This window comes from Pongo abelii, chromosome 20, assembly GCF_028885655.2.
Source record: "Pongo abelii isolate AG06213 chromosome 20, NHGRI_mPonAbe1-v2.0_pri, whole genome shotgun sequence".
Taxonomy (NCBI): Eukaryota; Metazoa; Chordata; class Mammalia; order Primates; family Hominidae; genus Pongo; species Pongo abelii.
In genome coordinates, this window is record NC_072005.2 from 50,657,772 (window position 1) to 50,715,795 (window position 58,024).

Sequence of the window (58,024 nt, forward strand, 5' to 3'; positions counted from 1 at the left end):
CAGATTCCTGCAGAGGTGGCTGGGTGTCTAGAAGGCAGAATGAGGGATGGGGAGAGAAGGGCACTGCAAGTAAAAATCATAAAAAGTTGGCTGGCTCATGCCTGTGATCCCAGCACTTTCAGAGGCCAAGGCAGGTGAATCACCTGAGGTTAGGAGTTCGAGACCAGCCTGGCCAACATGGTGAAATCCCGTCTCTACTAAAAACACAAAAACTAGCTGGGCATGGTGGTGTGCACCTGTAATCCCAACTACTCAGGAGGCTGAGGCAGGAGAATCGCTTCAACCCGGGAGGCAGAGGTTGCAGTGAGCCGAGATCATGCCACTGCACTCCAGCTTGGGCAACAGAGCGAGACACCATCTAAAAAAAAAATTGTACAGTGTCAATGGGATTCGGCCAGCTGTGTCTGCTAGCTGGCAATTGTCATAGAATTCTATCCTCCCGCAGAGACTGGGAGATGGAGGTCCTCTCCTTCTGACAATTCTATTTCAAAGGAATGGCTTTCAGATCGTCTAGAAACACCCCTGAGTTGTAGGATATAGATACATATACACACATGTCTGAAAGAGGAAGGATTCGTAATTTTAGGCTCTTCTTAGTAAATGCTCTGAAAAGGGAAATTAGGGGTATATTGCCAGATGTTGGCTAGGTCAGACAGTAAATTCTCCTGGCAAGGTAGAGCTTTCTCGGGTGGCATTTTAACTGGGGGCGGGAGTCATCCTAGGAACACGACCTTATGCTGCTAGACACCCTGCTAAAATTTCATCATCTCTTTCTTTCTTTTCTTTTTTTTTTTTTTTTTTGAAACAGAGGCTTGCTCTGTTGCCCAAGCTGGAGTACAGTGGCTCAATAATAATTCACTGCAGCCTCGAAAACTCCTGAGCGCAAGTAATCCTCCCGCCTCAGCCTCCCAAGTAGCTAAGACTACAGGCGCATGCATGCCACAATGCCCAGCTAATTCTTTTATTTTTTTGTAGAAATGGGGTCTCGTTATGTTTCCCAGGCTGGTCTCAAACACCTTGCCTCAAGCAATCCTCCCACCTCAGCCTCCCTAAGTGCTGGGATTACAGGCATGAGCCACCACACCTGGCCTTGGTCATCTCTTAATGCAGAGGTTTGCATGGAGTTCTGCAGTCCTCAGAAACAGTGACCTGCTAAGTTCTCCTCGTCCTGCAGGGGTCAGCTTCACCGTCTCTTCCCCAGAGTCTTCCCTTATCCAGCCTGAGTCTCAGCTAGATTGAGAGTCAGATCCTTTCAAAGCTCTGTTTTTCATCTTTCCTTTTCATCAAAGTTCTTTTTTTTCTTTCTTTCTTTTTTTTTTTTTTTTGAGACCGAGTTTCACTCCTGTTGCCCAGGCTGGAGTGCAATGGCGTGATCTCGGCTCACCACAACCTCCGCCTCCCGGGTTCAAGTGGTTCTCCTGCCTCAGCCTCCCGAGTAGCTGGCATACGCCACCACGCCCAGCTAATTTTGTATTTTTAGTAGAGACAGGGTTTCTGCATGTTGGTCAGTCTGGTCCAGAACTCCTGACCTCAACTGATCCGCCTGCCTTGGCATCCCAAAGTGCTGGGATAACAGGTGTGAGCCACCGTGCCCGACCTCAATCAAAGTTCTTTTGGGATTTAAAGTAACTGAATCCCAAAACAAACTGACTTCAGGGGAAACAATGAGAATACACAGACCAGCATAACACACAACCTGAAGGATCAGTATGGACATCAGGCACAGCTGAATCTAGGTGTTTAAATGATGCCATTAGAAATCTCTCTTTCTGTGCACTGACTATGCTTTCATATGTGTTGGCCTCATTTTTAGGCAACCTCTCTACTCATGTTAGAAAGATGGCCCCCAGCAGCTGCACACTGAGATCTCTTCAGCTCAGCAAACCCGGAAGCAAGAAAAAAATGCTTTTAGGCTGGGTGCGGTGTCTCACGCCTATAATCCCACCACTTTGGGAGGCCGAGGCAGGTGGGTCACTGGAGGCCAGGAGTTCAAGACCAGCCTGGGCAACAGAGTGAAAGACTGTCTCCACTAAAAATACGAAAAAATTAGCTGGGCATGGTGGCACATGCCTGTAATCCCAGCTAATCCGGAGGCTGAGGCATGAGAATCTCTTAAACCCGAGAGGTGGAGGTTGCAGTGAGCAGATATCACGCCACTGCACTCCAGCTTGAGCAACAGAGCAAGACTCTGTCTCTAAATAAATAAATAAAATTTTAAAAACAGAAAAAAGAAAAATTGCTTTATTCCCCAGAGTTCCAATAAAATCCCTAAGAGATTGTTTCTCCTTGGCCTGTTCTGGGTGCCACACCCGGGTCTCCAAAAATCACTGTTGTCAGGGGATGAAGTGCTCTGATTGGCCAGTCCTGGGCCCCTCACCTCCCTGGAGCCATGAGGAGGTTGGTTTCCAAAAGAGAACTCCAGGTGCTGTTACCTGGATAAAAGAGAGTGCTGGCTGGGCATAAACCCCGGAATCCTTACAACATAATGGTTATTAATTGCATTGCAAATATTTACTTTTTGCCTACAGTGGTCTCCTGACCTAGCTAATCACTCCAGCAGAGGTCTTCAGACCAACCATAAAAGAGGCACTTTAGCAAATGCTAATAAAGAAATAACTGTGTCACCTGATAACGACTATTATTAGAGACTCATGGGTGAACCTTAGCCCCTGGGTGGAACCTGAACCTCTCTGGGAGGGAAAAGCATGAGCTTCTAAGTCAGAAAGATCTGAGTTCAAGTCTGAACACTCCCATTTCACTCACTTGCTCTTCATTCATTTATTCACTAAAAAGAAAACATGTAGGCTGGCTAGGTGGTTCATGCCTGTAATCCCAGCACCCTGGGAGGCTGAGGCAGGAGGATCACTTGAGCCCAGAAGTTTGAGACCAGCCTGGGTAATATAGTGAAACTCTATTTCTACAAAAAAAAAAAAAAAAATTTAATTGGCTGGGAATGGTAGTGTGAGCCTGTAGTCCCAGCTACTCAGGAGACTGAGGCAGGATTATTGCTTGAATCCAGAAGGTTGAAGCTGCAGTGAGCTATGACCACGCCACTGCACTCCAGCCTGGCTGATAGAGTGAGACCCCATCTCAAAAACAAGAACATGTATTGAGCACCTGTTATGCGCAAGGCACTGTTCTAGTCACTAGGGACACAGCCACAAGCCAGACAACATCCCTGCCCTCCTGGATCTGACATTCAAGTTGGAGAGGTGGGACTAAGGAGGGAGAGACAGATAACTCAAGTGGACAAAGAAATAAATCATCTAAAATAGCAGTAAATGATGTAAAGTAAACAAAGTGTGGCTTGCTAGCAAAGAGCTGGGGAACTGAGTTGCAGCAGGCATTAAGAAAGGCCTTTTTGATGGGGGATGTGTACGAATTAAGCCAAAATAATAAGATACAGTCATCTTTGAGATTACACGAGTAAGGTTCTAAGGAGAGGGAATGGCTCATGCAAAGGCCCTGAGCTGGTGCCTCCAAAAACTGGCAGAAAGCCCCTGTGAACGGCTGTGTGATGGTAGGTGAGTTACTCAGCCCCTGTGCACCACGGGAAAATGGGGATGCTCATATTTACCCCTCGAGGTTGGTATGAGGATTCAAATTAGGCAACCCTGTTACAAGGTTAATGCTGTGTCTGGCATATAGTAGGTGTTCAATAAACACCAGCTATTAGTTTGACCAATATAGTTATTAATTTGAGGAGGAAAGAATGGACCTGGGGAGTGAGAAGGGTGAGGAAAAAGGAGCTAGTGTAGCTTATCCTTCTGGAATCTAAAATTCAGGATATAGTCTGAGCAAGCTCCTGATAATGGGATTCTAAACATGCCTCCAGGACATCCTAGACACCAAATTATAATTAGCATTGACTTCATAGTGACTGCCATTCGTTGAGCGCCTACTACGTGACCAGGCACTACTCCAAGCACCTTGTGTCCACGGCCCCGTCTGACTCTGGGGCAGGCACTATTATTAACGCCTCCATTTTACAGAGGAGAAAAGCTGTGGTTCAGAGTCCAGGAGAGAAGTCAGGAGGCCAGCAGAAAGCCCCGTCACCTCTTACCAGGTTGACCTTTGGCCATTCCTTGCCTTCGATGTGAGTGATAGGAGCGGGCGATTCTACTTTTCCCTCCATCTCCCAGCAGGGATTGTACAGTGAGAGAATGAGAGCAAAACCTCAGAGCCCCCTTTCCAGGAACCCTGTCCCAGCCTGGTTCCCACCCACCACCACCACTGACCTGGTGCTAGAGAAGGATGCGGCTGGAGGTGACTTCCCAGCCAACTTGGTGTAAGTCATGTGGGGAACTGGCCAGGGTAGGGCATGGTCATCGTGAGCAGGGTCCTGCAGGGCGGGGCCGGGGCTGCAGACGCGACTGTACAGGTCTATAAAGACCCCATGTGTGATAAGGAGACCTTCTCTGCACAGTTCCTGGACAGAACACGAGATGAGGGGTCCTCTGGACGTCAGCTCCGGCCACACCACTGCCTGGAGGAAGCTGCTTTTAACAGGTGCGTTGGAGACAACGGCTTCACCACGGGCCAGGGAAAAGGAGGAAAGAGTCTCCTTACAAGTCCAAGTCGCCCCCACTCAGAGCTTTGACCCTGTCAGTTTGAGGCCCATGCAGCTCAGGCACCCAACTCATGAGAACTCTCGAAGGCCACTCCGCCACAAGAGATGACCCTGTTGGCTTCTTTTAGGAAGAAGGGAAGTGAGGCGCAAAGAGGGGACCAGGTCACCTACCCAAGATCAGGGCTGGCAAGGGGCAGGATCAGAATTTGGGACCCCAGCCCAGCCCCCTTCCACCAGAATGCCCTGTCTCACCCCAGCAATCCACAACCTAGTAATAATAAATATAAATAATAACAATCATAAAATAATAACAGCCGTAATAGAAGGTCACTGTAACTTAATAGATCTATATACCAGCCTGTTTGGGGTTTTTGTTTTTTTGTTTTGTTTTGTTTTGAGACAAGGTCTTGCTCTGTTGTCCAGGCTACAGTGCAGTGGCCCAGTAATGACTCATTGCAGCTTCAACCTGCTGGGCTGAAGCCGTTCTCCTGCCTCAGCGTCCTGCGTAGCTGGGACCACAGGTATGCACCACCAAACCCAGCTAATTTTTTATTTTTAGTAGAGATGAGGTCTTACTATGTTGCCCAGGCTAGTCTCGAACTCCTGGGCTCAAGCGATCCTCCTGCCTCGGCCTCCCCAAGTGCCAGGATTACAGGCGTGAGCCACTGCGCCCAGCCTGTCAGCCCGTTCTAAGTGCTTTCCTATAGTAACATTTACCTCTTATCACAACTCTTTGAGATCAGAGCTATAGAATCCCTATTTCACAGAAGGGGAAACTGAGGTTCAGAGAGGTCATGTGCCCTCTCCAGGTCACACACTTGGAAGTGGCAGACTGAAGATTTGAAGCCAGATGGGCTGGCTTCCCAGACCACACTTTCCAGAGACCACACACATCTGCCTCTCAGATACTGAATGAATTGCTTCCTTATCCAGGTCTTAAAAGTTCAGTTCTGAGCCGGGCGCAGTGACTCACACCTGTAATCCCAGCACTTTGGGAGGCCGAGGCAGACGGATCACGAAGTCAGGAGATCGAGACCATCCTGGCTAACACGGTGAAACCCCGTCTCTACTAAAAATACAAAAAATTAGCCGGGCCTGGTAGCGGGCGCCTGTAGTCCCAGCTACTTGGAAGGCTGAGGCAGGAGAATGGCGTGAACCCGGGAGGCGGAGCTTGCAGTGAGCCGAGATCGTGCCACTGCACTCCAGCCTGGGCGACAGAGCAAGACTCCGTCTCAAAAAAAATAAATAAATAAAGTTCAATTCTGAGCCGGGTGCAGTGGCTCACGCCTGTAATCCCAGCACTTTGGGAGGCCAAGGCGGGCGGATCATCTGAGGTCAGGAATTCAAGACCAGCCTGACCAACATGGAGAAACCCCGTCTCTACTAAAAACAGAAAATTAGCTGGGTGTGGTGATGCATGCCTGTAATCCCAGCTACTCGGGAGGCTGAGGCAGGAGAATTGCTTGAACCCGGGAGGCGGAGGTTGCGGTGAGCCCAGATGGCGCCATTGCACTCCAGCCTGGGCAACAAGAGCGAAACTTCATCTTTAAAAAAAAAAAAAAAAAAAAGTTCAGTTCCGTGTAATTTTAAAACCCCAAAGTCCACCTAGTTCAAAGCTTTGCTCTGTCCCCAGCTCAAGCAGGTGTCACACTGGAAGGAGGAAAGGGATGTGGTGGGCCTCTTCCCTATTTCATCAGAGCTGTTGTCTGAGGCCTCTCTCAGGGTGCAGGGCAGAGGGGAGGAAGGAAAGAAAAGGAGGTTGGAAAGTTTCTCCTAGGCTGCTGTAGTTTTGTGATGGAAACAGGGTATGCTGTGTGTTGCTGGATCTTCCTGGGGGCGGGGAGGGTGGGGTACTTTGAGAATTGGCTGTGCCACTGGATAAAATAGCAACCAGTTTTTAGAAAGTGGTTTACAACATGTTTGCAAAGTGAGGTGGGGGAGCTTACAAAACATTGTCCAAAGGAAAACAAAGCCACGGTGCAACGAACTTCAACTCTGTAAATACAAAATGTTCTCTTGATAACAGCAGGTACCTGGAGAGTGTGACCAGGACAAGCGTAGGGGTGGAGGTCAAAGGGATATTTGGCTTTATATGGGTCTACTTTTTTTTCCTAAGGAGAAGCTCTTGAGTGATTAAAAATTAATTTTAAAAATTATGAAAAACCTTCAAAGAAAATATACTCCCCAAAGTGGTTATCTGAGTATTAGGCTTAAGGATTTGTTTTACTGCTTTTTACTTTACTTTCCAAATTATTCTATAATGAGGAACAGAGGTTGTTTTTTGTGATGCCTTGTAAGAATTGCTGAACATAATTCTACTTTTTGTTTAAAAGAAATAGAAACAGCCTGGCGTGGTGGCTCACGCCTGTAATCCCAGCACTTTGGGAGGCCCAGGCAGGCGGATCACGAGGTCAGGAGATTGAGACCATCCTGGCTGACATGGTGAAACCCTGTCTCTACTAAAATACAAAAAAATTAGCCAGGCGTGGTGGCGCGCACCTGTAGTCCCAGCTACTCGGGAGGCTGAGGCAGAGGAATCACTTGAACCCGGGAGGTGGAGCTTGCAGTGAGCCGAGATTGTGCCGCTGCATTCCAGCCTGGCGACGGAGCAAGACTGCATCTTAAAAAAAAAAAAAAAGAAGAAAGAAATAGAAACAATAACAAGCATAAAGCTTGAAAAACAATAGTAAAAGTTTCCAAAACATAGTGTTTATTTCTAGGTGTCTAAGTTTTATGCTATAAAAATGGAAATAAATATATATGTATATATATGAGTATATATGAGTAATACCATATATGTAGAGAGAGAGAGAGGGAGAGAGAAAAAAAGAGAGAGAGAGGGAGAAAGGTCTTGCTCTGTCACCCAGGCTGCAGTGCAGTGGCAGGATCATAGCTCACTGAAACCTCAAACTCCTGGACTTGAGGAATCTTCCCACCTCAGCTTCCTAAGTAGCTGGGACTACAGGCGCATGCCACCGTGCCCAGCGAACTTTTTATTTTTGTAGAGACAGGGCCTCACTCTGTTGCCCAGGCTACTCTTGAACTTCTGGCTCAAGTACTCCTCCAGCCTTGCCCCGCGCACCTCCCCCCCGCCCCCGCAAAGTGCAGGATTACAGGTGTGAGCCAACACACCAGCCTACTCTTATATTTAAAAAAAAAAAAAAAAAAAAAAAAAAATTCCTATCAGGAGTGAAAGGATTAGGGTGTGGTGCCCAAGAGACACAGAGTTTCTTTTTGGGGTGATGAAAATTTTCTAAAATTGATTGTGGTGACGGTTGTACAATTCTGTGAGTATACTAAAAGCTCTTGAATTGTACACTTTAAATGAGTAAATTATTGGCTAAGAAAGTAGATTTTATGTGTTCTCGCCACAAAAAAATAAGTACATGAGGTAATGCATATGTTAATTAGCTCAATTTAGCCATTCCACAATGTATACGTATTTTAAAACTTCACATTGTACACCATAAATATATACAATTTGTATTTGTTAATTTTAAAAAGAAAAACAGAGGCAAGGTTATAACTTAATCAGTGCCCAGAACAAACATTATGTCACCCTTTAAAAATGTACCATTCACATTGATTTATAACCCATTATTATTTCAAAATAAGGTGGTGAGAAAATGTTGGGTGAGGGGTTGGGTAGGAGTAAATGGAGCAAAGCAGATCCCAGAACCAGAAGACATTAGTGGTATATGGAGAGGGACACTCAACAGGAGCTGCGGGCTGGAACAGAAGGACCCAGCCAACTGTAGGACTAATCCCTTCAAGCTTACTCCCCTCTCCTTTTCTGCCAACATGCCCACTGACAGAAACCAACCAGCAGCAAAAGGTAAGGGGACCCCAACAACACAGCTCAGAGAAGTCAGCCTTTCAGGCAGCAGAGTGGAGCAGAGAAGGGTAGAAAACCAATTTTTGCAACATCCAGTATAATATAAGTGTGTGCTTCATGGGGTCAAGGAAAAGAATCAATGATTTGATACACATTCAGCACTTAGAACAGAGTCAGGCTTGTGGTGGGTGCTAGTGAATGTTCTCTGTTATTTCTACTCTACTTTTATCATTACTGCCACTGTCATCATCAATTCTTGATGCTCCACACTCACTCTCAGTGGCTTGGGAACGATCACTTGCAGGGACAGCATTTCACCTTTGGTCTCACTTGCTCCCCTTTTCTCCTCCTCCTTCCCTGCTCCTCCAAGGCACCCTGCTCACATCCTGCACCTGCTCTGCCTTCTCGGAGCTGCCCTTCTCAGCACAGCTGAACACCTTGACCGAAGGAGCCAGTGTCCACCTTCCTGTCCCCGGAAGCCTTGAAGGCATTCTCACCACGTCTTGGTTCCGAGGGTATGATGCCCAGCCAGCAGCCATGATATTCTCCCCGGAGGGCCTCCCAGGACCTGCTCACACTGGCCGGGAGATGCTGGGAACCCAAGGCAGCCTGGTCATTAGAAACGTGACGGCTCAGGACTCGGGCAGCTACACCGTCGTGCTGGAAACCAGCAGGGGACGCAGGAGTGTGACAGAGCAGATCCATGTCAAGAGTGAGTGGGGCCCCACAGTGGGAGGGGCTGACTTCTCAGAAAGCAGACCCACTGGACCCCAGAAGAGCCCACCAGAACACTTTGTGTGCTGGTTATCCTTGCTCCCCAATAAACCACCTCAAAACTTAAAACATCAATCACTAATCTAGCTGGACAGTTCTTGTGGTCACCTGTTGGGGTGTCTGGGTGTTGGCTGGTCCAGAATGACCTCCTTCATGTGCCTGGCCATGGACCAGCTGGTGGCTGGAGTGATGGGGATGAGAGGGCCACATGGCCTCCCAACCTCCAGCAGGCTATCCCAGGCTTGTTCACTCAGCAATGAAAGAGGAACAAGAGGTAAAGCTGCAAAATTCCTTCAGGCCCAGGCTCAAAACTGACCACCATCACTTCTGCCACCTCCTATTGGTCAAAGCAAGTCACATGGCCAGCCCAGCTTCAACAGGAGGGAAATAGGCCCCACCTCTTAAGGAGAGGAGTTGCAATGTGTTGTGGCTATTTTTTGTCATTGTGTTAGATTGTTCTTCCATTGCTATAAAGACATATCTGAGACTGGGTTATTTATTAAAAAAAAAAAAAAAAAAAGAAGAAGACGTTTGATTGGCTTATGGTTCCATAGGCAGAAGCGTGATGCCAGCATCTGCTCAGCTTCTAGGGAGCCCTCAGGGAGCTTTTAATCATAGTGAAAGCAAAGGAGGAGCAGGTGTCTCCCATGAGAACAGGAGCAAGAGAAAGAGAGAGTCAGAGAGGCAGTGCCACATTTTACAACAATCAGATCTCATGAGAATTCACTACCATGAGGACAGCACCAAACCATGAGGGATCCACCCCTATGGCCCAAACACCTTTACCCAGGCCCCACCACCAACATTGGGGATCGCTTTTCAACATGAGATTTTGGCAGGGATAAATATCCAAATTATAACAGCCAAGACTTGCAACAGACATTCATGAGATACACATTCATCATCACTTGGGAAAGGTAGAGAAGGTCTGGTAGCAGCCTTCAACGTCATCTATATTTTTATCACCTGGACTCAAACTTTCTTATCTGAATTAGGAAAACAAAGCCCTGAGAGTAACCAGACCCATCCTCCTTTTAGAAGATAGTCCAGAGACTGTCTTAGTCGGCTCGGGCAAAATACTCTAGGCTTAAACAACAGAAACTTATTCCCTCACAGTTCTGAAGGATGGATTGCAAGATGAAGCTGCTGGCAGGTTTCATCTCCTCTGAGGCCTCTCTTTTTTGACTTGCGGAAGGGTGCCTTCTCATTCTGTCCTTGCATGGTCTTTCTTCTGTGTGTGCACATCCCTGGTGTCTCTCTGTGTGTCCAAACTTCCTCTTCTTATAAGGGCACCAGTCAGGTTGGATTAGGACCCATCCTAACAACTTCATTTTAACTTAATCACCTCGTTAAAGACCTTATCTCCAAATACGGTCACATTCTGAGGTACTAGGTGTTAGGGTTTCAACATATATGTTTGGTGAGGGACTCAATTCAGTTCATAACAGAGATCAACTTAGTTAGGGTTCAGATTCTGATGCTCTAACAAAGACTCAAAAAGTTCCAGTGTCGGCCGGGCATGATGGCTCACGCCTGTAATCTCAGCACTTTGGGAGGCCGAGGCGGGCGGATCACGAGGTCAGGAGTTTGAGACCAGACTGACTAACATGGTGAAACCCCGTATTTATTAAAAATACAAAAATTAGCCGGGCATAGTGGCAGGCGCCTGTAATCCTAGCCACTCAGGAGACTGAGGAAGTAGAATCGCTTGAACCTGGGAGTAGGAGGTTGCAGTGAGCCGAGACCATGCCACTGCACTCCAAACTGGGCGACAGAGTGAGACTCCGTCTCAAAAAAAAAATTCCAGTGTCTGAAGCAAGATGGGAGTTTATTTCTCTTTCCCGTAACGGTCTGGCGTAAGCAGTTTAAGGATGATACAGTGGCTCCATGGTGCCAAGATGTAGGGTCCTTCGAGTTTTTCCGTTATTGACAGGGTGTTGTCCCATCTATGGGATCCAAGGTGACTCCCATAACGTCTGCATTCCAACCAACATACCAGAGAGGGGAAAAAGGAGGTGAAAATGCCTTCCTTTTAAGGCCCAGCATAGTGGCTGCTCACACCCCATTGGCTGGAATCTAGTCACTTGGTCATACTTAGTTGCAACAAGAGCTAAAAATGTAGACTTTATTCCAGGCAGCCATCTGCCTAGCTAAAATGTGGGATTTTGTGACTAAACAAAGAAGGAAAAAAGAGATGTTGGCAGCCACCCAGCACTTTCTGCCACAGGTTGCTAGTGGAGAATGCCTTTGGGGCTCACCCCTACCCCCACCCCTTGGAATCCCAAAGGGTTTAGCCAAGTATTCCTTCCAACCCAATGTATTTGGCCTCTAGATCATCCAGGGATGATCTAATTTTTGTATTTTTAATAAATACGGGGTTTCACCATATTGGTCAGGCTGATCTCGAACCCCTGACCTCGTGATCCACCCACCTCGGCCTCCCAAAGTGCTAATCAGCCCACTCCATATGGGCTCCCAGCTCCACAGTAGGCACATGAATGGGTGTGGAGAAAAGGGGTTCATTCCCTAGGAACAGTGATATGGGCGAGGAGGGCTGGGGCTTTGAGGGGAGGCTTGGGGGAGCGGGAACATTTTGCTATCCATTTATTCAACAAGCCATCAGCACCTACCCTGTACTGGGCAAGGCTGGAGACAAAACAGGGACTGAGACAGCCCTGGCCTCTTCCTCCCAGTCTGGTACTCACAGTCCAGGGAGGAAGACAGACCCATCCCCAGATAATGGTGACCCAGAGTTGGCAGGGCTGGGCTGGGTGGAACCCACAGGGCTGTGGGAGCCCAGAGAGCACCTGGCCCCTTTGAGGTATCTGGGAGGACTTCCTGGAGGAGGAGGAATTCAGCAGTGAACAATACAGAGTTGGTCTCTCCCACTGTGGAATTCTCAATCTATCATGGGAGACAGACACTAAATGAACAATTCCAAGTGTAGGGTCAGAAAGTTTATCTGCAGGAGTAACATTTAAAATTTTATTTGAAGCAAAATAGAAGTTAGCCGATAAATATATGGAAGGTTGTTCCAGGCAGCAGGAACAACGTGGACAAGCACTGGAGGGGTAAGGGAGATGCTGGTGAGTTTGACACAATGAGAGTAGAGCAGTGTACAGGCCATGGGACAGATGAGGCCATTGGCATTTCAGTGTCACAGAGGGAGGCAGGTGGAGTTTTGGTTGAAGCGGGCTGACAATGGGCTTTAGGAGTGACCTTCAGATTTCTATGCCACAGGACTTTCCCACAGCTGACTTTTTAAGTGCGCATCAAATACCTCTTTCGTGCCTTCTCTGTCCTGGTTGATGCTGACATTGCAGCCAGGGAGATGTGGGAACCAAAGAAGGTGTCTGACAGCCCCGGAGGGCCAGTAGAGCTTCCTGAAGCCTGAGCTGGGACCTGTACGATGGGCAGGAATTTGCCCAGTGAAAAGTAGGGAAAAGTGTTCCTGCAGAGAGGCCAGCCAGAGTAAACACGGGAAAGCAAGCCTGAAGGGAGGCTGGGCATGGTGGCTCACGCCCGTAATCCCAGCACTTTGGGAGGCTGAGGCAGGTGGATCACTTGACGCCAGGACTTTGAGACCAGCCTGGACAACATGGCGAAACCCATCTCTGATAAAAACACAAAAAATTAAGCCAGGCATGGTGGCACACACCTGTATTTCCAGCTACTCGAGAGGCTGAGGCAGGAGAATTGCTTGGACCCAGGAGGCAGAGGTTGCAGTGAGCCAAGACTGCGGCACTGCATTCCAGCCTGGGCAACAGAGACTCCATCTCAAAGAAAAAAAATAGCGAAGGGAGCCAGTTCACTGAGCATTCTTGATATGCCAGACACTGAATGATTTCCCAGCAGCCCAAGAAGCAGCATCTCTGAGCAGCAACCCATTGCACAGGTGGGGAAACTGAGGCTCAGAGAGGTGACATCAATGGCCTGTGGTCATGTGATGAACAAAGGGCTGAGCAAAGGTCATATGACGACTCATTGATCCTGGAGCCTCTCTCCTTCTGTGCTGCCTCTCCAGCCCGGCAACATCTCCATGGTACAATGCAAAGGGAGGATCGCGCTTAGAACCCCGCTTCTGTGCAGAGGGGTTTTTACTCCCCTCCCAGAGAATTTATGGACCGCTGAGGTTCATCCATCTGTATTTCTGTGATTTGATGACTAATTTTTTGTTTTGTTTTGTTTTGTTTTTGTGAGATGGAGCCTCGCTGTGTCGCCCAGGCTGGAGTGAAGTGGTGCGATCTCGGCTCACTACAACCCCCACCACCCGGGTTCAAGCGAGTCTCCTGCCTCAGCCTCCTGAGTAGCTGGGATCACAGGCGCCCACCACCGCACCCGACTAATTTTTGTATTTTTAGTAGAGACAGGGTTTCACCGTGTTGGCCAGGCTGGTCTCGAATTCCTGACCTCAGGTGATCCACCTGCCTTGGCCTCCCAAAGTGCTGGGATTACAGGCGTGAGCCACCGTGCCCGGCCTGAAGGCTAATTCTTCTCAAGGCCTGGCTCCACACCTTCGCCTATGCCATTCTCAGTCCGAAGGGCCCTTTCTAAAGAGAGAAGTTGCAGGAACTCACGCTCGGTGGTGCAGGCTGTGCGGCCAGAACTCCCTGGATCAAGTCCCTCCACCATCTGTTATGCCCCTGAGTCCCTGCAAAAAAGTAACTTTCTGTTTTACACTTCAGTTTCCCCATCTGTGCAATGAGGTCATAGCGGAACCTACCTCATAGGGTGACTGTGAGGAGTAACTGAGTTAATCTGTGCTAAATGCCTACAACAATGCCTGACAAAGAGCAAGTAAATGTTAGCCCTGGCCAGGTGCCATGGCTCACACCTGTAATCCCAGCAGTTTGGGAGGTTGAGGTGAGAGGATTGCTTGAGCTCAGAAGTTCAAGACCAGCCTGGGCAACATGATGAGACCCCCATCTCAACAAAGAATTTAAAAATTAGCCAAGCCTGGTGATGTGCGCCCATAGTCCCAGCTACTCAGGAGGCTGAGATGGAAGGATCCCTTGAGCCCAGGAGGCTGAGGCTGCAGTGAGCTGTAACCTTGCCACTGCACTCCAGCCTGGGGGACACAGCAAGACCCTGTCTCAAAAAAAGAAAAAATAGCCCTGTTTGTTTCAAAGGACTTGACTTCTTTGAGCCTTCCTTTTCTCATCAAAATGGGAATAAGGCCAGGCACAGTGGCTTACACCTTTAACCCCAGCACTTTGGGAGGACAAGGTGGGTGGATCACTTGAGCCCAGGAGTTCAAGACCAGCCTGGGCAACATGGTGAGACCCCATCTCTACAAAAAATAGCTGGATGTAGTGGTGCATGCCTGTAATCCCAACTACTCTGGAGGAGCCTTTGAGCCCGGGAGTTGGAGGTTGCAGTAAGCTATGATTGCACCACTGCACTCCAGCCTGAGTGACAGAACAAGACTCTGTCTCAAAAAAAAAAAGGAATAATAATAATTACTTCATAGGATTGTTGTGAGAATTAAATGAATAAATCCAGTGGCTTTCATAAGAAATGCTTTTCACATCATGCCCAGTATATCCCACAACTAACCAAAAGGCAAGTGTAGTAACAGTCATTACTATGAGTAATGCTCTCTGATGTTTTCTATAATATTTCTTTTCATGTTTTGAATGTTGATCACAGTCTACTAAATGATTTAGACACCTGGGCATGGGTCTCGCGTGCAGTATAACAAGCCATGGATTAACACGTGTGCTTGGCTCATAGTAACAGCCCAATCCATGGCCGGGTATGGTGGTTCACACCCATAATCCCAGCACTTTGGGAGGCCGAGGCGGGTGGATCTCCTGAGGTCAGGAGTTCAAGACCAGCCTGGCCAACATGGTGAAACCCCATCTCCACTAAAAATACTAAAATTAGCCGGATGTGGTGGCGGGTGCCTATAATCCAGCTATAGAGAGGCAGAGGCAGGAGAATTGCTTGAACCTGGGGGACAGAGGTTGCAGTGAGCCAAGCTCCAGCCTGGATGAAAAAACAAAACTCCGTTTCAAGAAAAAAAAAAAAAGAGCCCAATCCAGGTGGCTGTTACATTGCCTCTTGTCTGTATACCTAGTGGGCTCTTTCTCCTCCTTCAAGGCTTAACTCAGACGCCTCCTCCAGGAAGCCTTCCGTGAGCTCTCTGGTGCTAAAATTCTTTTCACTTATAACATTGCATTGAAATCAGAAATCAGCTCTAAGTGGAAGTTCGCAGCACAGTCTGGGAGTTCAAATCCCAGATGTGTCCCTACTTGACCACGAAGCCTGGCCTTAATGAGCCCCAAACCTCAGAGCCTTTCACCTGAAAAATGCAGACAAGAAGTGGGGACCTCTTGGGTCACCTCCTCAATGGGCTGTTTCCACTCCTGCAAACTTAAAGTCAAGTTCTCACATGATAGCCAGAGTGAGCCTGTTCAAACCTAAGCCAGCTCACGTCCCTCCTCTGCGCAGTCCTCCCATGGGTTCTACTGCACTCAGAGTCAAAATCAGAGTCCTCACCCTGGCCCAGGAAACCCCAGCATGATCTGCTCCCATTATCTCTCTGACTTCTTCTCCCAGCCCTCTCTCCCTTTCCCTCATCTCTATGCCCGCCTTGGCTCACACCCACCTCAGGGCCTTTTACTTGCTGTTCCCTCTGCCTAGAACATTTTTTTCTTAGGAATCCACATGGCTCCTTCCTCTGCTTCTTCAGGACTCTGCTCAAACATAACCTCCTCAAAGAGGTCCTCCTTGACCCACCTTACCTGAAACGGGCTTACCCCACCCCCAGTCCAACCCCACAGCCCTTTGCAGTTTTCCTCACAGCTCTTACCACCACTATATATATTTGTCGGTTTGTTGACCCCCTCCTCACTCAATCGTAAGTTTAATGAGGGCAGTGACTGTGTCTGTTTAATCACTGCTGAGCCCCCGAGTCCTAGAGCCTTAGAGTCCTAGATTTGGTTCACCCAGATCCAGAGGCGAGGATTCGAGGATAGATAGTCTGTTTGGGAGGTGCAAGGAACTAGAGAGTGGGGAAGTTAGGCAGAGAAGGCAGGAAATAATAAAAGCTGTGTTCCCAAGCTGGTTACTATGGGTAACTGGAGCACAGTCCCTTTGGGGAACTCAGGCCCTGGTGTGGAACGACTCTGCAGAGTTATCCCACATAGCAGCGAGGGAGCTGGGGAATTTATACACCAACCTGTCCTGGCATTGTGGAGGGCTGCTCCCTGATGTGCTTATACCCCAGCACTTCCAGCCTGCTGCCTCCATGGGCAGAGTAGGCTTTGGCCACCAGTGAAAGTCCTCAGGCAACAGGATGCAGGTGCTGGCCGTTGGAAGTGGGAAGGGCAAGGGGTTGGACTGGGGGCACTGGGCACAGACCAGGCTCTTCAAACACATTCATGGGTGAATTAATGAATGAATGAACACATGAAAGAATGGACATCTCTATGGTGGGCAGAAGAAATGCCCAGCTTTTCTGAGTGGTCTCCACTCTTGTGGCCTTGTTCCCTGTTTGCACAGACAGCCTCCAACTAATGCCACTGAAGACATTCCCAGCTGCTATCCGGGGAGTCATCCAGAGTGAGCTCAACTATTCTGTGATCCTGCAGTGGGTGGTGACAATGGACCCTGAGCCCGTGCTGAGCTGGACCTTCAATGGGGTGCCCTGTGGGATGGGAGAGAAGCTGTTCATCCGACGGTTGTCCTGGGAGCAGCTGGGCACCTACATGTGCATAGCCACGAACAGCAAGAAACAGCTGGTCTCCGAGCCTGTGACCATCTCACTGCCAAGTGAGTCCCCCATCCCACCCCAACCCACCCAAGAGCCCTGCACCCCTCCAGCCTGTGGCAGCCTCTCTGATTCCATTGAGCCACCTACTATGAGCAGTCCCCTGTGAGACCCTTTATAGGCAAAATGTCATTCCAATGTTCCATCCACCTGGTGGACTGTGGATTATTAGGCCACTTTCTTCTTCTTCTTTCTTCTTTCCTCTTCTTCTTCTTTCTTCTTTCTTCTCCTTCTTTTCCTCCTCCTCCTCCTTCTTCTTCTTCCTTCTTCGTCTTTCTTCTTCTTCTTTCTTCCTTCTTCTTTCCTTCTTCTCTTCCTCTTCTTCTTCTTCTTCTTCTTTTCCTCCTTCTTCTTCTTTTTTTTTTTTGACAGAGTCTTGTTCGGTCACCCAGGCTGGAGTACAGTGGTGTGATCTCAACTCACTGCAACCTCTGCCTCCCAGGTTCAAGTGATTCTCATGCCTCAGCCTCCTGAGTAGCTGGGATTACAGGCATGCACCACTACATCTGGCCTATTTTTGTATTTTTAGGAGAGATGGGGTTTCACTGTGTTGTCCAGGCTGGTCTCGAACTCCTAGGCTCGAGTGATCCACCCATCTTGGCCTCCCAAACTGCTGGGATTACAGACATGAGCCACCTCGCCCAGCCAATTAGGCCATTTTCAGATGACAGGCTGAGGCTCAAAGAGGTTAACTATGATGAAAGCCCAGCTTAGGATCTGGACCAGGCTACCTGGGTCCTTGTCTCCAACCATTTGCTGGCTACATGAACATGGGAAGCCTCTTTGCCTCTCTGAGTGTCAGCACATACCTGCAAAAAATGCAGATCAAAATCTAAGCAGTGGGCCAGGTGCAGTGGCTCACACCTGTAACCCCAGCACTTTCGGAGGCTGAGGCAGGAGGATCACTTGAGCCCAGGAGTTAGAGACCAACCTGGACAACATAGTGAGACCTTGTCTCTACCAAAAAAAAAAAAGCTAAAAAATTTAATCAGGCATGGTGGTGCCACCTGTAGTCCCAGCTGCAATGGGAGGATCACTTGAGCCCAGGAGTTTAAGGCTGCAGTGAGCTGTAATCACACCACTGCGCACCAGCCTGAGTGACAGAGGATGACTGTCTCAAAAAAAAAAAAAAAAAAAAATCACCATTGTCATCATCTAAGGAGTGGTTCAAAGCAATGGCTTTGGAATTTGAATCCCTGGCTGTGTGACTCTGAGCCAGTGCCTTGACTTCTCTGTGCCTTAGTTTCCTCATCTATAACACTGGGAAGATAATAGTGCCTATCCCAGTGTGTAGTTGTGAGCATTCAATGAGATAAGCAGGTCAATAGCTTAAAACAATAATGTCTAGCACTATCGAACACTAATGAGTGCTCAATAACCGTGAGCCAATATCACTGTTGCAATTAGCATTGTCATTATTAATTGTAGCTATTACCATATACAGTTGGTATATGGAGCCCTAGGAGGCAATCAAAATGACAGCAAGTTGTTGAGATCAGAGAAGTGGTCTGGGACCTGGTCAAAACTCAGTTCAGTCCCTGTTCCCATGCCTTCCTGGCTGGGTAACTTAGTGCAAGTGACTTCCCCTCTCTGAGCCCCAGTTTCCTGATGTGTATAATGGAGGTAATCCTATATACCTCTACAGGCTTGTTATAAGGAACAAAAACAAGGGGTGACTGAGTTTGCCAGAACAACTGTCAGGCAGCAGGTGCCTTGAATAGCAGCTATTACGGTGAATATTGCTTTTAGTGTGTTATTCATGGAGGGACACACAGTGATATGGTTTGGCTGTGTCCTCACCCAAATCTCATCCTGAATTGTAGCTCTCATAATCCCCATGTGTCATGAGAGGGACCCAGAAGGAGGTAACTGAATCATGGGGTCAAGTTTTCCCCATGCTGTTCTCGTGATAGTCAATAAGTCTCACGAGTTCTGATGGTTTTACAAAAGGCAGTTCCCCTGCACACATTCTCCTGCCTGCCGCCATGTAAGACATGCCTTTGCTCCTCCTTCACCTTCTGCCATGATTGTGAGGCCTCCCCAGCCACGTGGAACTGGGAGTCCATTAAACCTCCTTTTTTTAATAAAGTACCCAGTCTCGGGTATTACTTCATAGCAGTATGAAAATGGACTACCATGGCTTGGAGTGAACTAGAGGTATGCAGAGGAACTGGCCAGGAGAGAAGAGAGGGAGGGTATTTGGGGTAGCAAAGAATGCATGAGTCAAAGTTCAGAGCTGGGACATGGAATGGAAGGGGTGATGGGAATCTCAGCTTGGCTGGGTCCCAGAGAACCACCTCACCTCCCTGGCCAGGGTCCAGTGGAAGCTTCAGGGCTGATGCACTGGGGGAAAAAAATGTAAATCTTATAGCACCTAGTGACCCTGATATTCATTGAGAAGGACAATACTTCCAAGCCCCCTTTGCTCATTCATCAACTGCCCAGGAAATGTTTATGAGCACTTGCTCTGTGGCCAGCCCACACAGCTGGGAACACTCTGGTGACCAAGACAGCTGCAGCCCTGCCTTCACAAGACTTACAGTCCAGTGTCCACAGACAGTGATCACCAGAGTGGGCAGGGCTGGGATGGGGGAGCCCAGAGAGCTATAAGACTCAGCCTAGGAGTTAAGGAGGGCTTTCTGGAAGAAGGGACACCTGAGCTGAGAATTATGCAAGCTGGCCAGGTACAGTGGCTCATTCCTGTAATCTCAGCACTTTGGGAGGTTGAGGCAAGTGGATCACTTGAGGCTAGGAGTTTGAGACCAGGCTGGCCAACATGGTGAAACCCCGTCTCTACTAAAAATACAAAATTTAGCTGGGAATGGTTGCATGTGCCTGTAATCCCAGCTACCAGCGGGGCTGAGACACAAGAATTACTGGAACCCAGGAGGTGGAGCTTGTAGTGAGCTAAGATTGTGCCACTGCACTCCAGCCTGGTTACAGAGGGAGACTCTGTCTCAAAAAAAAAGAAAAAGGAATTATGCAAGCCAAGAGAGAGAGATGGCATTCCAGAGAAAGAGTGCAGCATGGACAGGCCTGGAGGCAAGAGAGAAAGAAAGGGATGAGCTTGGAAAATTGAGTGGAATCCAGGTTTGCATGGCTATAAAGGCAGGGCAGTGAGAGAGATGAGGCTGGCCAGGTGGCAGGGCCTCGAAGGCTAAGGTGAGAAACTGACTTCTGCCCCAGTGTGCTGGGGAGCCACAGCAGGGTTCTGAGCAGGGGAGGAACAGGGTCAGGTGTGAGCTTTAGAAAGATCCTCCTGGCTTCCATGTGGTAGGAAGGTGGATGGGCGCTGGACTAGGGCAGGAGAGCAGGGAGGAGAGGGGGCCAGAGACCTGGAGGATGGAAGAGAAGGATGGATTGAACAGACACTTGGGAGGGGGAATGGCAGGAGGGAGGGGTGCACAGGGAGGGCGGGCAGATGGCTCCTCCAATCTCACCCCTCCTTGGTCCCCAGAACCCATCGTGCAGCCCACAGAAGCAGAACCCATGGAGCCGGACCCCACTCTGTCCCTGTCAGGAGGCTCTGCCATCGGGCTCCTTGCAGCTGGGATCCTGGGAGCCGGGGCACTGATTGGAGGCATGTGTTTCACCATCATCCAGAGCCTAAGGTATCTCCATCCCTCACCCCCGTCCACTGGGCAACATCCACTCAGCCCCCGTGGGGCACAGAGCTGGCTCAACAAGGAAACAGAGATGAAACCAACACTCCCATTGTGGGGGTGATAGGGACTCCTGAGGAGCACATCTGACTCATTGGTTTCCAAAATGGGATCACAGCAACAAAGAGATAGAAGAGGACACTAGAGCTGGGCTGTCTGGCTTCAAGTCCCAGCTCCGTAACTTACTAGCAGTGAGGCTGTGGGCAAGCCACTCCCCTTCTCTGTGCCTCAGTTTGCCTGTCTGCAAAATGGAGATGATAATAATAGCATCTGACTCTCTGGGTTGTTGTGAGTGAATTTTTCTTTTGCTTTTTTTTTTTTTTTGAGACAGAGTCTCGCTCTGTTGCCCAGGCTGGAGTGCAGTGATGTGATCTCGGCTCACTGCAACCTCTGCTTGCCGGGTTCAAGCAATTCTCCTGCCTCAGCCTCCTGAGTAGCTGTGATTACAGGTGTGTACCACCACACTCGGCTAATTTTTGTATTTTTAGTAGAGACAGGGTTTCGCCATGTTGGTCAGGCTGGTCTTGAACTCCTGACCTCACAATCTGCCTGCCTCAGCCTCCCAAAGTTCTGGGATTACAGGCATGAGCCACCGCACCCGTCCAGTGAGTGAATATTTCTAAGAAACTTAAAGCAGTGCCTGGAATAAGTATTATGTTTGTCCTCTCTACACATATCTGCAGAGTGACCGCTCTGTGCCAGGCACTGAGGATACCGAGGGAAGAAACAGCAGAAAGTCCCTGCCCTCATGAAACTTGCATCCTAGTCAGGGATACCATCAAGAAACACAATGAATGAGTGAAATACAGATAGTATATTGGATGCGCCAGGTGCAGTGGCTCACACCTGTAATCCCAGCACTTTGGGAGGCCGAGGCGGGTGGATCACTTGAGCCCAGGAGTTTGAGACCAGCCTGGGCAACATGACAAGACATCTTGTCATCTCTCTCAAAAATATAAAAATTAGCCAGGCATGGTGGCATGCACTCATAGTCCCAGCTACTCAGGAGGCTGAGATGGGAGGATCACCTGAGCCCAGGGAAGTCAAGACTGCAGTGACCTAGGATCATGCCACTGCACTCCACACTGGACACAGAGTGAGACCCTGAATCAAAAAAGTAATAATAATAAATCTTTTTTAAAAGATAGTATGTTGGAGGAGCTCTAAGGAGAGGAGTGAGACTGGGAAGCAGGACAAAGATTGTGGAGTGGGGTGGCATTTAACGAGTCAGGGAAGGCCTCCCTGGGACAGTGACATTTGAACAAAGGGAGGGAGTGGGGAGCCATGTGAGGGTCTGGAGGAATGGCATATCCAGCAGAGGGAACAGCAAGTGCAAAGGCCCTGAGGCAGGATTGCCTGGCTTGTTCAGGAAATAATGAGGAGCCCAGGGTGGCCAGAGTGGTATGAAGAATGGGCAGAGAAGTAGGATGTGGGTTAGAGAGGGAGTAGGGAGGCAGGGGAAGGCAGCTAGACCCTTGTATAAGGCCTTGTAGGCTCTCTGAGCACTTGGCTTTTGCTCTGAGTGAGATGGAAGCCGTGGAGGGTCTAGTGCAAGGGAAGGATGGCATCTGACTTACATTTTATCCTACATGTTGGCTAGTACTACAACACTATTAATATCTTACCATCAGCAAGGCATGGTGGCCCACATCGGTAATCCTAGCACTTTGGAAGGCCAAGGCAGGAGGATCACTTGAGCCTAGGAGTTTGAGACCAGCCTGGGCAACACAATGAGACCCTGTCTCCACAAAAACTAAAGTTTTTATTTTAATTAGCTGAGTATGGTAGCACGTACCTGTAGTCCCACCACTTGGGAAGCTCAGGTGGGAGGACTGCTTAAGCCCAGGAATTTGAGGCTGCAGTGAGCGATGATTGTGCCACCACACCTCCAGCCTGCTTGACAGAGCGAGACCCTATCTCTAAAAATTAAAAAAAAACTTTTTTTTAAAACTTGATCTTACCATGTATTGAGCACCTATTACATGCTTTCTTTTTTTTTTTTTTTTTGAGACAGAGTCTCACTCCATTGCCAGGCTGGAGTGCAGTGGTGCAATCGCGGCTCACTGCAGCCTCCACCTTCTGGGTTCAAGTGATTCTCCTGCCTCAGCCTCCCAAGTAGCTAGGACTACAGGTGGGCGCCACCATGCCCAGCCAATTTTTGTGTTTTTAGTAGAGACGGGGTTTCACCATGTTGGCCAGGATGGTCTCGATCTCTTGACCTCATGATCTGCCTGCCTTGCAAAGTGCTGGGATTACAGGCATGAGCCACCAAGCATTACTCTATTTAATCTCCATAAGATCTGGGGAGGTGAGGGGGCTGTGGTGGGGGTGAAGATCTCATTTCAGTCCAGAGAGTAGTGATCTGCCCAGGGCCCACAGCTGGAGAGAAGAGATTCGAACCTAGACTCCTGCCTGCCACTTTGTTCTAGCTCCCATCTACATTGCCTTTTCCACCATCAGTAACCGTACAGACCTCCGTAATCTGTGTTGTGAGGAAGAGAAATCTGTAGGTGGTAGTGGCTTAGGGAGGCACTGTGGACCAGCTGGGAGGAACTGGGGCCAGGTCTCCATCTATGAGTCCTGCACACAACCATCTAGGGGCAAGGGAGGGCCAGGCTGCTGCCTCGGCCACCCGGACTGCCTTCATCATTGTGGCAGCTCTGATGTCCTGGCCCCTCAGCACGTACCAGGTGCCGAAAGCCCCAACTCTCAGGGCTAGGTGCTATTATTGTCCTCATTTCCCAAGTGAGTAGAGCTAATGCTCAGAAAAACTCATTAACTTGCCCAAGGACACACAGCAAATGAATGGCTGGCCCTGAATCGAACCCTGATCTAAGTCTACGGAGGGGAAAGGTGAGGAGTCAGGCTGGCATGAAAATCCTCACCCAGGCACCTCAAGTCCCTGCCCTCATGAGCAGGCAAGAAGGGTCACTTTCTGTCTTCCCCACCCTGTGGCCAAGACCTATTTAGTTGTGAGCAACAGACTCCTGGGACAAGGCCAATGGGAGCATCAGCTGGAAGGAGCCAGCCTCGTCCAATCAGCTGTGACCTTGCAGATGAGGCCGTGTGTCATGGACATGGCTGCCTTGATCCTCCCAGTGAGGAGGAACATTTCTCAGAAAAGAGGTGTATATGGGCTAGGCAGGAACCCCACGCATGCCTACTATGCCCACCTAGGGCCAGGAGAGATCCCCATTGTTTGTAGTTGAGGAGAGGGACCTGAAACCAGGCTACTTATATTCACATCTCAGCTCTGCTGTACATGACCTTGTGGAATTTGGGGAAGCCCTTTAACCCCTCGGTGGCTCATCTGTAAAACAGGAATATGGTTGTGTGTGGTGCTCACACTTGTAATCCCAGCACTTTGGGAGGCTGAGGCGGGAGGATTGCTTGAGTCTGGGAGTTTGAGACCAGCCTGGGCAGCATAGCGAGACTCATGACTCTACAAAAAAAAAAAAAAAATAGAAAAATTCGCTGGGCATGATAACACATACCTATGGTCCCAGCTACTCAAAAGACTAAATTGGGAGGATCGTTTGAGCCTGGGAGTTCGAGGTGGCAGTGAGCCATGATTGCTCTACTGCACTCCAGCCTGGGTGACAGAGTGAGACTCTGTCCCAAAAAACATTTTTTTTAATTGAAAATAAAAATTAAAAACAGGCTGGGCACAGTGGCTCACGCCTGTAATCCCAGCACTTTGGGAGGTCGGCAGGAAGATCTCTTGAAGCTAGGAGTTCAAGGCCAGCCTGGCTAACATGGTAAAACCCCATCTCTACTAAAAACACAAAAATTAGCAAGGCGTGGTTGTACATGCCTGTAATCCCAGCTATTTGGGAGGCTGAGGCAGGAGAATCATGCCGAGACCAGCTCAGTCAGGGAAACTCTAACCCAGCAGCGCTAGAGGAATTAAAGACACAGAAATATAGAAGTGTGAAGTGGGAAATCAGGGGTGTCACAGCCTTCAGAGCTGAGAGCCTCAAACAGATTTACCCATGTATTTATTAACATTAGCATTGTTTCTATAGATTTTAGATTAACTGAAAGTATCCCTTATGGGAAACAAAGGAATGGGCTGAAATAAAGGCATGGGTGTGGCTACTTATCTGCAGCAGGAGCATGTCCTTAAGGCACAGATCACAAGGTGGCAGCCAGTTTGATGTCCCATAGCGCCCCTCTCCATGGCTTGCAGAAGGCCACCTTCTCGCTGTGTCCTCACGTGACCTTTTCTCTACGCTCATCCCTGGTGTCTCTTCCTCTTCTTGTAAGGATACCAGTCTTATTGGATCAGGACCCCACTCTTAATTGTGTCTGAAGAATCTATCTCCAAATATAGTCACATTGGAGGGTTAGGACTACATATTAATTTGGGGAGCAGATAATAATTCAGTTGATGATTCTTATTCTCTCTCCCTCTCTCTCTCTCTCTCTCTTTGTCTCTCTGTCTCTCCACTGCAGGACTGACAGGCAGAGAATAGGAATATGCAGCTGAAATGTGGGCAACTCTCCTGTCAGCTGAAGAGGTAATACCAGGATGGGTGTGAAGGAAATCCTAGGTTTGGGAACAGAATGAAGTTCTGGGCAGAGACTCCACATGTGATTTCCTCCCTCCTGGTTCCCTGGTCATTTGTCTGTGAGATGTTCCCCTCCTGTGGAGAGCTCCAGGAGCTGCTTTTCTCTCCTTTTGCCAACTGCCAGCACCCCATCTGCCCAGCTCATCAAATTCCTGGAAGCCGCCTAAACAAGAAGTCTATATTTCATAAACCTCTTGGGCTCCATGCAAAAGAAACTCACTGAAGTAGCTCAGGAAAAAATAAAATGAACAGTTTAATATAAGGACCTATGAAATTTTTCAGCAATCCATAGGTGTGACAGTCAACATTTGCTTTGTAACAAACTACCTCCCCAAAATTCACTGGCTTGAAACAACAGCCATTTATTTAGCTTGCAATTTCATGGGTCATCCATTTGGGCTGGGCTCAGCTGGGTAGTTCTTCTGGTCTCTGCCAGGCTCGCTCCTGCATCTGGGGTCAGTTGACAGATTGCCCAGGGGCTGTCTGGACTAGGATAGCCTCATAGCTGGGACAACTGGCCTCTCCTTCATGTTGTCTCTCATCCTCCAGCAGGGTGACCCAAGCTTGTTCACATGGCAGAGGCAGGATTCCAAGAGTAACAGCAGAAACTGCAAGGCCCCTTAAGTCTCAAGCTCAAAATGGACATGCCATCACTTCTGCCACAGAAAGGACTTCATTGGCCAAAGTTCATGACTGGCCAAATTCAAGGGATGGGGAAGTTGACTCCATCTCTTGCTAGGAAGGGAAAAATCTGTGGCCATTTTCGCAATCTACGAAGAAATGTGGAAGTACACACAGCTCTCTCTGCCAGCCTCCCCAACCCACACACTTCACCCCCACCCCAAGCCCTTACAATTCCTTTCCTCCTGCACGTGGAATTCACAGTTCTCTGTCTCTCTCTGCAGATGGGTGCTTTGTACTTCTCTATCCACATGGGAAAAGACCCCATCCCATAGCTTCCAAGTCTACAACATCTCTGTTCAAGGGAACAACCCAACTTAACCAGACTCCCTTTGCCCTGTTTCTGAAACACCTGAAGAAAACATCTGATGGGTTGACTCAGTGCCATCCTTGGTCCCATCGCTGTGACACGTTGTGCAAGCAAAGCATCAGAGGCTCATCTCTGTCTGTGGGAGCTCAGTGCTCAGAAAACAGGGGGGAGGTTTTACCTTGGAAATTGGCCAGACCCCAAAATATGTCTTTTACATATGCTGCTTTTCTTTTCTCTTTTTCAAAAAGAACCAAAAATCAAATAAAAACACCACCACTCTGAGTGGTTTCTCATGAAGCCTCTCTTCCTGAGAGTGGGAGAGGCATGTTTGCAAATAAGATCAACCTTTGAGCTTTGTGCTGTTCAAGTTTAATACCTCTCCATAGGAGGATCCTGACAGATGGCAGGCACAGGGCACACAAGTATGGCTGAAACTCCTCTGGGGGATATATCTCACATTTGAGGAACACTCGGTGCTTCTGTGACCAACACAGAACCACCTAACATGGCATTTTGCTTAGCAATAATAGTAGCAGAACTGAGTCCAAGTCCTGTCTGTTGAGGGCTCTCCATGTGCCAGCCACTGACTATTTACCTTACATGATTAATGTGTCATAGCAGGCCAGGCACAGTGGCTCACACCTGTAATCCCACCACTTTGGGAGGCCGAGGCGGGTGGCTCACCTGAGGTCAGGAGTTCAAGACCAGCCTGGCCAACATAGTGAAACCCCGTCTCTACTAAAAATACAAAAATTGGCTGGACGTGGGGGCACGTGCCTATAATCCCACCTACCCGGGAGGCTCAGGCAGGAGAATCACTTGAACCCAGGAGGCAGAGGTTTCAGTGAGCCGAGATCATGGCCACTGTGTTCCAGCCTGGGTGAGGGAGTGACAGTATCTCAAAAATAAAATAAGTAAGAGATGTTAGCCAGGCACGGTGACTCATGCCTGTAATCCCAGCATTTTGGGAGGCCAAGGCGGGCAGATCACCTGAGGTCAGGAATTCAAGACCACCATGGCAACATGGTGAAACCCTGTCCCTTGTTATCACAGGAATGGGGATGTGGCTTCTGTGCTGCCTAATCTTGCCTAGAACTAGGTGTACCTGCATTCTTTTGCTTATGACTTTACCCTTGGTTACCCTAATTCCCTATTCTCCTGCCTCAAGAGGTGACCACAGCAGCCCCGGGCCTGCCCTCCTAGGGCTTATAGTACAGTGAGGGAGACAGACCTGTTCCCATTGATGACCCAGAGTCATCACTCCCCTCTGGTAGGCCAGAGGGGAGTCTTAATGGAGACTGGAGGATCCAGGAGGGCTTCCTGGTGAGGGAGGGGTCAGCTGTACTAGAGAACACATTAATATCATTAATAACAAGAGCAGCCAGATGGTCGGGCGCGGTGGCTCACGCCTGTAATCCCAGCACTTTGGGAGGTGAGGCAGGCAGATCACGAGGTCAGGAGATCAAGACCATCCTGGCTAACACAGTGAAACCCTGTCTGTACTAAAAATACAAAAAATTAGCTGGCGTGGTGGCAGGCGCCTGTAGTCCCAGCTACTCGGGAGGCTGAGGCAGGAGAATGGCGTGAACCCGGGAGGTGGAGCTTGCAGTGAGCCAAGATCGTACCACTGCACTGCAGCCTGGGCGACAGAGTGAGACTCCGTCTCAAAAAAAAAAGAGCAGCCAGGTCTTCTGGTTGGAGTTGGTGTTTAGGAAAAATAAAATTTAAAAATTAAAATTTTTCTGGCCGGGCACAGTGGCTCACAGCTGTAATCCTAGCACTTTGGGAGGCCGAGGCAGTGGATTGACTGAGCTCAGGAGTTTAAGACCAGCCTGGCCAACATGGCGAAACCTTGTCTGCTAAAAATGCAAAAAAAATTAGCCAGGTGTGGTGGTGCGGGCCTGTAATCCCAGCTACTTCGGAGGCTGAAGCATGAGAATCACTTGAACCCGGGAGGCAGAGGTTGCAGTGAACCAAGATTGTGCCACTGCACTTCAGCCTGGGCAACAGAGCGAGACTCTGACAAAAATATAAAAATTTTAAAAATTGTTTAAAGAGCAGCCACGTCTCCATAGTGATAATTGTCAGGCATTGCCCCAAAGAGCTTTAATGCATTATTCTCAAACAGTCCTTCCACTTCAGCCTGCCAAAGTGCTGAGATTTCAGGTTTGAGCCACTATGCCATGCTATGCCCATTTTTCAGATGAAGAATCGTAAGCCCCAGGAGACATCAATAATAATTGCTGCCATTTGTTGAGCAGCTAAATAAATAACTTTTTAAACCATGTAATTTATTTATTTATTTATTTTTATTTATTTTTTTTGAGACAGGGTCTCACTCTGTTGCCCAGACTGGAATGCAGTGGCACAACCTTGACTCACTGCAACCTCCACCTCAAGTGATTCAGCCTCCCAAGTAGCTGGGATTACAGGTGTGCACCACTACCACCCAGCTAATTTTTGTTTTTAGTACAGACGGGGTTTCCCCATGTTGGCCAGGCTGGTCTTGAACTCCTGACCTCAAAAGTGTGGGGGAAAGAAAGAGAGATCAGACTGCTACTGTGTCTATGTAGAAAAAGGAAGACAAAAGAAACTCCATTTTGATCTGTACTAAGAAAAATTCTTCTGCCTTGAGATGCTGTTAATCTGTAACCCTAGCCCCAACCCTGTGCTCGCAGAAACGTGTGCTGTATTGACTCAAGGTTTAATGGATTTAGGGCTGTGCAGGATGTGCTTTGGTAAAAATGTGTTTGCAGGCAGTATGCTTGGTAAAAGTCATTGCCATTCTCCAGTCTCAAGTAACCAGGGACACAATGCACTGCGGAAGGCCGCAGGGACCTCTGCCCAAGAAAACCTGGGTATTGTCCAAGATTTCCCCCACTGAGACATCCTGAGAGATGGCCTCGTGGGAAGGGAAAGACCTGACCGTCCCCCAGCCCGACACCCATAAAGGGTCTGTGCTGAGGAGGATTAGTGAAAGAGGAAGGCCTCTTTGCAGTTGAGATAAGAGGAGGGCATCTGTCTCCTGCTCGTCCGTGGGAATGGAATATCTCCGTGTAAAACCCAATCGTACATTCTATTTACTGAGACAGGAGAAAACCGCCTTATGGCTGGAGGTGAGACATGCTGGCGGCAATACTGCTCTTTACTGCACTGAGATGTTTGTGTAAAGTCACACATAAATCTGGCCTACGTGCACATCCAGGCACAGCACCTTTCCTTAAACTTATTTATGACACAGAGTCCTTTGCTCACATGTTTTCCTGCTGACCCCCTCCCCACCATTACCCTATAGTCCTGCCACATCCCCCTCACCAAGATAGTAGGGATAGTGATCAACAAATACTGAGGAAACTCAGAGACCAGTGCCAGTGCAGGTCCTCACTTGCTGAGTGCTGGTCCCCTGGGCCCACTTTTCTTCCTCTATACTTTGTCTCTGTGTCTTAGTTCTTTTCTCAGTCTCTCGTCTCCACCTTGCGAGAAATACTCAGAGGCGTGGAGGGGCAGGCCCTCTTCAAAATGATCCACCCAGCTCACCCTCCCAAAGTGCTGGGATTACAGGCATGAGGCACCATGCCCAGCCACATATGACTTGTTTCTAAATAACTTATTTAACTAACACCACATGTTTTTATGACCCCCTATTTTACAGATGAGAAAAAAGAGGCAAGAGAAGCAATACCAGTTGCTTAGGATTCCCAGCTACCAATTAGTGGAAGCAGAATTTGAACCAAGAGAGTCTCTGGAGCCCTCGTTCCCAATCTCCTCTTCTTCCTCTCCATGTCTTTCTTTCTCCCCCTGCTCCCAGGCCTCCTACATCACACCCTTCTGGACAAAGTTTCACATCTGTCATTTTCTTTTTTGGGGTGGACAGAGTCTCACTCTGTCACCCAGGCTGGAGTGCCGTGGCGCAATCATGGCTCACTGCAGCCTCAAACTCCTGGGCTTGAGGGATCCTCCAGCCTCAGCCTCCCAAGTAGCTGGGACTATGGGCATGTGCCACCACACCTGGCTAATTTTTTAATTTTTTGTAGAGATACGGGGGGTGGGGGCATATCTGAGATTTTTAAACCTTCCCTGACTGCCGTGAGCATTTCTGGGTAGAAGCCGCTCCATGCCCTTACTTTGCTGGCATGAGTGCTGGACAGCAATTTGGCAACATCCTCTAGACCACAAATGTGCATGGCCTTTGGCCCAGTAAATCGGCTTCTGGGAATAAATATGACAGATACTGTCACATACATGGGAAATGCCATGGACATGATGACCCAGGGAAGCACAGTTTGCAAGTACAAAAGGGCTGGAAACACCCAAAAAGCCCATCCCCTGAAGACAGTTTCAAAAATGATGGTGCATTCGTGTAATGGAATAGTACACATTTGTGAATGAATGAATGAGGTAGCTCAATATATCTGCCTATGGGAAAATCACCAAGATATGTTGCGAAGTGAAAAACACTTTGCAACAATGAGACAGAACAATGCTACCATTTTATTTTTTAATGGGAGAGGGAAGTATAAGGAAATGGATTCATATTTGCTTAATTACACAAGCTTCTTGATGATCCTTTCGGATCCAGAAGTTTGAAAACCACAGCATCAAGAGGATGCCCATTGGGCATGGTGGCTCACGCCTGTAATCCCAGCACTTTGGGAGGCTGAGGAGGGTGGATCGCCTAAGTTCAGGAGTTCGAGACTAGCCTGGCCAACATGGTGAAACCCCGTCTTTACTAAAAACACAAAAAAATTAGCTGGGTATGGTGGTGCAGGCCTGTAATTCCAGCTACTTGGGAGGCTGAGGCGCAAGAATCACTTAAGCCTGGGAGGCGGAGGCTGCCATGAGCCGAGATCACGCCATTGCACTCCAGCCTGGGAGACAGAGCAAGACTCTGTCTCAAAACAAACAAACAAACACACACAAAAATAAGATGCCCATTGGAGATCTCCATTCACTATTTTATCAGATGACATTTCAGCACTTGAGTGAAGAAAATGTCTACAACTGGTCCAAACACTCAAGGAATTTAGACTCTTGACAGAGAAACACACAGAAGCAAGCAGATGTGCCCCAAACCAAACTTGATTTTTCTTCTAAGCCTGCTTCTTCAGAGCAGCCTCTGACCCTCCAGGGCCCCGAGAGGAGTCCCTGGAGCCACAGGAGCTTGGGAGCCCAGAGAGGTGGGGGAACCCCAGATGGTGACAGCATCGTCCAGAGGAGGAACATAACGATGGCCACAGATTCCCAGTTTGGAAATAACTCAGCAAAACAAGAGTGACAGAAAATTCAGAGATTTCCAAGAGACTAGCCTCCATGTTTCCATTTAGAAATTCACCTACATACATCCAGGGTGAGAGACCCCAAGCATCAGATGTGTCATACACAAGCATCAGATCCAAGTTAGAGAGGGCACCCGGGGACAGAAACCTCCAAGCCAGCCAAAAGCCAAAGGAAGGATTTTACAGAAACATACAGGAATGTGGGGCTGGGCACAGTGGCTCATGCCTATAATCCTAGCACTTTGGGAGGCCGAGGTGGGAGGATCGCTTGCGGCCAGGAATTCAAGACCAGCCTGAGCAACACAGCGAGACCCTATCTCTACAACAAATCTAAAAACTAGCTGGGCATGATCACATATGCCCGTGGTCCCAACTACCCAGGAGGCTGAGGCAGGAGTTGAGCCCAGGAGGTGAAGGCTGCAATGAGCAATGATGGCGCCACTGTACTCCAGTCTCAGTGAAATAGTGAGACCCTGTCTAAAAAAAAATAATAAAAATAAAAAAGATATAAAGATGTCAGAGAACAGGGACCAGAGCTGTTAGTCAGCCTCATGGAGACCCTGGCCAGGACAGACACCTCTGGGGACCAGGAAGTCTCTCAGGTTCTATCTCTGAGGGTTTGGCTCTCTGAGTCTCTCTGTCACCTCTCATTTCTCTCTCATCTCGCTCTGTCTATGCTGTGTCTCTATCTCTTTCAATCTCTCTCTGTCTCTGTCTCCCAGCCCTTATCTCTGAGTGTGTCTCTCTGTTTCTCTCTCATTTCTCTCTCTCTTTCTCTCTCTCTCTTTCTCTCTCCCTCCCTCCCTCCTCCCCTCTCCCTACTGCAGGTTGGTCCATAACCCTTATCTTCCCCAGACCTGATGGAGTTCTGATATTAACCTGTTTATGTTCTGTTTCCCTCCACTAGAACACAGTCCTCATTAAAGGCAGAGATTTTTGTCTGTCTTATTTTCTGCTGTATACCCAGCGCCTGGGATACTGGCTGGCTCAATAAATATACGTTGAGTGAAGAATGAATGAATTATCATTCTCATGAACATTATTATTTGATGGCAACTGTAAAGCAACAATAATAATAATTGTCACTGCCACTGCTGCTATTGTTGGTATATTTGCTTTTTATTTAGTACAAACTATATCCCCGAAATTGAGCTAAGCATTTTCTTGTTTAAGTTTTACAGACCACGGTGTGAGGTAGGTACTGTTAGTATGCCCTTTTTTCTTTTTTTTTTTGAGACGGAGTCTCGCTCTGTCGCCTAGGCTGGAGTGCAGAGGCCCGATCTTGGGTCACTGCAACCTCCACCTCCCAGGTTCAAGTGATTTTCCTGTCTCAGCGTCCCTAGTAGCTGGGATTACAGGCATGTGCCACCATGACGGCTAATTTTTGTATTTTTAGTAAAGATGGGTTTTTGCCATGTTGGCCAGGCTGGTCTTGGACTCTTGACCTCAGGTGATCCTCCTGCCTCCGCCTCCGAAAGTGCTGGGATTACAGGCGTCAGCCACTGCACCTGCGCCCCCAGCCTCCAGCCCCCAACTTTTTTTTTTTCTTTCTTTTTGAGACAGGTCTGGCTCTGTCACCCAAGCTGTAGTGCGGTGGCGCGATGGTGGCTCACTGCAGCCTCTAACTCCTGGGTTCACACAGTCCTCCTGCCTCAGCCTCCCTAAGTGCTGGAATTCAGGCCTGAGCCACCGCGCCCTACTATGCCCATTTTTCAGGTAAAGAATCTGAGTGCCCTCGAGGAGAAACCACTTGCCCAACATGAGCCCAGGTCTTGTCTGACCCCAAAGCCCATGGGTTTAGGCTGCGTGGAAGGACAGCCTAGTGGGCTCAGGATCTGTCCCATCACGAGTTGGAACCTCAGCTCTGCCACTCGGCAACCGCGAGCGGTTAGTAAGTTGCTGAATCTCTCCGCGTGCCTCCGTTTCCTCGCCTGGAATGCGGGCGACCTCACACAGGAAGCCGCCCCTTCTAGTGCGCACCGACGGAGCGAGCGCGCGTCTGCAGCGGGACTGAGCGCTGGGAGAGACCTGCGCAGGCGCAGGCGCGCGGGGAGGGCCAGCCTGGGTGGGCACCGCACCCCCCCGCGCCTGGGGGGACTGGCCGCCAACTCCCCTCCGCTCCAGTCACTCGTTTGGAGCTTGAAGAAGTGGGTATTCCCCTTCCCACCCCAGGCACTGGTGGAGCGGCCCCCCGGGGATTCCAGGCCCTGAGCTCCGGGAGCTGGACTCGCAGCGGCCGCGGCAGAGCGAGCGGGCACCGGGAAGCGAGAAGGAGACGCCCGCCGGAGGCCCAGCTGCCCGGAGCAACTGGCATGGCCCGAGCCATGGCCGCCGCCTGGCCGCTGCTGCTGGTGGCGCTACTGGTGCTGTCCTGGCCACCCCCAGGAACCGGTGAGTGACCCCCGCGCAGTCCAGTGGCCCCTGTCTGGCTCCCAGCTCCGCATCCAGGCCAGGTACTCGGCCCCCTGGGTTCCCGAAGATGACGGCGCCGCCCGGCGCCACCCACCCCCCATCTCTGCCCCAGGGTTGGAAGGAACAGGGTGCGAGGGCAGGACCCTCCTCTTGGCCACCCGGAGAGCGGTCGGAGTTGGGTTTAGAACTTCCTCGAAATTGGCAGGAAGACGGAGCGAGGGCAGGACCCTCCTCTTAGCCACCCGGAGAGCGGTCGGAGTTGGGTACAGAAATTCCTCGAAATTGGCAGCAACACGGGGTGGGCACAAGACCCTCCTCTGGGCCTGCTCGGAAAGGGGATGGAGTTGGGTGCGGAAATTTCCCAAAAAGGCAAGTGAATCTCGGAAAATCAGCAGATGGTGACGCATGCCGGATTACCTTACCCAGGTTCCTGCTCAGCATACCCAGGCCATAACTCAGCAGCCTGCTGGCAGGCTGGGTCTGGACGGAGAGGATGGTTGATGTTGGGGAGGAGGACAGTGGGTGACACTTGACACCATTACCCCTCTGACCCCCAATGTCTGACTCCAAGGGCCTGGCCATTCATTCATTCTTTCATTCTTTTTTTTTTTTTTTTTTTGACACAGTCTCACTCCATCACCCAGGCTGGAGTGCAGTGTCCTGCTCTCGGCTCACTGCAGCCTCCTCCTCCCGAGTTCAAGCGATTCTCCTGCTTCAGCCTCCTGAGTAGCTCGGATTACAGACATGTGCCACCATGCCTGGCTAATATTTTTGTATTTTTAGTAGAGACAGGATTTCACCATGTTGGCCAGGCTGGTCTCAAACTCCAGATAAATATATATATTATATATTATTATTATATATTATATAATATAATAATATATAATATAATATATACTATTATATATTATAATATGTAATAATATATACTAGTATATATTATAATATTATATACTAGTATATATTATAATATATACTAGTATATATTATTATAATATATACTAGTATATATTATAATATTATATATTATAATAATATATACTATAATAATATATAATATGTATATTATAATATATGATATATATTATATATTATAATATATTATATATTATAATATATAATAGAATATATAATATTGTATATTATAATAATATATTATATAATAATATATAATATTGTATATTATAATAATATATTATATAATAATATATAATATTGTATATTATAATAATATATAATATAATAATATATAATATTAGATATTATAATAATATATAATATTAGATATTATAATAATATATAATATTAGATATTATAATAATATATAATATAATAATATATAATATTAGATATTATAATAATATATAATATAATAATATATAATATTAGATATTATAATAATATATAATATAATAATATATAATATTAGATATTATAATAATATATAATATAATAATATAATAATATAATAATATATATTATAAGAATATATAATATAATAATATATATTATAAGAATATATAATATAATAATATATATTATAAGAATATATAATATAATAATATATATTATAAGAATATATAATAGAACAGTATTATATATTATGAGAATATATAATAGAACAGTATTATATATTATGAGAATATATAATAGAACAGTATTATATATTATGAGAATATATAATAGAACAGTATTATATATTATGAGAATATATAATAGAACAGTATTATATATTATGAGAATATATAATAGAACAGTATTATATATTATGAGAATATATAATAGAACAGTATTATATATTATGAGAATATATAATAGAACAGTATTATATATTATGAGAATATATAATAGAACAGTATTATATATTATGAGAATATATAATAGAACAGTATTATATATTATGAGAATATATAATAGAACAGTATTATATATTATGAGAATATATAATAGAACAGTATTATATATTATGAGAATATATAATAGAACAGTATTATATATTATGAGAATATATAATAGAACAGTATTATATATTATGAGAATATATAATAGAACAGTATTATATATTATGAGAATATATAATAGAACAGTATTATATATTATGAGAATATATAATAGAATAGTATTATATATTATGAGAATATATAATAGAATATAATAATATTATATATTATAAGAATATATAATAGAACATAATATTATATATTATAAGAATATATATTATGTATTATTATATAATTGATAATATATTATATAATAATATATTTCTTAATAAATATATATTAAATGTATTATATATTATAACATATATTATTTATATAATAAATATATATTTTATTATACATTTAAAGAGTAAATAAATGACATATTTTATTATTTATTTCTATATTTTGTGTATATATATAGTGTGTGTGTGCATGTATGTGTGTGTGTGTATGAGAGAGAGAGACAGGGTCTTGCTTTGTTGCCCAGGCTGGAGTGCAGTGGTACAATCCTGGCTTATTGCAAACTCGACTTCCCAGGCTCAAGGGATCCTCTCACTGTGGCGTCTGGAGTAGCTGGGATTATAGGGGCTCACCACCACACCTGGCTAATTTTTTTGTATTTTTGGTAGAGATAGGGTTTTGCTATGCTGCCCAGGCTGGTTGCAGCCAAGCACAGTGGCTCATGCCTGTAATCCCAACACTTTGGGAGGCTGTGGTGGGAGGATCACTTGAGCTTAGGAATTCAAAACCAGCCTGGGCAATATGGCAAGACCCCATCTCTACAAAAATAATTAACTAAATAAAAATTTAAAAATAGAAAAGAATGCATAGGACCATGTTTATTAGTGTCAATAAGCACTGTCACATTTTGAGGACCTACTGTGTGCTAGGGCCCTTAGCAGAAAGATTTTTATATAGGACCTGGGGGATTAGAGGTCAGTCTCTGACCACCCAAGTTCAAATCCCACCTCTGCCACTAAACCTCTGTATGACTTGGAGGACACTATACTCTGTGTCAGTTTCCCTGTCTGTAAAATGATGTTAACAGTAGTGCTTACCTCAGGGGGGCTATTTGAGGATTAAATGCCAAGATATCTGTGAAGCACCCAGAATAGCCCCTGATCTGTGTCAGCACCCTGTGAGTGTCCACTGTTCTAAGTCTCATTTTACAAACTAGGAAAAAGAATCAGAGAGGTTAAGTAACCGGCCTGAAGCTTCACAGCAGAAAACTAAAGGGACCCAAAACTCCTGGGCTATAATTGCCTTCCTCTCGTGCCTCGATCCCCCACATTCTTCCAACCAGGACCCACCCAGAGTAATAATGCAGCGTTTCATGGATTTGAAGACCCAGGATTTCTCCCCGTTTTCTACATTGGGGATATTCTAACCACTAATGGCAAGTTGTGCTGTAAATGACAACAGTCATGGTATGTGAAAGCTACGACACTGGTGGGATGAAAAAGTTCTGGGCCAGGTGCAGTGACTCATATCTGTAATCCCAGCACTTTGGGAGGCCGAAGTGGGAGGATCACTTGAGGTCAGGAGTTCAAGACCAACCTGGCCAACATGGTGAAACCCCATCTCTGCTTAAAAAAAAAAAAAAAATACAAAAAATTAGCCGGGTGTGGTGGTGGGAGCCTGTCATCCCAGCTACACGGAAAGCTGAGGCAGGAGAACCGCTTGAACCCCAGAGGCAGAGCTTGCAGTGAGCAGACATCGCGCCACTGCACTCCACCTGGGAGACAGAGCGAGACTCCGTCTCAAAAAAAAAGAGAAAAAAAGAAAAAGTTCTGGAGCTATATAGTGGTAACGGTTGCACAATATCGTGAAATGTACATAGTGCCACTGAACTGTATGCTTTAAATGGCTTAAATGGTAAATTTAGTTTTTTAACCACAATATTTACCACAATTTTTTAAATCAATGATATTGAGATTGAGGGAAATACGGTAATAATAGAAGAAATACGATAATAAATAGCCAAAGTGAAGGAGCACGGCCAAGTTGCAGACCATCCCAGACGCCCTTACCCTCCTCGCCTGCCATGGCCCCAACTAGTGCCCCAGTCCCCCCTCCCCCCACACCCCACCGTCCACCGGGGCTCCAGGGCCCCAGCGTGCAAGTGCACGCCCAGGTGCCCGGGGTCCTGGAGCCCCTCCCTATCTAGCCCAAGAACGCCCCGGGTCTGACACTTTCTCTTCGGTTCTCCGCAGGGGACGTCGTCGTGCAGGCGCCCACCCAGGTGCCCGGCTTCTTGGGCGACTCCGTGACACTGCCCTGCTACCTACAGGTGCCCAACATGGAGGTGACGCACGTGTCACAGCTGACTTGGGCGCGGCATGGTGAATCTGGCAGCATGGCCGTCTTCCACCAAACGCAGGGCCCCAGCTATTCGGAGTCCAAACGGCTGGAATTCGTGGCAGCCAGACTGGGCGCGGAGCTGCGGAATGCCTCGCTGAGGATGTTCGGGTTGCGCGTCGAGGATGAAGGCAGCTACACCTGCCTGTTCGTCACGTTCCCGCAGGGCAGCAGGGGCGTGGATATCTGGCTCCGAGTGCTTGGTGAGCAGGAGGTTTTGGGGAGGCTGAATGAAAGGCGGAGACTTGGTGGGAGGATCAGGGAAGTTGGCAAAGAGCGCGGAGGCCTGGGAGGGAGGGAGATTCCCTCCACAGCAGATTCCCTGGGGACAAAAGGAGGGGGCAGCGCAATGATGGGGGGTGGGGTGGGGGGAGGTGAGTGGGGGGAGGGGCTGCAGGGCAGGAAGAGAGCAGAGATCTCAGGGAGTAAGGACCCCCAAGCCTGGGATCAGAAAGCCCTGAGGGAGGGGGAGGGGTATATTGGAAAGGGAGCTGGGAGGGGACTGGGAAGGAAGGGGGGAGGCCTGGGTGGCCTCTTCTGGGTCCCTCCTTTCCTCATCTGTAAAAGGGTTGTGACAGTAGCATCACCCTTGGAAAGCTGTCCTGAGTGTCACTACTGCCTAGGAAAGAGTCTGTCTGCCCCCTTGGACTGTGTACCCATGAGGGCAGAACCGGGGCTATTTTGGTCACTGCTGGGCCCCAGCACTTTCCACCAAACAATATTTATTGAGCACTTATTATGTGCCATTCTAAGAACTTTACCTGCATATTCTTATTGCCTATGATTCCATCATTATCCCCTGTTGACAGACAAGGAAACTGAGGCACAGACTTGCCCAAGACCAAAGGTGCAGCCTTAGGGCAGCGGCGATTCACCGCTGGCCCATGTGAGTTTCTTAGAGCTGTCGGTTACTGTTACTTTATCTGGTAAAGGAGAAAGCTGAAACAGACAGACAGGAAAGCAAGGATCCTGATACCTAAGAGAGGAGGGGATCATGCTTTCATTTTCATGAGCTCCATGAAGCCCTCCTCTTGGAACTTGAGCAAGAAGTCTCTGTGCCTCAGTTTCCTCATCTGTGGGATAGGGATCACCATGAAGATTCAAAAAAATTGACGCTTTTTTTTTTTTTTTTTTTTTTTTTTTTGAGACAGTTTAGCTCTGTCGCCCAGGCTGGAGTGCAGTGGTGTGATCATAGTAGGTCCTCACTGCAGCCTGGAACTCCTGGGCTCAAGGGATGTTCCCACCCTCCCTGTAGCTGGAATTACGGGAATGTGCCACCATGCCCAACTTGTTTTCTGTTTTGTTTTGTTTTTAAGCTTATGTGCCAAGAACTATTCCAGGCCTGTGCATGAGAAACTCATGAAATGTCAAGGGCTTGGAACTGTGCCTAACACACAACACCCAACCAAAGGCAGCTCTTATCACTCCAGCAAGCCTGAGATTCTGGGTATCATGGTTTAGGATGAGGGTAAAACAGAAACAGTGAGTCAAGTTAAGGAGAAGTCTTCGGTAAATAATACAGGTAATGATGGAGAAGGAAGTTCCAGGTTTGGGAATCACCAGGATGATGATTAAGAGATGGTCAGGTGGTTTTGGAGTCAGACTATGTGAAAGCCCAGCTCTGCTGCTTACAGCTGTGTGACCATGGGCAAGTCACCTCCCTTCTCAACTTCAGGGCTCAGGCTTCCTCTCCTCCACTGAGCCCCAGACTAGGATAACCCCTTTGGGTTTCCCCTCCCCAGCCCTGCCCTCTCCGAGTCATCACTGCCTAGGAAAGAGTCTGTCTGCCCCCTTGGACTGTGTACCCATGAGGGCAGAACCAGGGCTATTTTGGTCACTGCTGGGCTCCAGCACTTTCCACCAAACAATATTTATTGAGCACTTATTATATGCCATTCTAAGAGCTTTACCTGCATATTCTCATTGCCTATGATCCCATCATTATCCCCTGTCGGCAGACAAGGAAACTGAGGCACAGACTTGCCCAAGACCACACAGCTGCTCAGGGACACAGCTGGGGTTTAAAACATGCCATTCTGTATCCTTTTTTTTTTTTTTTTTTTTTTTTTTTGAGACAGAATCTCACTCTGTCGCCCAGGCTGGAAGGCTGGAGAGCAGTGACACAATCTCGGCTCACTGCAACCTCCGCCTCCCGAGTTCAAGCAATTCTCTGGTCTCAGCCTCCCAAGTAACTGGGATTACTGGCGTGTGCCACCATACCCTGGCTAATTTTTAGTAGAGACAGTTTCTCCATGTTGGCCAGGCTGGTCTCGAACTCCTGACCTCAAGTGATCCACCCACCTCAGCCCCCCAAAGTTCTGGGATTATAGGCGTGAGCCACCCCGCCCAGCAACCATGCCATCCTGTACCCTTAATGAATGCCCCCTTCTACCACGGAGGGGTTCGTTGAATGACCTGTTGCTTTTGTTCCTCTTCCCAGCAAAGCCCCAGAACACAGCTGAGGTTCAGAAGGTCCAGCTCACTGGAGAGCCGGTGCCCGTGGCCCGCTGCATCTCCACAGGGGGTCGCCCGCCGGCCCAAATCACCTGGCACTCAGACCTGGGCGGGATGCCCAATACGAGCCAGGTGCCAGGGTTCCTGTCTGGCACAGTCACTGTCACCAGCCTCTGGATATTAGTGCCCTCAAGCCAGGTGGACGGCAAGAGTGTGACCTGCAAGGTGGAGCACGAGAGCTTTGAGAAGCCTCAGCTGCTGACTGTGAACCTCACCGTGTACTGTGAGTGTGCCCAAGTCAGCGATGGCATGAACCCCTGCCAGGCTGCCCCCACCACTGTCTACACTGACTCCCCAAGGCACTGTAGGCATTGCTTCCATCATCTGCACCGGCTCCCCTGACTCCTATCTACACGACCCACCCCCATTGTCTGCACCAGTTCCCCTGGGCCATAAACAACACTGTCCCTATTGTCTACACCAGTTTACTTGGGCCATAGTCAATGCTGGTACCCAGATTGTCTGCCCTGGCTCCTCTAGCCGCTGTCTGCACGGATACCTGACACTCTGTTGACTCCCTTGAGCACAGTCTACACTGCCCCTAAACTGCCTACACCCACTTCCCCAGGCAAGTATCCACAGTGACCCTCCCCACATTGCTACACTGGTTGTTCTGGCCACGATCAACACTGCCTCCCTTATTGTCTACACCCACTCCCTTGTCCTTTTCTTTCTTTTTCTTTCTTCTCTTTTTTTTTTTTTTTTGAAATAGAGTCTTACTCTGTCACCCAGGCTGCAGTACAGTGGCACGGTCTTGGCTTACTGTAACCTCTGCCTCCCAAGTTCAGGTGGTTCTCCTACCTCAGCCTCCCAAATAGCTGGGATTAAAGGTGCACACCACCACACCTGGCTAATTTTTGTATTTTTAGTAGAGACAGGGTTTCACCATGTTGGCCAGGCTGGTCTCGAACTCCAGACCTCAGGTGATCTGCCTGCCTCGGCCTCCCAAAGTGTGCTGGAATTACAGGCATGAGCCACTGTGCCAGCTTTTTTTTTTTCATTTGAACAGAGTCTCGCTCTGTCACCCAGGCTGGAGTGTAGGGGCATGATCATGGCTCCTACAGCCTCAACCTTCCAGGCTCAAGTGATCCTTCTCCCTCAGCCTCCCAAGTAACTGGGACTACAGGTGCAGCCACCATGCCCAGCTAATTTTACAATTTTTTTCTAGAGACAGTTTTGCTATGTTGCCCAGGCTGGTCTCAACCTCCTGGGCTTAAGTGATCCTCCCACCTCAGCCTCTAGCTAGGACTACAGGCGTGCGACACCATGCCCAGCTAATTTTTGTTTTTGTTTTTGTTTTTTTGTTTTGTGATGAAGTCTTGCTCTGTCATCCAGGCTAGTTTGCAGTGGCGCGATCTCGACTCACTGCAGCCTCCGCCTCTCGGGTTCAAGCAATTCTCCTGCCTCAGCCTCCCGAGTAGCTGGGATTACAAGCCCTGGCCACAGTGCCCAGCTAATTTTTGTATTTGTGGTAGAGACGGGATTTCGTTATGTTGGCCAGGCTGGTCTCAAACTCTTGACCTCATGATCCACCCACCTTGGCCTCCCAATTGCTGGGATTACAGACGTGAGCCACCACACCCGGCCTATTTTTATTTTTTCTGGAGACAGGATCTCCCTATGTTGCCCAGGCTGGTCTCGAACTCCTGGGCTCAAGTGATCCTCCTGCCTCAACCTCCCAAGGTACTGGAATTACAGGCATGAGCCACTGTTCCTGGCCAAAATTAATTTTTAATAATTGCCTTTACTTACCCCAATATACCTAAAATATTATTTCAACTTGCAATTGTTTTTTTAAAATTATTCTTGAGATCTTTCCCATTTATTTTGTCCTAGTAAAGCCTTTGAAATCTGGTGTGTATTTTGGCCTGGCTATATTTCGAGTGCTCAGTAGTCACTTGTGGCCAGTAGGTGCCATATTGGACAGCACAGATCTAGACTAAGCTCCCACATCGTCTACACTGGCTCATCCAAATACTGTCTACACACACACACAGGCCTGTCTTAATTTCGTCAGCTCCCGGGGACACACTCTATATGTGGAGGTGATCTCACCCCCACCACAACATTTTCAACACTGGCCCGACAATATAGCATCTGCTGTAATATTCCAACACCCTGTCTACACTGAGCCCATCAGTAATACCCACACAAGCTCTTCTAGGCATCATTCATACTGTTCCTCCCACCATTGTCTATACTGCTTACTCCCCGCCAGGCAATTGGTACACAGATTCCCTCAGGTACTGTCTATATTGGAGTCCCTCAACACTGTCACTGGGTCTGAGCAAGGAGGAGATCTACACTGACTCCTACCCCTCGCCCCCGAAAAAAAACCCTGTCCCATTGGCCTGTCCCCCGAGGACATTGAAAGGTCTTCGCTGTCAATCACGTATGGGATGGCCGAGCAGCAGCCTAGAGCAGGGTTATCTGGGACTCTTTCCTGCAGGACTTGTCAGAGCCTTGAATACACTGCTGTGTGTTATGAGTGGTCATTGCCTATGAGTGAGAAAAGGAGGAGGCCTTTTCCTGCAGGACACCCAAGACATGCCTGGTCCAGGCTACCCAGGAAAGCTAGTGGAGAAAAGCAGCCCCTCAGAAGCCCTCTCCATGTCCCCACTGACCAAGGACTCCCAGGCTTCTGCTCTCTGCAGCACCCCATCTACCTAGACTCCTCCTAGGCCTCTCCAGCTCCCGCTGTTTTCCAAATATCCTCAGGCCTTTTCCTGCAGTGTCGTGAATCCCACGTAGCCCCAGGCCCCCCAGAGGCTGCCAGTCTCTGAACCTCTGTGTCCATTTCCTGCAGACCCCCCAGAGGTAACCATCTCTGGCTATGATAACAACTGGTACCTCGGCCAGAATGAGGCCACCCTGACCTGCGACGCTCGCAGCAACCCAGAGCCCACAGGCTATAACTGGAGCACGTGAGTCCTGGGTCTCAGGGAGGAGGGGCTGGGGGTCTGGATTTCTGGGACTGAGGGAGGAGGGGCTGGGGGCCTGGACTCCTGGGACTGAGGGAAGAGGGGCTGGGCCTGGACCCCTGGGTCTGAGGGAAGAGGGGCTGGGGGTCTGGACCCCTGGGTCTGAGGGAGGAGAGGCTGGGAGCCTGGACCCCTGGGTCTGAGGCAGGACGGACTGGGGCCTGGACTCCTGGTCTAAGAGAGGAGGGGGATTCAGAAAAGAAAAAAAGAGAAGGAGGTTGACTTCGGCTCACCCAGTGGGGGGCATCTCTGTTTTGACATCTCTGTTTTGCAGTTGAGGAGTTTAGCAGGTGGTTGAATCCTGGCTGGTGGATGCACCTGCTTTTTGGGGTGTGCCTGCTCTGTGCCCGGTACTTCCCCCGAATCCCACGTGACCCCATGCTGTGCACAGTCAGCAGCTGTTGCCATGCCCAGGTTAAAGACCAGCCACAAGAGGGCAGAAGCAGCCCTTGAATCAGCGCCTGGCTCCAAAGCTGGTCCTCCGCCTCTTGGCCAAGCTTGTCTAACCTGCAGGCCGCATAATTTGTAAACTTTCTTAAAACATTACGAGACTTTTGTTTTGCAAATTTTTTTAGCTCATTAGCTATCGTTAGTGTTAGTGTATTTTATGTATGGCCCAAGACAGTTCTTCTTCTTCCAATGTGGCCCAGGGAAGCCAAAAGATTGGATACCCCCACTCTAGACTGTAACCACCTCACCATCACCTTGTGTAACCTACTTGATTATCTCTGGATGGAGCAAGTACTATATCCCCATTGTCTAGATGAGAAAGTTGAGGCTCACAGCAATAAGATTTCCCCAGATTCATACTGAGGCTTAGATCAAGAGCAAGGTAAGAAAAAGGCAAAGAGATAATACATAATTTTATAATACATAATTTTACATAAATTACATAATTTTACTGAACCGCCTTTTTTTTTTTAAGAAGGGGCTCTGTCGCCGAGGCTGGAGTGCAGTGGCGTGATCATAGCTCACTGCAGCCTGGACCTCCCTGGGCTCAGGTGATCCTCCCACCTCAGCCTCCTGAGTAGCTGGGACTACAGGCACACGCCACCACGCTCAGCTAATTTTGTTGTATTTTTTTTGCAGAAACAGGGTTTCGCCACATTGCCCAGGCTGGTCTCCAACTCCTGGGCTCAAGCAATCAACCCACCTCAGCCTCCTAAAGTGCTGGGATTACAGGCGTGAGCCACCTCGCCCAGCCTTAGGTCTTTTTCCTTATTACAAAAATAACTTGTGTCCACTGTAGAAATATCAAACAATTTAGTTATAAGCAAAAAGAAGAAAGTAGCGCCTATAGTCAAGTATACCCAGCCACCTCCAGAAATACCCAGTGACCCCTTATTATACATCCTTCTGTCTTTTTTCTCTCTGTTTCTAAACAAAGACTGGAATTATGCTGTACATATAATTTTGAAACTTTTCGTCTATCTTGTGAATACCTTTCCGTGTCAAAGCACATAGATCCACAACTCCATTTTCCCCCACATTGTATTAGGAAGACTGTCAAACATACAGAAAAATCACAGGAATTTTCCAGTGAACACTTAAGATTCCACCACGTGGATTCCCCCGCTAACATTTTACTGTGCTTGCTTTATCATGTTTCTGTGATTGCTTCAGTCCCTCTATTCATCCATCAATCATATTATGCATTTCAGAGCACCCCCAGCTCCCCTGGTTTTTTTGTTTGTTTGTTTGTTTGTTTTGAGACAGGGCCTCACTCTGTTGTTCAGGCTGTAGTGCAGTGGCACAATCACAGCTCACTACAGCTTGAATTCCTGGGCTCAAGCGATCCTCCAGCTTCAGCCTCACAGATAGCTGGGACTACAGGCACACACCACCACGCCTGGCTAACCTGGCCCCTTTTTTAATGTTGCTGGGATTCCACCACTTTAAAAAAAAAATTTAAAGAATAGAGACAGGATCTCACTATGTTTCCCAGGCTGGTCTTGAACTCCTGTACTCAAGCAATCCTCTCACCTGGGCCTCCCAAAGGGCAGGGAAGGGATTCCAACATATGTGGATGTCATCAGTTATTTAACCAGTCCCTAGTAGAGGACACAGATGTCATTTTCCATTTTCAACTCTGCAAATGCCATGGTGGTGACCATCCCCACTGGTCACTTGTCAGCAGTTGTCCGTGGAAGGAATTGCCAGTCAAAGGTTTTCAACTGGTGTGATGGTGCCTTTACCGTCCTGCCTCAAAGCACCACAATTCAGGCTCTTGAGCCAGATAGCTGCGTTTGCATCCCAGCTCTGCAGAGCACCCAAAGCCTGATGCTTCCATCTCCTCCACCTCTGTTCATTAAACCAGTGCTCCTTGACTACTTACTGTGTGCTGGGTGCAATTAACCAACATACGTTGGTCGATAAATAGACCAAATTTCCTCCCCATATAGAGCTTCCATTCTAGTGGTGAAAGAAACAAGAAGCAAGATAAAGTGTGTAGTGTGTGTGCAATGGTGATAAATACCGTGGAGAAGATAAAGCAGAGAAGGGAATGGGACTGGGTGCCGTGGCTCATACCTGTAATCCCAGCACTTTGGGAGGCAGAGATGGGAGGATCACTTGAGGCTAGGAGTTCGAGACCAGCCTGGCCAACATGGCGAAACCCCACCTCTACCAAAAAAGATACAAAAATTGGCCCTGTGTGGTGGCATGCACCTGTAGTCCCAGCTACTCAGGAGGCTGAGTTGGGAAGATTCCATGCACCCAGGAGGTGGAGGTTGCAGTGAGTCAAGATGGTGCCACTGCACTCCAGCCTGGGTGACAGAGTGAGACACTGTCTCAAAAAATAATAATTAAATAAAAAAGGGATGGGAAGGGTGATCATCACAGTTGAAACAGGGTGGCCAAGTGAGGTGTTACTAAGGTGACATCCCAGCAGAGGCCTGAAGGAGATGAGGGTGAGCTCTGCGGGTACCTAGGGGGAAAGCATTCCGGCAGAGGGAACAGCATGGGCAAACCCATTTCTATCCATCAGTCCCAGCATAAGCAAACACCCTGGACGCCTAACTGGAGAGTTTGAGGACCAACAAAGAGGCCACTGTGGATGCAGAAGCGGGAGCAAAGGGGAGAGTAATGGAAAACGTGGGCAGAGGTAGCAGGGGCCAGATCACGTGGGGCCTGTGACACTTCTGGAAGACTTCGGTTTAACTCTGAGCCAGGCTGAGCCGCCAGAGGGTACTGAGCTGAGGGATGGGAACTGACTTAGGGTTCACAGGCGACCTCTGGTGGCCATATGAGGAACAGACGAGAGGGCGAGGGCAGAAACGGAGCCCAGCGTGGAGGCGGCTGCTGGGGGCCGGGATGCACAGCGCCAGAGCAGAGAGGTAGCCGTGGAAGCCCTGAGGAGAGGTGGGATTCTGGATCGATCTTAAGGCGGGGCCGACATGATTGGCTAATGGGTTGGGTGTGGGCATGAGAGGAAGGGAAGACTCGGGGGGCCTCCAGAGTTGCTCTCCGCTTATGCTATAGAGGGCGTGAGGGTTTCTGGGCACGTAGTGAGTGCTCAATCACTGTCACTCCGGACCTGCAGCAGAGGCCACCTCCTCACCTTTCTGTCTCTCCTAGGACCATGGGTCCCCTGCCACCCTTTGCTGTGGCCCAGGGCGCCCAGCTCCTGATCCGTCCTGTGGACAAACCAATCAACACAACTTTAATCTGCAACGTCACCAATGCCCTAGGAGCTCGCCAGGCAGAACTGACCGTCCAGGTCAAAGGTGAGGAACTCCCTGGGTGGGGAGAGCAGGGACCAAAGGAAGAGGTCGAGGCAGGGTTCCCTCTCTAATGCTGTCTGGCTCCCATCCTTCTCCTAAGCCTTCTCACAAAAGGACCAGTGGGGCCAGCTTTACTCCCCTGTTAACTCCATACCTATATCACTGGTACCGTTGTTCAGCTGCCTGGATACACTCCCTCCACACACACAGGTTGGGATAGATGTGGAATCCCTCTCTCTCAGGGACTCAGGCCTTTCCAAATGTATTAGGCAGACTGCTATCAATTGCAATTGACAGAAACGCAAAGTAGTCTAAGCAAAAAAAAACAAACAAAACAGGACTTTATTGAAAATTCACCTTCAGGTATGGTTAGATCCAGGGGCTCCAACCATGTAACCCAGGAACTTTTATTTTATACATCTCTTGTCTCTGCTTTTCGTTATACTGGCTTTATTCTCAGGCAGGCTCTGAAGCAAGGTGGCCCTCAGCAGCGACAGGCTCACATTCTACCAGAATGGCAACAGCAGGAGAAAAAACATACCACTTTCAATAACTGTAGCCAAAGTCCCAGGGCTGGCTCTCATTGGCCCAGCTTAGGCCACAGCCCACCTATGAACCAATCATAGCAGACAGGGAGAATGGAATATTCTGATTGGCCAGGCCTGTGTCAAAGTCCCATTCTAGGCACCAGAGGGTGGGATCCATTCCACCTGAATTAAATAGACTGAGGCAGTGGAGTGGTGGCTCCCTAAGGAAATTCAAGATGCCATTTCAAGAATGAGGGATAAACCCCAAGAATTTCCTTACCTAAATACCTGTTTCCTTCTCTTTCAGAGGGACCTCCCAGTGAGCACTCAGGCATATCCGGTAACGTCATCGTCTTCCTGGTTCTGGGAATCGTGACTTTTCTGATCCTGCTGGGGATCGGGATTTATTTCTATTGGTCCAAATGTTCCCGTGAGTTCCTTTGGCACTGTCATCTGTCTCCCTCGAGTGAGCATCACCAGAGCTGCCGTAATTGAGCACCTACTATGTGCTGGGCTCTGTGCTGAGTCCTTCCCGTGTGCCTCTCACTGAATCCTCACCCCACTGCCATGAAGTTTCCCCCGTTTGACTCATGAGGGTGCAGAGCCAGGGAGTCTTGTTCACTGGTTCATTGATTACATTTACAAATATCATTTACAGAGTGGGAGAAGAGCGTATAGGGTCTTAATGCCATGGTAGGGACTTTGGAATTTAATTCAGGTGATGTGGGAGTCCCTGCCAGATGGATGGAGGGTGAAATAATGCTTAACCCCTCAGCCTTACTCCATCTGCCTTGTTCAGGAGTGACTCCTAGGAGGAGGTGGCAGGAACTGGCACCTTTGATCCTCAGCTCTAAAAGGGCCTGATGCTTTCACACCTCAAGAGATTTGCACAGGCCGTTCCCCTGCCTGGTGCACCCTCCCATGGCTCCTTCTGGAGAAGTGTGCCAGCTAATTCTATAATCAGAGGAACAATACTTTGCTGAGCACTGTCTACATGCCACTTTCTATGTATAACCCCCTCGATTTTAATTTTTAATTTTTTTATTATTTATGTATTTATTTATTTATTCTTGAGACAGGCTCTCACTCTGTCGCCCAGGCTGGAGTGCAGTGGCGCGATCTCGGCTCACTGTAGCCTTCACCTCCCAGGTTCAAGTGATTCTCATGCCTCAGCCTCCCGAGTAGCTGGGATTACAGGCACGCACCACCATGCCCAGCTAATTTTTGTATTTTTAGGAGAGACAGGGTTTTGCCATGTTGGCCAGGCTGGTCTCGAACTCCTGGCCTCCTGTGATCCACCCGCCTCAGCCTCCCAAAGTGCTGGGATTACAGGCATGAGCCACCACACCTGGCCTGTACAATCTCCTTGAATGCTCACAACCACCCAGCAAAGTGGTTCTCCCGTGAGCCCCATGTTACAGAGGAGGAAGTATTTGCTTTGAGAGATGAAGTTACCTGCCAATGGTCAAACAGCTGGAAATGGTTGTTGGGGAGAAGAAGCCAGATCTTTGACTACCAAGCTTTTCCCTCAACCACTAAACAAAGCTGCTCCCTTACATCCCAGGCGGATGCTGCCTCATCCAGGAAGCCCTCCCTGACCCCCAAGCATGAGCCAAGCATCCACTAGGCTCTCTCACTCCAGCCTTGCCCATTCTGGGTCATCACCGTGAGGGACTTGTTTGTCGTCCCCAGTGGACTGTGAGCCCCAAGAGAGCAGACCTGAGGCTGTCACTGTCATGACTGTGTCCCCAGGACCGCCTACCACTGGGCCGGGCATAAAAGAGGCACTCGAGGAAGTGTTTGCTGAGTGATTCAATGTGTCAACTCCAGAGCCAGACTGCCTGTATCTGGGCCCTAAAGCTACTGCTTGATTAGTGATGTCACCATAGGCAAATAGCTTAATCTGTATGACTCAGTTTCGTCATCTGTAAAATGGGGTGATAGTACCTAATAATACAGTAAAGCACTTAACACAGCAGGTGGCACATTGTAAGCCACATACTGGGTATGTACTAGCTATGATTGTTATTGCTATTGTTACTATTATTGTTATTATTAACATAAACTGCACAAGAGCAGGCTTTTTTTTTTTTTTTTTTTGAGACAAGATCTTGCTCTGTTGCCGGGACTGGAGTAGTGCAGTGGTGTGATCTTGGCTCACTGCAGCCTCAACCTCCCAGGCTCAGGTGGTTCTCCCACCTCAGCCTCTCGAGTAGCTGGGATTATAGGCATGCACTCTCACGCCTGGCTAATTTTTTATATTTTTAGTGGAGATGGAGTTTCATTGTGTTGCCCAAGCTGGTCTCAAACTCCTAGACTCCAGCAATCCACCCACCTCAGCCTCCCAGAGTGCTGGAATTATAGGCATGAGCCACCACGCCTGGCCAAGAGCAGGCATTTTTATCTGTTTTGTTCACAGCTGTGTCCCCAGCACCTAGAATGTACCTGGCACAAAGTAGACATTTACCATTTGCTGAATAATACTACTATTTGCTAAATAAACCCCTGTTGAATAGTCTAGGAAACTGAAACACAGAGAGGTTAAGTCACTTGTCCAAGTTCACACAGCTCCTAAAGGACAGAGATGGAATTTGAACGCATCCATCTGGTTCTAGAGCCCAGGCTCGATATTTATGGATATTTAATAACCAAGTGAATAACTGGATGGCTAAATCCTTAAAAAGCACACCCGCCATCCCTGTCTGACACACGTGTATACCATTAAGGGAAATGGCGCCCCCATGTAATAGCAGAGGCAGAACTTGACATTTTCAGGGCCCTGACACTCAGGCGTGTCTTCTTCCCATGCTTCCCAGCGTTATTCCTTCCTGACGACTTCCCCTCCTATTTCCCCAGGTACGGAGCACGCCAGCGCCTCGGCTAATGGGGTAAGTGCAGTGTTGGAGCTAAGGAGGGTGTGGGGTCTGCACAAACTACAGACCAGACGTCTTCAGATGCCCACGGCCCGGCCTCAGGAGCCTGGGTCTTTTCTCCTGGTGCCTCGAGCAGCATTTCCCAACCCTTCCTGCTGGGCGGAATCCCCTGTAGAGTTTGCTAAGATGCAGCCCCAGACAGTCTGGTCTGTGATGGGGCCAGGGAATCTGCATTTTAACATCCGCTCCCTCCCCTCCGCCCCCTGCCCCCTCAATTCCACCCATGGCCACAGCTTGAGAAGCACTGCCCTGGCTTCCAGGGAGAGAGGAGGGGACGGGCCTGCAATTCTTTGCACATGGGGCTTCAGTGGGAAGATGTTTGATTTTGTTCAAAAGAGCCCCAAGGCTAAAGTTTGAAAACCCTCTTCTAGCATGTCTCCTATTCAGCTGTGAGCAGAGAGAACAGCTCTTCCCAGGATCCACAGACAGAGGGCACAAGGTGACAGCGTCGGGACTGAGAGGGGAGAGAGACTGGAGCTGGCAAGGACATGGGCCTCCGGAGTTGGACCCCACCCCAATGGATGAAGACCCCCTCCAAAGAGACCAGCCTCCCTCCCTGTGCCAGACCTCAAAACGAGGGGGGCAGGTGCAAGTTCAGAGGTCTCCAAGACCACCCTCCGTTCATTTGCTAGAAGGACTCACTAGACTCAGGAAAGCTGTTAGGCTCACAGTTACAGTTTATTACAGTAAAAGGACAGAGATTAAGATCAGCAAAGGGATGAGGTGCACAGCACACGTTCCAGGACAGATGAGGCGACGGCTTCCATCTGCCCTCTCCCAGTGGAGCCATATAGGCAGCACCTGATTCTCACAGCAACATGTGACAACATGCAAGAAGTACTGCCAACCAGAGCAGCTCACTCGAGATCTTCATGTCCAGAGTTTTTTGTTTGTCTTGAGACAGGGTCTGGCTCTGTTGGCAGACTGGAGTACAGTGGTGAGATCACAGTTCATTGTAGCCTTGACTTCTCAACTCCAAGTCATCCTCCCACCTCAGCCTCCTGAGTAGCTACGACTACAGGTATGTGCCACCACGTCTGGCTAATCTTTTTATTATTTGTAAAGTCGAGGTTTCCCTGTGTTGCCCAGGCTGGTCTTGAACTCTTGGCTTCAAGTGATACTTCTGCCTTGGCCTCCCAAAGTGCTGAATTAAGCAGCTCACCATCCACACGGCTGACCCCATACATCAAGCCAATACCGTGTGGCCCAAGACCCCCACCATAAATCACATCATTAGCATGAACCACCCAGAGTGGCCCAAGACTCTCAGATCACCTACCAGGCAGGATATTCCAAGGGCTTAGAGATGAATGCCCAGGAGCTGAGGATAAACGGCCCGATCTTTCTTTGGGCAAGGTTAAGCCTTTACTGCATAGCAGACCACACAGAAGGGTGTGGACCACCAGAGAATTTTGGTAAAAATTTGGCCTCTGGCCTTGAGCTTCTAAATCTCTGTATCCGTCAGATCTCTGTGATTACAAGAAACAGCCACTGACCCTGGCCCCCAGAGGCTGCAATTCAGGCCACAAGCAGCTGCCTGGGGGGTGTCCAAGGAGCAGAGAAAACTACTAGATGTGAACTTGAAGAAGGTTGTCAGCTGCAGCCACTTTCTGCCAGCATCTGCAGCCACTTTCTGCCAGCATCTGCAGCCAGCAAGCTGGGACTGGCAGGAAATAACCCACAGAAGAAGCAAATGCTATTTCCAACACAAGGGGGAAGGGATGCAGGGGGAGGCAGCGCTGCAGTTGCTCAGGACACGCTCCTATAGGACCAAGATGGATGCAACCCAAGACCCAGGAGGCCCAGCTGCTCAGTGCAACTGACAAGTTAAAAAGGTCTATGATCTTGAGGGCAGACACCAGAATTCCTCTTATAAAGAAAACTGTTTGGGAAAATACGTTGAGAGAGAGAAGACCTTGGGCCAAGATGCTAAATGGGAATGCAAAGCTTGAGCTGCTCTGCAAGAGAAGATAAGCAGGACGGAGGATTTGCTCTGGACAGAGATGGAAGAGCCGGGAACAGAGAAGTGTGGGGAAGAGATAGGAACCAGCAGGATGGCAGGGGCAAAGGGCTTAAGGGTGAGGAGGCCAGTGGGACCCCACAGAGTTGGGGAGACAAAGGAACATTGGTTGCTTTGGTGGCACATAAGCTACTTGTCTGTCTCCATTGCCCAGAATCTCATTAAAACTTATTTATTGTACCTCCAGTGGCTGTGTGCAATGGGGTCTCTTGTGGAAATCAAGGAGCAGACAGGTTTCGTGTGTACTGTCACCACGTGGGATGGAACCAGAGGCATAGAAGCAAGACACTAAATGAAGAGGGCCATAAGGGATGGGATTCCCAGGCCCCTTAGAAACAGCTGGTCTTTTTTTTTCCTCTCCAAAAAAAATGTTTAAGAGACGGTGTCTACTGTCACCCAGGCTGGAGTGCGGTGGCATGATCATAGCTCATTGCAGCCTCTAACTCCAGGGCTCAAGCAATCCTCCCACCTCAGCCTCCCAAGTAGCTGTGACCACAGGTGCCCCTCACCATGCCAAGCTAATTTTTTTAATTAGATAGTACATAAACTTCCCAAAATTAGAAGTTATAAAAAGATACGAGGGATCCATTCTAATTTGTGTTTGGAGTGTAATGGTCCAGCTCCATTCTTTTGCATGTGGATATCCAGTTTTACACAACACTGTGAATGTAATGAATGCCACTGAATCATACACTCAAAAATAGCTAAAATGGCAAATTTTCTGTTATCTCTTTTTAACCACCATTTTTGAAAATTAATTATACCAAAAAACCATTGAATAGTGCACTTTATTTATTTATTTATTATTTGTTTATTTATTTATTTATTTTAGAAACAGAGTCTCACTTTGTTGCCCAGGCTGGAGTGCAGTGGCATGATCATGGCTCATTGCAGCCTCGACCTGCTGGGCTCGGGCGATCCTTCCATCTCAGCCTCCCGAGTAGCTGGGACTATAGGTGGGCGCCACCCCACCTGGCTAAATTTCTTTTTAACTTTTGTAGAGATGAGCGTCTCGCTATGTTGCCTAGGCTGGTCTGGAACTGCTGGGCTCAAGTGCCCCTCCTGCCTTGGCCTCCCAAAGTGCTGGGATTACAGATGTGAGCCACCATGCCCGCCCTGGACCTTACTTTTGTTGCTCAGTTTCTGGCAATTCAGAGAATGCCTCCTTAGTTGTTCTACACCCACCTCATGTTCCATGGGAGGGATGTACAGGGCTTTTTTAACGAGGCCCCTGAGGACAGGCATTTGTATCATTTCCAGCCTTTTACTATTACAATGTTGTAGTGAATAACTTTACACACTGTCATTTATTTTACTTATTTTTTTTTTTTTATTTTAGAGACAGGAATCTTCCCATCTTGCCCAGGCTGGTCTCAAACTCCTGGGCTCAAATAATCCTCCCGCCTCGGCCTCCTACTAAAGTACTGGGATTTATAGGCATAAGCCACCGTGCCTGGCCAATGCACACTGTCATTTAGCTCATGTTGACACCTGAGTGTAGGACACACTCCTGGAGGTGGAATTGCTGGGCCAAAGAGTATGTTTCTTGTCATTGTGATAGATATTGACAAATGAACCCTCACAGAAGTTGTGCTGAGTTCTGTTCCCACCAGCGACGTAGGTGATGACGTTTTTCTGAAGGGAGGGGGCATCCTTGGAGTCCACAGAGCCGGGAATGGAGAGTGGGCCCAGAATTTTGGTATAGGTGTTGTATAAACTTATAGTAAGGTTAAGAAAACCGCAACTATCCATATCAGAGACTTGGCGGGGGGCGGGGTATGATGGAGATCATAAAGAGGCTAAAACACTCCACACCCTCCCTCCGCATTGCTCCTGCATGGGAGTCGGGAATCTTTTCAGGTTGATATGATCTCACCTTGAGGAGCTGTGAGGTCCCAGAAGCCTCTGGGTTGCTGATTGCTTGGGGTAAAAATGCCTGTGCTACTGAAATCTAACTTTTTAAAAAAAATTATGGGCTGGGCGCAGTGGCTCACGCCTGTAATCCCAGCACTTTGGGAGGCTGCAGCGGGTGGATCACTTGAGGTAAGGAGTTCAAGACCAGCCCATAGTGAAACCGTGTCTCTACAAAAAAACTTAGCCGGGCGTGGTGGTGCATGCTTGTAATCCCAGCTACTCAGAAGGCTGAGGTGGGAGAATCCCTTGAACCCGGGAGGTGGAGGCTGCAGTAAGCCATGATCGAGTCACTGCACTCCAGCCTGGATGACAAGAGCGAGACTCTGTCTCCAAAAAAAAAAAAAAAAAGAACTGGATCGTCTGGCTCTACTCCGGGCATGGCATGTAGGCCCAGTTCTGCTGCTCTGCTGTTTGTTCTGCTTTCCTCCACATATTGGCATCACCCTCTGGTGCCAAGATGGCTGCTGCATTCCGGGCATCACATCCAGACTCAGACCCAGAGAAGCTGCCCATCCCTACCTGGGTGAGCCTTTGTAGGAACGAGAAACCTCAACCAGCAGCGTCTTTTCCGGTCTCATTCACCAGCGCCGCCCACCGCTCAACCAATCCCTGGCCAAAAGAATGGGACCGCCTGGAAGGCTGGACCAATCAGGACCTGCCCTCTGGGGCTGGGGAGAGGCCCGGATGAAGGCTGCGGGACACTCCTAGACGTCTGTTACCAGCAGTGACTACCTCTGTCTGGGTGGCTGGAACATGTTTGAATTTTATTCTCTTTTAAGTACTGTCTAAAAGTTCTGCAATAAACCTTGACTCTTCTTTTAATAATGCAAAAGGAATCGAAGTGATTGTTTGAAAGGGAGAGGAAGAAAGAGAGAGGGAGGGAGGGAAGAAGGGAGGGAGGCAGGGACGGAGACAGGAGAGAGAGTAGAATCCAGCCACCGGAAAATCCAGAATAGCTGGCTTTGCTTAATCCATGCCTGGAAATAACTGCTGGGTTTGCAACAACTTCTCTCCCAGAGACAGACCAAGGAAACTACAAAACTGAAGGAAGGATTGAAGGGCCGGGCACGATGGCTCACGCCTGTAATCCCAATACTCTGCGAGGCCGAGGTGGGTTGGATCACCTGAGGTCAGGAGTTCGAGACCAGCCTGGCCAACATGGTGAAACCTCGTCTCTACTAGAAATACAAAAATAAGCCGGGCGTGGTGGCGTGCGCCTATAGTCCCAGCTACTCGGGAGGCTGAGGCAAGAGAATCGCTTGAACCTGGGAGGCGGAGGTTGCAGTGAGCTGAGATCGTGCCACTGCACTCCAGCTTGGGCAACAAAGCAAGACTCTGTCAGGTGGATTCTGAGGGTACTCTGACCCCATGAACCCAGCATGAAATCTTCCAGGCATTAAGGAACATCGAGGATGTGGAGGACTGAAAATCCCTCCAGGGAAAATACACTTCTCTTGAGCAGGGTCACGAGGGGTGGGGGCAATGTGGGAGGTGGCGCAAGTCCAAAGACAAGGTCAACAGCAATAATAATAATAACAATGACAGGCATTTGTTGCTTGTTTGCCGGGCCTCTTGCATGCAGTTCTTCCAACATCCCTGTGAGGTGGTGATGCTTATCCCCATTCTCCAGGGGAGGAGGCTGAGGCCCGGAGAGACGAAGTCGTGTGCCACAAAATACCCCAGCCATATGGTGGTAGAACCAAGTTTTCAGCCAGACTCACCAGCTCACGGCAGAGCTGCCCTGGAGTCTACAGCCATTCAGTCTATAGCTGGGCCACTCCATCCTTCAAGGCAGTTCAACGTCAAGATTCTTGATTTGCCTCAACCTGGGGCCTCTAGAAGATACCATCACCCCCGACAAGCTGAAGACGTGTGTCCAGAACACTCAGACACACACAAAGTGCTATGGATACACCACACCCCGACCTAGCTGTCTCTTCCTGATGGACCTCACCGGGTAGAAATGCCTGGCACCACCTACCTCAGATCCCTAGGTCAGCTCTCGCTCCCGAATAGAACTTTCTGAGATGATGATGAAAATGTTCTCTATCTGTGCTGTCCAATGGAGTAGCCACTGATCACATGAGGCTAGTGAGCACTTGAAAGTGGCTAGTTTGAGGAACTGCATTTTTTAATGCATTTAATTTTAATTACTTTGCATATATATACACACATATATTCATTTATATATACATATTCATACACATATATACATTTTTACATATTTTATATATATATATATATATGTTCAATTTTATTTTGGAGATGGAGTCTTGCTCTCTTGCCCAGGCTGGAGTGCAGTGGCACAATCTCGGCTCACTATAACCTCCGCCTCCTGGATTCAAGCGATTCTCCTGCCTCAGCCTCCCGAGTAGCTGGGATTACAGGCGTGCGCCACCACAGCCAGCTAATGTTTGCATTTTTAGTAGAGACAGGGTTTCATCATGTTGCCCAGGCTGGTCTTGAACTCCTGACCTCAAGTGATCTGCCTGCCTCTGCCCCACAAAGTGCTAGGACTACAGGCATGAGCCACCACGCCTGGCCTATTCAATATATTTTTTTGAGACAGGGTCTCACTCTGTCGTCCAGGCTGGAGTGCAGTGTCATGATCAAAGTTCACTGCAGCCTCAACCTCCCAGGCTCAGCGATCCTCCTGCCTCAGCCTTCTGAGTAACTGGAACTACAGTTAAAAGCCACCAAGCCTACCTAATTTTTTAAATTTTTTTGTGTAAAGATGGGGTCCTACTATGTTGCCCAGCCTGGTCTCCAATTCTTAGGCTCAAGCAATCTTCCCACCTCAGCCTCTCAGAGGGGTAGGATTACAAGTGTGAGTCACCTGTGCCTGGCCTAAATTTATATTTAAATAGCCACATATGACTAATAGCTATGATATTAAACAGCATAACCCTAGACCCTCTATCACCCAAGCTCTGTTGATCCAACCAACAGAGCACACTTGATCTCTCCCACCTCCCAGCATCGCACACACAGGTCCCACACCCTCCTTCCCGGCTCCACTCACCCAAGATATTGCAACCTCCTCGATACACTTCGATGACTATCTCAGCATCCACATCCTTGCATTGCTGTTTATGCTGCCTGATGCACCTCACGCTGCCTCACCCCATCATCTGCCTCATTTCTACTCTTACTCCAGGTCTCAGCTCAGATGCCCCCTCCCCCAGGAAGCCCTCCCTAGCTGTCAAGT

The 58,024-nt window shown here is 48.4% G+C and overlaps 2 protein-coding genes across 3 annotated transcripts; both read left to right on the top strand.

Annotated features, from left to right (window-relative positions):
• Positions 1–4,080: 4,080 nt before the first annotated feature.
• IGSF23 (immunoglobulin superfamily member 23) lies at positions 4,081–26,453 on the top strand. Its single transcript, XM_002829363.5, has 5 exons — positions 4,081–4,288; positions 16,690–16,955; positions 20,411–20,564; positions 25,071–25,135; positions 26,092–26,453. Exons 1-4 carry the CDS (start codon positions 4,164–4,166, stop codon positions 25,102–25,104), a joined length of 579 nt encoding a protein of 192 aa, XP_002829409.3. The 5' UTR covers positions 4,081–4,163; the 3' UTR covers positions 25,105–25,135; positions 26,092–26,453.
• A 6,949-nt stretch (positions 26,454–33,402) lies between these two features.
• PVR (PVR cell adhesion molecule) lies at positions 33,403–53,088 on the top strand. 2 transcript variants are annotated; one of them, XM_024237887.3, is made up of 8 exons: positions 33,403–33,844; positions 38,061–38,408; positions 40,646–40,942; positions 43,526–43,643; positions 47,277–47,425; positions 48,257–48,379; positions 50,806–50,837; positions 51,254–53,088. In XM_024237887.3, the coding sequence occupies exons 1-8, from the start codon at positions 33,766–33,768 to the stop codon at positions 51,323–51,325; spliced, it is 1,218 nt and encodes a 405-aa protein (XP_024093655.3). In that variant the 5' UTR covers positions 33,403–33,765; the 3' UTR covers positions 51,326–53,088. The 2 variants fall into 2 exon arrangements, with proteins under 2 accessions (XP_024093655.3, XP_024093654.3); XM_024237886.3 differs by having other exon boundaries at positions 33,464–33,844; positions 48,257–48,415.
• The last annotated feature ends 4,936 nt before the right edge of the window (positions 53,089–58,024 follow it).

Excerpts from the sequence above, each read along its gene's own strand:
- IGSF23 (XM_002829363.5), top strand. The coding sequence starts at position 4,164 with ATGAGAGCAAAACCTCAGAGCCCCCTTTCCAGGAACCCTGTCCCAGCC. Across the intron at positions 16,956-20,410 it reads TGTGACCATCTCACTGCCAA|AACCCATCGTGCAGCCCACA; the intron begins GTGAGTCCCCCA and ends CTTGGTCCCCAG. Across the intron at positions 20,565-25,070 it reads ACCATCATCCAGAGCCTAAG|GACTGACAGGCAGAGAATAG; the intron begins GTATCTCCATCC and ends TCTCCACTGCAG.
- PVR (XM_024237886.3), top strand. The coding sequence starts at position 33,766 with ATGGCCCGAGCCATGGCCGCCGCCTGGCCGCTGCTGCTGGTGGCGCTA. Across the intron at positions 47,426-48,256 it reads ACTGACCGTCCAGGTCAAAG|AGGGACCTCCCAGTGAGCAC; the intron begins GTGAGGAACTCC and ends CTTCTCTTTCAG. Across the intron at positions 48,416-50,805 it reads CTGTCATCTGTCTCCCTCGA|GTACGGAGCACGCCAGCGCC; the intron begins GTGAGCATCACC and ends CTATTTCCCCAG.